General features: G+C 35.5%; 3 protein-coding genes across 15 annotated transcripts in view; 2 read left to right on the top strand and 1 right to left on the bottom strand.

Moving 5' to 3' along the window:
- The window catches only part of LOC120075572 (methyl-CpG-binding domain-containing protein 8), a 15,028-nt gene extending 4,290 nt beyond the window's left edge, over positions 1-10,738 (top strand). For 2 of the 9 annotated variants that reach the window (XR_005481361.1, XR_005481359.1), the window contains exons 2-3: positions 9,837-9,992; positions 10,299-10,738. Coding sequence is in view for 1 of the 9 variants with exons in the window: in XM_039029097.1 (XP_038885025.1) it covers positions 10,299-10,322 (24 nt within the window). In the remaining 8 variants the exon portion in view is untranslated. Of the gene's footprint in view, positions 1-2,131; positions 2,324-7,670; positions 9,993-10,298 lie in introns of all 9 variants that reach the window. The other 7 variants (XM_039029097.1, XM_039029098.1, XR_005481360.1 and 4 more) reach the window with 6 other exon arrangements.
- Positions 10,739-15,923: 5,185 nt separating this feature from the next.
- LOC120075352 (5'-adenylylsulfate reductase-like 4) lies at positions 15,924-18,891 on the top strand. 2 transcript variants are annotated; one of them, XR_005481306.1, is made up of 5 exons: positions 15,924-16,489; positions 16,973-17,160; positions 17,249-17,373; positions 17,923-18,477; positions 18,583-18,891. XR_005481306.1 is itself a non-coding variant. In XM_039028658.1 (4 exons), the coding sequence occupies exons 1-4, from the start codon at positions 16,286-16,288 to the stop codon at positions 18,363-18,365; spliced, it is 960 nt and encodes a 319-aa protein (XP_038884586.1). In that variant the 5' UTR covers positions 15,924-16,285; the 3' UTR covers positions 18,366-18,875. The 2 variants fall into 2 exon arrangements, 1 of the variants encoding a protein (XP_038884586.1); XM_039028658.1 differs by having other exon boundaries at positions 17,923-18,875.
- Positions 18,892-19,470: 579 nt separating this feature from the next.
- On the bottom strand, positions 19,471-30,233 carry LOC120075353 (melanoma-associated antigen 1). 4 transcript variants are annotated; one of them, XR_005481307.1, is made up of 7 exons: positions 29,866-30,233; positions 29,612-29,674; positions 29,247-29,493; positions 27,217-27,369; positions 26,827-26,932; positions 26,586-26,753; positions 19,471-19,765 (listed from the first exon to the last, which is right to left on the bottom strand). XR_005481307.1 is itself a non-coding variant. In XM_039028659.1 (7 exons), exons 2-7 carry the CDS (start codon positions 29,657-29,659, stop codon positions 19,730-19,732), a joined length of 735 nt encoding a protein of 244 aa, XP_038884587.1. In that variant the 5' UTR covers positions 29,660-29,674; positions 29,866-30,233; the 3' UTR covers positions 19,471-19,729. The 4 variants fall into 4 exon arrangements, 2 of the variants coding, with proteins under 2 accessions (XP_038884587.1, XP_038884588.1); XR_005481308.1 differs by having other exon boundaries at positions 26,586-26,747; XM_039028659.1 differs by having other exon boundaries at positions 26,586-26,730.
- Positions 30,234-72,089: the final 41,856 nt, after the last annotated feature.

Raw genomic sequence — 72,089 nt, 5'->3', positions numbered from 1 at the left:
GGAGAATTTTAATTTTTTTTTTTTTTTAAAAAAAACCCATTGATTTGTGGTTCTTAAGAAAATGATTGTTGATTTGAATTTACATTGTTCGACCCAGTAACCCTTTAAATTTTGCAAGCAATGAGCTTATAATATTTTTAAGTATAAAGCTTGCTATTGACAATGTTATTGACCAAAATGGGTTTTTTTGGGTCAATAACATTAAAAAGATCTTTAAATAACTAAAAATGGGTCTAAAGATTTTTTTCGTTTGCAAGCTTTTCTTGAAAGCTGATGTCGAAGTGTGTAGGAAGTACGCAATTGTTGCTTTATGCCAAGTGTCAGCGTGGGTGTGTAATGTGGGTGGGGTCCAACGGTTTCTAAAAGGATTCGACGCGATGTTCGGATTGGACACGCGAACAACGCACCAAGGCCATCTTCATTCAAGCTCAAAAATTCATTAAAATAACAAAAGGCAAAAAAAAAAAAAAAAGTAACTTAAAAATAAAGACAAAAACACAAAAAAGGAAAAGCCCACACGCTAAATTATTCACCCATTATAAAATTAGACAAGACCCAGCCTTTCAAGGTTAATCGACAGAAATATTGAGATCTCAAATTTACAAAACTATCCATAAAAATATTGATACCATGTTGATGTTGATGTTGATGGATACTTTTGAAAAAAATTTAAAAATGAAAAATTCAAAATACTTTAATTAAATTTTTATACTTTATAAGTGAGTAAATATATATTTATATTATATTTAGGATAGTACATTTTATTGTTTGTTTATTTTATATTTTTTAGATTTTTCATGATATAATAGAAATGTTGATGTTGAATCTATGAAAATGTAGAAATGTCAGATTGACACGAATTTTAATAGGCATGCTCTTAAGTTTGTTTAAGAAATTGATGTGTGAGAATAAAATTTCTATGTTCGATGTTGTAGGTTATTTCTCCACTAGAATCTTTGATAATATTTATTATTTCATTCAAAATTTACTTCTATTAATTGGTATAAATAATATTTCTTTGAAGCATAAAAAATAATTTGGGAGTTAATTGATTTATATTAAATGAGAATAAGTGGAGTAAATTTGTCAATGAATTAATTTTTTTTAGACAAACAATGAATTAATTATTTGTTCTTCTTCCATAAAATTTATTTTCTTTGTTCAAATAATTAATTATAAATTAAATAAAATAAAGGAAATATTTTTTTAACCAACTAATGTTCTTTTGTTGCGGATTAATTTTATTGATATTCTTGCATGTCGATGGGTTTAACATCACATTCCCATCAACTTTAGCAATGGATTGACATTTTCATTATATCAAAAAAAAATTGAGCCAATATAACAAAAATATCAATTAATTATTGCTAACATTGACATATTATTAATATCGAATAATTTTAACACTATCTTGATAGTGTGAAATGTTTGTTAATTTATGAGTTTTGATGAATTTTTAATGTATTTTTATTTTCATATTTTCTTAGAAATATCTATCAACATCAACATTTTCATACAATTGAGTCTTTGACATTTAGGTTGACATTGACATTTAAACTCTAGTTTGGGTTGATGGCCTTTTTGTTACAGATTATTTATAGTATAGCCTCTTAAATTTTCTAATATTAAATCTTTATGCTTAATCCATGAATTTTAAATTTTCTTTCGGATAATGTATCTATCATTACATGTTTAGAATTAGGTATGAAGGGGGAGGAATGATAGACATAGTATTGGGATATATGGCAGAAATGTTATTAGGTACCACGAGAAGAACATTATTATTCAATGTGGCTGGCACACTGTGGTTGCCTTCAACTCTTGGAGGAATGATTAAGTAATAGTAGTTAATTTCTTTTTCCTTCATCTAACATAAGAAAATTATCAGCCACATCGTTTTGCGATCTGAATAATTGGATACTTTGGTTCTCATCAACCTAGTTGGTCGACTTATTCTTGGCCATAGTTAAATTTGTTTATTTAATGTGCTTCTTACCATAGAAAATATCTCGATGGAGTATAAATCAACCTTTCCTATAATATTGGGGGTGATCGTCGATTGGTCAACATCGAGTTTTGACTCAAATCAACAATGGCAACTGATATGTCAATTTCTTGCCATCAATTTCAGTGAGGTTGGTTACACTGATTGATCGACCACGTTGACAATTGATCAATTTTGGTTGACACCAACGTGAAAATGGGGAAAAAAAAGTCAAAGAAAAGAGAAAGAAGAAAGGAAAAGAGAAGGGGATAATAAATGGAGGAAACGAGCTACCAAAGAAGATTGGAAAAAAAAAGGGAAAGAATTTGAGATGAAAAGGTAATCCTATATCTATCTATTTGTATAAATATGCGTGTATATTCAATGATGAAAAAATTGCGAAATTTCGACAATGTACCGTTGAAATTTTGTTAAATTCATGGATCCGAGAGAAAGGGGCTAACATCTTTTTTTCCCAAATATCCATGAAAAATTGCCAAACTTGTCAATATATTGTTTAATGGATATATCATTGATATCTTTACAAAAACGTGGAAATACTACAAAAATATTGCGGATCATCGTCAAAATATCTTGGATATATTGCTAAAATATCACTAGATGTCGTTTCCCCCCCAATTTTTCAGACTTTTGAATTTCCAACTTTTTCCAATTTCTAAATCAAAATCATTTTGCGTTTTTTCGTTTCTTCTTCTACTTTCTTTTGTTTTTTCTCCTTCGAAACTTCTTTTTTCATTCATTTTGATGAAAGAGAAGCAGACCAAAATCGACTGATTGTTAGTGCGATCGGTTGACTGACATCACACCCCCTCCAAAATCGATCAAAATTGGTAGCTAGAAATTGACATGTTGTGGTCGATGTTGGATTAAGCCCAAAATTGATATCAAACACCTATTGTTCACCCTTAGATGTAGAGATGCTCAAGATGGGATGGGACCAGGATGGCTTCCTCGTCCCTATTTTATTCTCCATTCTTGCAAATTTTAAAAATTCCTTGTTAAATTTTGCGGTGGTTCCTTATTGGGATTGGACTGCCAATGGGGAATTATTCTCTATTTATTTGTTTTTCTTAATATACAATTAAATTAAACCAAACTTATTTTATTTTATTTTATCAAACTGTTAATTTTCCACGAAAAAAAATCATCTAAATGGTTAATTTCACATAATCAATCTCCATTTAAAGAGAATTTTTTAAACTTTCTAATAGAAACAAAATAATCAACCTATCAAATTATCTAATTATCCATATATGAAGTCAAAATGTTCAACAATTTGATTCAAAGATATCAAATTATCACTTAAAAGAATAAAACTTGAAATTTAAATATGGAACAATGGAACAACAACAATAATAATGGGGCAAACTAACAAGATCAGGACGAGGGCATTGGGCGGAGGATATACTCTCGAGGAAAATGGGCATGCCTAATTGGAAGATAAAAAAACTTTATCTCGTACAACTTCAACATCTCCTACAAAATCCTAAAGAGTTGTTTAGGTCGTTGAGTTGGTTATTATAGTCTATGGGTTATAGTAGTTTGTGTTTGGAATGCAAACTATTTTGGTATGAGAGAATGATTATAAAATAGTAAACATCATGAGAGTTTGTAAATAATTTGAATGTAGCCAAGTGTGAGTTATGACATTTGGGAATTTCAACTATTATGATGGGAGATCCACTCCACCCAAGACAAGTAGGGGACCCAAATACTCCCTAAATAACTTTTAGACAAGTAGGTCTTAGTTTTCACCATGGAGAAAAAAATAACCCGACGGGTCCTTTACTACCGTCGGGATAATGCATCTATCCCAACGGTCTAATAACCAACCGTCGAGCGTATTTAGCTATCTTGACGGTATCATGATCATCGAACAATGTTTCTGTTATCTCGACAGTCAAAGCAACACCGTTGAGGAAAAGTCCCTTTCTCCAATCGGTTCTGCACCGTCGGGATGTAATGAAAGAGAAAAATGGAAGAAAATATGGGATATTATTAAATTTTCCCGATGGTGAGCAACCATTGAGAGTAGTTTGATTTTTAGAAAATAAGAAGTATAAATGAAACGATTTATTGGAATGTCTTGATTTGCCTGACGGTATTTGAGTGACCGTCGGGCTTTGTGGAATTAGCCTGACGGTACGCGAAGGACTATCGGCCTATAGGTATTGGATTAACTATTATGGGAATTTGTGAAGTTATGTCAACAATCGTGTCAGAAGACCGTCGGACCTTGTGGAGTTAGCCCGATGGTACGCGAAGGACCGTTGGCCTATGGGTATTGGATTAAATATTGTGGGAATTTGTGAAGTTATGCCGATGGTCTCGTCAGAAGACCGTCAGACCTTGTGGAGTTAGCCCGATGGTACGCGAAGGACCGTTGGCCTATGGGTATTGGATTAAATGTTGTGGGAATTTGTGAAGTTATGCCGACGGACTCGTCAGAAGACCGTCGGACCTTGTGGAGTTAGCCCGACGGTACGCGAAGGACCGTCGGCCTATGAGTATTGGATTAAATATTGTGAGAATTTGTGAAGTTATGTCGATGGTTGTGTCAGAACACCGTCGACAGAACTTGATGTTAGCCCGATGGTTTGCATGGGACCGTCAGGAGTGGGTAACTTCCTCGGCAGTCAAGATCTTGTTTCTCATTTCACATTTTTGTTTTTGTTTTTATTTCCTATTTCTTTTTTTTTTTTTTTTTTTTGTAAAATGAGTAAAAATTGTGTTAGGAAATTAGTTTTTATTGAAAAAGAAACGATGATTCGTTTGATAATTGTTATGTGTTCTCTCAAATATTATATTAAAATATTAAGAATCTATTTTAAAATTATTTTTAATGCAAAATTTCAAAACTACTATGTTATATTTAATTTAATTTTTTTATTCATCTTCTATTTTAAAAAAGAGGCAATAAAATTATCCCTTATTTATGTTTTTCAAATTTTCAAAAATAGTTTTTTAAATTTTCAAAAATAGGAAACTAGAAACTATTTAGTCGTGTAGTTATATTATTGTTACTCGCAATCGTTTCTTGTTTCTAATTTTTTAGAATTGTGTATGTTTAATAACACTTTCTTGTTTCTATTTTTGGAAATTGTATATGTTTCATAACTTAATTAATATGGTTTTTTTTTTCTTTTTAGTACAATAATATATGGAATGAGGGTTCTAACCTCTGATCTTTTAACTGAGATGTCACCGGTTGATGACATCAATATTTAGCTAAAATCGATGCTCAAACCAGTTTTTTGTGACATGATGTTGTCGACTAATTGGTTGGTTAGTTCAATTGATTTCATATGCCATTTGTATAGGTTGATTTGCGACAACATTGATTGAACTTTAGTGGCAGTCGCATAAAAAGCAACAAGAAGAAAGGAAAGAAAGGAGAAAGAAGAGAAAGATTCTCATTGATAAAGAGTTAAGAGGTCACGGATTCAATCCATGTTGGCTATCTACTTAGGATTTAATATCTTATGAGTTTCCTTCACACCAAAATGTTGTAGGATCAGGTGGGTTGTTCTGTGAGATTAGTCAAAGTGTATGTAAGTTGGTCTAGATACTCACAGATATAAGAGAGAAGGTGGCTATGACATGGAAGTGAAAGGAAAGAAAGTAGAAGAGAAAGGTGGATAAGGAGGAAAGAAGGAAGAAAACTAAAGGTGGAGTTAGGGTATTGGGCACCAATCTTGAAAATGTTAGGGTTATTTAAAATGTGAAATTAGTTTTTTTTTTTAATATAATATATATCCGATCAATCGATTGATTGTCATTTGAGTGGGATGAATAGACTGGTTGATCGTTGGTTTTGCAAAATCGCAAAACAACGTTGACTACTTGGCTTCTAAAATTGACATACCAACATCAGTACGGGAGGGTTGACTTTTGGACTTCCTTTGAACATACTTAGTATATGCCTTCCTTAACTAGTCAGGTTACATAATCAATTATTGTCTTTTTTATTTAGTTATTTATATATGTGAGTATTTGGGCTAGTTTACATAAATTAATTATTGTTTTTGTTTTTCATTTTGAATAATCATTTTCAAAATTGTTTTTTTGTTTTTTTTTTCTTTTGTTTCTAATTTTTTAAAAACATAAGTAAAAGCATTATTCAATTGTTTTTACTTATTAAATACAAAATAAATGCTAAAGATTTATATTTCAACATTATTAGTCGATTGGTTTTTTTCAAAAGAAATATTTTTCATAAAAAGCTTTGATTTTTTAATGTAAAATTTGGGAGACAAGGAACAAAAAAAGGGTTCAAGAAATACCTTTATGTTTCTTTGTTCTTTTTTTCCTTAAAAAAATAAGAAACAATTTTTAAGTGCCTTTTCATTTTTATTTCTTTAAGGGAAGAAAATGGGAGTTCCCATGTTTTTTTGTTTCCAAAATTTCTATACAATTTTGGGAAGTATATTAAAATGAGAAAAAGGGGTTAGAACTTGACTAATATAATATTAAATTTATTTTTACCCATCAATTTAAGCTTTTTGGTCAATCAATGATTTGATATGGTATCCAAGCAGGAGGTTCTATGCTTAAACCCCTACAATTAGAGATGTCCACGGGGCTAGCATCGCTCCCTATTTCATTCTCCATTCTTGTGAAACTTGCCATTTAATTTTATAGGGATCAGGTTCTTGTGGAAATTTTTTTCCTTTTTTTAATCTTTTTGAAAAAAAAACAATTGACTAAAATAACTACTATTGACAACTAATTGAAATAGCTATTTTTTCACTAGAAGTTTTCATTTAAATGATTAATTCAATGGGAAGAACTTGAATTTAAGAAGAAATTACTCAAATTTCTTGGTAGAATGAAATAATTTTTCTTATCAAATTATTCATTTATATATAACCTAAATCTAAATATTTAATTAAAACATATCCAACCATTGAATAATAAAACTTAAAATTTAAGTATAATATTTATACCATAATAATAATAATAACATAATGATAATTATAATAATAAATTAAAAATAGGCAAATGGGGAGGGCTGGCGATGGGAGGAGGATTAGGATTGGGGAATACATTCCCTCTGTCCTTGTTTAGCATGCGGTCCCCCCACTCCCTCCCTCCCCCATTCCTCATGGGGAAATGAACATCTCTACCAGAAATGTTATTTCTTCTCTGATTAATATAGATTTTCTCTTGTTTAGTCTTCTACATATTTCAAGCCCACAAGTGAGGGTAGAGTGTTATATATAATATTAAATTTACTTTCACACATCAACTTAAACTTTTGGGTCAATTTGTGATTTAACAAAACTCTCAGCAAATTTACAAGTTTTTTAAATTTTGAAAATGATAGGTGGAAATGTTACCAAATGACCTCTACAAAACTTAAGTTAGAATTTGTCAATAGGTTTTTTTTCCCTCTTTTGGAGTGATGTGGATGTCAATTAATGTGAGTTGGGCTCCTCCAACTCAAATTTTCAAAATATTAGACAAGATACGAAGTAGAGTATAACCAGATACGTTTTAAAATTTCCTAGCTGCGGTAATTAGTCTGTTGAATTCTTGCAGAAAAGAAATAGAGACTTTTCTAGGTGTTTATCATAATATGGTTATGTTATTTGAATGGTATTAATAGATGTATGAATGAGTTTTCTTCAGAGGTTATAGCTTGATGAAAATTTGAGTTATGCAGGGAAAAGGTTTTGGATATACGTGGAGGTTATACTAATTGGTTGTATTCTTTCTACAAAAGATGGATATGTGTTGGAACCGGCTACCCTCCGACAGACAGGATTTCATGGCAGCGAACAGTCTCGAACGGCAGTCGTAACCTCCTTAAAACCAATTATATAACTGGATGCCGAAGCCATCAATGGTTTATAATATCTATTGCTACATTCTCATCAACCTTACAGCCACGTTCAATTCATGGTGACAAGCTTCTTTGGTCTCTCTATGCCTCAAAAGTTTAGCAACACCAAAACTTCTAGAACCCAAATTCTCAAAAACTTCGTACATGTCCATTTTTGGATAGACCCACAAGAAGAAAAAAGAACAAAACTGAATAGCAAAATAGTCGGTGAGAGATTTTTCTTACCATATAACCCAATTTCATCCTCTTGAGGTTACATTTACTTGATGACTAATGCATGGAAGACTTGACCGATGCCCTTCTTTTTTTTTTTTCACACCACGCCACGCCCAACTAGATAGACGGTGGTGGTGCACGTGTGGGATGTCCACCATACCTATATTTACCTATCTCCTCACTCCCTTTAAAACATGGGTACTCCTTGGGGCTCAAACCCATAACTCAAGGTGAAAGTATAAGAAAGAGACTCCTATTTCAAAATTAAGCAACATGAGATTCTCGGCCAAAGTTTTTTTTTTTCTTTTTTTTTTAAAACTTGAATTTTCGCCAACAATATGTTATTACTAGAGCTGAAATCCAAGATGGATGCTTCTGACATTTCCCCTCCTTTCCTTTTTCACCCCGTGGTTGTTTTTATTTAAATTGGGACCAGATAATAGTATATGATGTGATTTATATACCACTACGGAGGAAGAATGTTCTAATTGGAAGTTAATGGTAGGAGAATTTCAAAAGAATTCAGGTTTGCATATTAATCGTCTTAAGTTCTCTATAGCTAGCATTAACATATCGAATAGAATAACTGCGAGGAGGGTTGTTGTACTAGGTCATAAATAAGAAAAGCATCTTCAATTATTCTGGTATCCCTTTTGATAGACATCCTACTCTGCATTTTGGGAATGTGTTATAGAGTAGATGTCTCGTATTTCTCGAAAGAGCAATGGGATTTGGTATGAAACTTATGAGATCGATGTAAGTATTTGCCTGGTGAACTAAATGGAAGAAGACTTGGATTTCCAAGGGAGAGAGAATAGCTATTAGAGCCCAATTAGTGTTGTCAAAACATCCCATCTGTTATTTGCCTCTCTCCAAAATTATAGCTGAATGAAGTAAGAACATGAATAAGATTCCTTATTATGACTATTGTGATAATTATGAATGTTTTGGCTAGCATACATACACCTTGTCTTTTTTCTGCAAGGTAATGCTTGACTCTAATTTCATCCAAAACTTTTGATATAGTTTGAAGTCTTGACCTTCAAAAGCATCTTGGCTTTCAGCTGGACCTCATCCATGGTTATTAGCATCAGGAAGATAATAAGAGGCTTCTGCATGGGATGGGTCTTATTTTGGTTACGAAGGCAACTTTTTATTATTAAGTAAGGAGCTTTTTCCCTCAAGAGTTTGGGGACTTGCTAGCAAATGGATTTAGATGTCCGTGCTATGAAAGGAAACTCTTTAGAGAGATGTTATGAAAGCATTTGCAGATAATATCTATGGTGTTCATTGGTATACTAGAAATGATAACTGAGCCTGTCATTGAGAGTCAGCTGCCTCATGTTGCTTAAAGAATTAGTTGCTGTTAATTGCTCAATTTGGTGGATTAATCCGTTTTGTCGCAAGCATATGATTACAAAAATGAGTGTCTTTGAGACTTGAGTTCTGCTTCCTCTAGGATCCATGGCATTGATGCCATTACTTGTTTTTGCATGTACCGTGCGTAGGATTTAAACTTTATTGATATTGGTTAACCAACTCTATTGTACATGAACATCACCACAATATTATTTAGACACTTTTTTCTATATTATAAGAATACCTCTACACATCAAGACACTCATGACAACTTTTTCCTTCTATCTAGTAACATTTTAACGAATTGATTTATTAGTGAAAAAGTCGAAAGCACTTCCACAATGGTTACCACAAGCAAAAATGGTCACCTAGGATAACATGAACCCATTCACAGTTTGGTTAGTTTTTCAGGGTACTTCGTAATTTATAATGTGGTGGAATGAAGCTGTTCAAAGACTCTCTTGTGTCATCAAGACCGGTTACTACTAAACCCTAATGTGGAGGAATGAAACTGTTCAAGATTCTCAAGATTCTCTGTGACGAAGACTTTTTGTAATTATCAAAAAGGTTTAATTTTACTTGATGAGAGATTGAGAGTATCTCTTTGATTGTTGGGCTCTTTTTTATTGGTCTTGGTTTTTTGTATACCCGAGTACTTTTTTCTTTTCTTTTTTTCTTGGTTCATTATATATATATATATATATATATATATGTAAGGGAAAAAAAAGACAAACAAAAGATTCTCATGTGGCAACAGAAATTGATTGTGTTAGCATTCTTCTTCATGAGTATCATCCATTCTAACAGTCCAATTTTAGTCTAATTTCCCACCCCACCACGACCTTACTAATAATTAACTAAATTGCGTTGCAGGATCATAGTTCTTTAGGAGCTTAGGCAGACGTGGGCAGAGATGTAGACTAAGCTGAAGTGTATAGATTTTTTTAGATAATTGGTTATGATTAACCTAGCTGATGAAGGAGAATGATCTCGAATCTTTTGCTAGACAGAATCGGCTGGAAACTTTTGCTTTCTCGCTAGAGAGAGACAAGATCTATGCACGAGTCGATGCTGATATGGCTCTTCTTTACACACCTTGCTGCTTTATTGGAGTTATTAAGATTACAATTTTGTCACTCAAGTAGGAAAGATACTGTGCATAGTTAGTAATCTTATCAAAGTTATTTTTAGTTGGACTATGTCTTTGCTTGAACTACTCAAGTGTTAGAGCAAAATTTGACGGTGCAATTGTAACAAGATTTATACTCGAAATATTATTCCCAGTTGCTTGAATTGATTTCATTGGAAACTCATTTACTTTGTTGCTATTATCCCTTGATTTTGCTTGACGATATGATTGTTGAATGTAGCTGAGTCATAAGCCCTTCACATCAAAGGTTTCATGTTCTCTCTGCTTGTATCATAAAAGTTCATTAATAATTTCATGTCAATCTTGCCAAGGAGTTGCTCATGTCTAGATCAGTATGTTTGTATGAATTATTTTTATGTTTAGATATTATGTTTTCAATTAAATTCAAAGAAAACAATTAACTGTAGGTTTGAATTCTTAGATAATGAACTTGATTTCATGGAAGTCCAATATTTATTATTTTCTAATCTTACGAAAGGCTTTTATTATTACCTATTCTTGTGGTGTCCTCAACAGGATGTAAGGAAGGAAAGTTTGAAATATATATATATATATATATCCAGGAGCTCTCAAATTTGAACATTGGGGTAATATTTAAGGTTTATAATACTTCCATGGAAATATCGAAGTCCAAAATAGATGAAAATATTGATATAACATTGGTGTCAATAGATATTTTTGGAAAAACTATAAGTATAAAAAATAATAATAATAATATTTAAATTAGTAAGCAAATATTCAACGTTGTTTAAACTAAAGTTAAATATTTTATATTTACATTCATATCAATAATATTTAAATTGTTGATTTTTTTTTTCATGTTTCATGGATTTTATATGATCTAATGCAAATGTCAATTTACTCTTCATATCAATGTTAAATCTACGAAAATGTTGATATGTCAATAGAAAGATGTTTGTTTTGTTTTACCTTAAGGGTTTTTATAGTTCTTTTTGTTTTTGAGAAAGAAAATAAAATAATATTTCAAGAACAAACTAAATACAAATAATATGCTCAGATAAGAGTGACAAAAAAATAAGATAAAATATTCTCAGGGTGTTCATAGTTGTTTGTGATTTGCCACAACCACAATAGAAAATATCCTAATCCCAAAGTCAAAGCAGTGGAGTAGTGTATATTTGGACACTTGGTAAACCTTCCATCACTATTTTTTAAGAAATTATTTCCATCATTGTTATCATTGTGCAAGCCTTTTAATTGCATTCTCTTATGTACTGACAAATTTCAAACTCCTTTAACAATATTTTTGTGTACCTCTTCTACCCTTCAAATATAATGAAACCAAATAAGATCCTACCTAAAATTCAAGAAGACAAAATCCATTGTTTATACTTCTAAATATAATTTAAGACCTCAAATTAATGATGTTATGATTAAAACTTTTAACTTTTATTAATGAATTTATTTTGGTCATCGCACGACTTTTTTACTTGTAGAAGATTTCTTTAAATGCATGGATTAACATCACATTAAAAAAATATATTAAAATCAAATGAATAGTGGTATTTTTTATTTTTTATTTTTTTATTAGAAAGAGGGAGCACAAATCCTAGACGGAGGACGATACCAACTCGCCAAAGGTCTTTTCTAATAGTGTTATTTTTTCGTTAATAGGAGTGGTTTCTCATCTCCTACATCTCCTTCTATTTCTCTCTCCTTATTAGAAAGAATTACATGATAATTTTTTCTTGCTACCTTGGTGGAACTTAGGTAGAAGAATAATCTTATTAAGGTAATATTGAGTTTAATTATTTTAAACCGAATCAAGTGAAATATTTATAAATTGGCAATAAGGTCTTAAATTAACGCCTTTCTTATCCGGTGTGATTCAATCTTTCAGCTCAAATTTTCCTATGAAAGTTCGAGTTAAAAAATGAAATAATTAATACAAATCAAAGTTTAGAAGAAATTGATAACTAGTTGAATTATGTTGAATTGATATGGCCAACGTAAGAAAAAAAAATATTTTTAAAACAAAATGAGCATAGTTCAACTGGCATGATAGTTGTACTATCAATTTTGATGTCAGAGGTTCGGACTCCCCCATCCTGCATGTTGTCGAAATGTTTCAAAAATAGAAAATAAAAATTATAATCAAAATAACCTAAACTGTTTTGTAAGTTTTTTTCATTTTGGGTTAAGTTACAAATTCGATAGCTAGAGCTTGCACATAGGTTCAACATTGTTTATCCACCTAAAAAAACCATCAAATTGTAAAATTTAAGAGCAATACTACTGCACCTAAGTTTTATACTCTCATTTTTTTTTGTACATATACAAAAAAAAAAAAAATAATTATTTTTTTTTAAATGACAAATATCAATTTTTCATTGAGTATCGCAGATGGTGCACCAGAGCTGCACCCAAGTATTTTCCAAAATTGAATATTATCAAATCAATTAATACAACTAAAACATCCAATTGCCAAAATGAGCAACTTATCGACATCAATGTTAGAGATTTGACTCCCTTTTCACATATATTATTAAAAAGGAAAAAAAAAAAAAAAAAAAAGACCATCCAATTGATAGACATCAAATTGAAAAGTTTAAACAAAACTCAAACTATAATTAAATCCAAAACTTTTAAAATTACAAAGATGAAATTGATATTACGTCAAGGCCAAATATATGCAGTTAAGCAAAATTTTAGTTTACTTCCTGAATTTTCAGGTTTGTATTAAATAAGTTTAATAGTTGTTTGAATTTTCAACTTTTATATATATATATATATATATATATCCCTGAATTTTAGTTTTAGAAATAGTAAGTCTTTGAATTTTAAATTCTATGTATGGTCCTTGTCCTATTTGGCATTTTTTTAAAGTCACAAACTTGTTGAACACAAAATTGAAAGTTTAGGCCCCATTTGGTAACCGTTTCATTTTTTGTTTTTGTTTTTGAAAATTTCATCTTCAATGGTTAAATTCTTAGTCAAATTCTAACAACAAAAACAACTTTTTAAAATCTACTTTTTTTAAAAAATTTAATCCTCAAATTTTGGCATGATTTTTTAAACCATTAGTGAAAAGTAGATAACAAATGTAGAATTTTTTAGGTGAAAGTGTGTTTATAGGCTTAATTTTAAAAAACAAAATGGTTACCAAATAGGACCTTAATATCTTATTTTGGGTCTAATAGAGACGTTATTTTTAAAAAGTGTTCAATATGTTAGGGCCCTATTCGACACAAAATTAAAATTTCATCCTATTTGATAATTTTAAAGTTTAATGACCTAGTAAACACTTTTTTTTAATATAGTTCAATGGTTTATTTTACACAAACATGAAAGTTCATAAACTAAACCTATAGTTAAACTTAAATTTTACCTATGACCAAGGATTAAAATGAGGTCGATATCGATATTGAGACTCCAATTTCAAGGATATATCGATACCGATGAATATTTCTATAAATAAATGAATTTATTAAAAAACTAAATCAATAATTGAAGTTGCTTCTACTTCCAAATTAAGATATAGATCTTATTATTAGTACTCATATTTATATTGCAATTAATAAATGTTTTGTGCACAGTTATAGAAAATATTAGCGATATCGATGACTCGTCCAATAATATATATATATATATATATATATATATATATATATATATATATTTGACGTATCTATCGATATTTTAAATCATTGCATATAACTAAGAAGAATAAAAAACAAAAATGGAAGACGAGGGTGATAAATAATTAGTTAAATTATATGTTTACTTAAGTTTGTTTGGATTTATTTGGTTCTTAAAATTTCAAAATTACAAATTTAATTTATAAGAGTGTGTTTTGTTGGCAATCCAAATTCTTTTTTATATTCTCAAATTCATTGAGTTCAATAAATATGTGTCCAGCAAATAACTCGGATTTTGTTTTTGAAAATTGTTTATGGTTTCTATGATCCAAACAGTGCAATTTTTAAAAACAATATTTTTATATTTTTAGTATATCCAATATTTTTTAGTTTTAATATTTAAAATGCATGATTATATTAAATGAAGATAAAAACATTGAAAAATACAATCTATTATGTTATAAATTCAATTTGTTTTAAAAAAATCAAAACATGTAATATATAATGTATTTTAAATTATATAATATTGTAAAATAATAATTATACTATTTTTTTTAACATAAGACATGTTCATAAATAAATTAATAATAGTTTATTATCAACTAATATTTAGTGGACAACTACAACTATTTTATGATTTATATTATAGTATCAAACACATTTAAAACAATGATTTAATTTAGAATTCAATTTTTAAATTTACTATAGAGTATCTTAAAACATGAAATACAACTATGTTTTTATTAAATCTCATGCTTTTCGAATTCTCTAAGAAACAAACTCTAAACTTTCAATTTTTTTAAAATTCACAAATCTACTAGATATAAAATTAAAGTTTTAAAGTCTCATTAGATATCAAACCTAAATTTATAGTTAATAAATATATGATATAAGCTGATATTAACATATCTCAAGTAACACAAAACTTAAACAAGAGACTAAATACGCATATATAAGACAAAATTGAAAGTTTTTCTTTAGCTCAATAAGAAATTGGGAGATTCGAATCACAAATTCTTGATTCGCTAGAATATTTTTATGTTTGTTGAGCTATCCATCGGTTGACATTAAGGGTGTTCAAATAACTCCACGAACAATCTAAACTATCCAACCCAAATATAAGGATTGAGTTAGGTTAGTTTTGTTCATGGGTTGAGTTTGGTTAAATTTTTTATATTTTTTGTTGGGTTGGGTTGTGTTGGGTCGCGGATTGGCTAAAGAAAAAATTGGGCTATATATATATATTTATTTAAAGTTTATTACTTTGTATTAATTAGTTTGTGATATTTTTCTTTTATTTGTTTTTGTTTAAATTTGGTAATAAATATCATAGATATTTGGTATTTAACATTTGATTTTTATGAAATTTTAGTTACTAATCATGTGTTGTAGATAAATTTACATATTTTTAATTCAAAAGAAAAAAGTTATACCTGACAACCCAACCCGAATTTAAATGGTTGGGTTGGGTTGAAGACTTTGCCAACCTAATCAATCCTAATTTTTTAGGTGGTTCAAAAAATACACTCAACCCAACCCATGTACACGTTGACTCACAAAATTGGAAGTTTATTTATTTATTTATTAATTATGGGTTTCGACATAAAGTCTTAAAATAGAGACTATATTACATTCTGTCTCTTATACACATCTAGATGTGTATAAGAGACAGAATATATGGTGTAAATACGATGTTTTATTATGAATATTATTATACAAAATTTAATTAAAGGGAAAATAATATGAAGAGGAAGAGGAGCGTGAGCGCGTTGAGACAGATCAGAGACGGTCCTTCCCAAAGTAAGCAGTGCGCAGTGCGCACCGCCTTCGTTATCTTTTGGTTCGCTCCACCCACCACCTTCCGTCCATCCATCCATATGCCATTAGCCCTCAAAATTCCTCTCTTTCAATTCAATTCCTTTCCTTTTCCTTTTCCTTTTCCTTTCAGCCAAATTGGCTTCCCCAGATGCTCATTCCCCCCATCAGATCCTGCTCGATCTTGTTTCTGACCCATTAGAATGCGCTTCTCTCTCTGTTTCTCTCACTTTCCCCTTCCCTCCCCCTTTTGATTCCACTTTTCTTCCTCCATTTCTCTGTTCCTTGTGATTATTATGAGGACCCCCGGGTTCTGGGTCATGGGGATTCTTCTCTTTCCCCTGATGTTTGGTTCCGCCCACTCGGTTAGGGTTTCCGATTCAGCTCCCTTCTGCCCTGCTGAATCTTTTCTGGATACGATCTTTCGCTTTAGGGATTGGAACTCGAACTGCCCTTTTCATGGTCGGGATGGGCACTATGAATTTATTGGTGTTTCTGAGGTTACTTTCTTTCTCCTTTTTCTTTTCGTTCTCTGTTTTTTGGACTTATCTGAACCAACTTGTATGTTGTTAAGACCATCGTGTTAGGGTAGAGGGTATCTTCTACCTCACTCTCTAGGATGTGGATTTGACGCGATTTGCAGTTTTCTTTTCGAAAATTTTATGGTTGAATTGTGATTCATAAGAAGATTTATAGACTATCTGCCTCTGTTAGTCAAGTTATTGATAGTTTGTTTTTGGAGCACAAAACTGAATAAAGCTTAGAAGACTATGGATCCTAAGCATTTTTGCTTCTGAAATTTTGGGTTCTTTTTCTGTTTTTTTTTTTTTTTTTTTTTTTTTTTTTTTGGGTGCAATTACAAGAATTGGGAATTTGTGTTCTTCACATTGAATTTGGAAAACGGCTGGAGTGTTAAGTTTAGGTAGAGGCAGACTGTTATAATTATCAGGATAATTAACAATTTGTTTTTTTCTATGATGAAGGGAGATGAAGCCTCATTACAAATGGCTCTGAATATGGTACATAAAAACCGTTATGAATACGTCGCAGTGCTCTTCTATGCATCTTGGTGCCCGTTCTCCAAGTCCTTTAGGCCGAGTTTTTCAATACTATCCTCATTATATCCTTCTATCCCGCATTTTGCAATCCAAGAATCAGCTGTCAGGCCAAGGTTTCATATTAAACTCTCACTTTTTCAAGTTTTCATTGTTTGATCGTGTTTTTTTACTTATCTGTACATAATCCATATTTCCTTGCAGCATACTTTCTAAATATGGGGTTCATGGTTTTCCTACACTTTTCCTTTTAAATTCTACAATGCGTGCTCGCTACTATGGTTCTCGAACTCTCCCTTCTCTTGTTGCATTCTATAATGACGTTACTGGTAAGATTTATGCTGCCTCTAAATTTTTCTTCCATGAAAATAATACTTATCTTGGATTCATAGAATTGAATTTGTGTAGTCTCACGTTAAGTTGTCTACATTGTTTTGCTTAACAGATTTCATTTTATGTAAGAAACAGTTCAGTTACTTAAGGAACGTGTTGTTAATATTCATTTTAAGTTGCTGATAATATGTTTCCATCTTTTCTGTATATCAATTAAAGTACATCGAATCTTGATTCTTGGACATGTTTTCTTTGACGCATTGATTTATGATAAAATTTCATGTTTTAGCTTTTGCTAATCTCATAGTAGATTTTTTTAAGAAGGCCTTGTGGTGGTTTTGAAGCCCCCTTCATTTTAGGGCACTGACATTGGATGAATAAAGAAAACTTTAATAAGTAGTTACTGACACCCACATATGGTGCAAGTTGTTGAAAATATTAATGTTGCATCAATATGCAGAATAGCATTCTATCCTCCCAACTTTGTATGCTGTGTTAGTTCTATTGTTTGATATTAGTGGTCGTGGTTTACCTGTTCATTATAGGCATTCAGACCGCATCACTGGATCAAATATCTCCAGATAGAATCGGACAAGTATGGAATCACGAGAAGCATGATGATAACAGTGAGCAGGAAAATTGTCCATTCTCATGGGCAAGGTCTCCAGAAAATTTACTTCGGGAAGAGACATATTTGGCTCTGGCCACTGCATTTGTGCTAATGAGATTGATGTATATTTTCTTTCCAACTCTTTTAGTCTATGCCCGATATGTTTGGCGAAGGCACCTTAGGAACATGAGATTGGGAACCTTGTGGGAACGACCTTTGACATGCCTGAAAGGAGCAATTCAGTTATTCAGCCATTTCAAGGATCCGTGCAAGAGAAGCAATTTACAAGGAGGGGCTATGAATGCCAGGGCTTGGGCCAAGTCTTTTGCCACAGTTTCAATCGGTGATGCAAGCTCTAGTAGTCGGGTGTGCCAGTGAGAATGTTGTCGATGTGCATCAAATCACTTAATGGGATGGTACTGTGGTGAGCTGCAGAAAATGCCATCTGGAGCCTCGAGTAGTTTTTGGGTTCAACATCTCGTCAACAAAGGTAAAACATGGATACGCGTCCTAATCAAATTATTTTTTTGTTGTAGGATTTAGTTCAAAATTTGTTACGCATCTGCAAATGATGTCTGAACCAATTTGTGTATAGGAATGAATAACCAACAGACTCTTTCCCTCCCTTCTGTGTAACTTCTTGCTTGTGGGGCTGCGAATGCCACAGTCATTTGTGGTAGGGTAGGTTCTGAAGTAGTGTTCATTCTTTTCATATCTTTGTACTGCTAACTGGAGGTTATTGTGCCCAAAACCTTGTGTTTGTAACATTGTCGGACGAATTCTACATCTACTTCTGTTCTCGAATGTCGTCAGTGTTAGCGACTAAATGTTGTAAAGTGAGTTGTTTCAAGGCCTCAAAATCGTTCCATCATTGAAGATTTACCCTTATGGTGTTCAGATGTAATCAGTAACTGTTGTATGAGAAACAATTATCTGCCCTCTAGCCATTCATGGATTTGCAATTGATGTGGGTCTCCTTTGAACTCATCATAGACAAATTGGATCAAATAGGTTTTTGCGCAAGACAAACAATCAAAATCTCCCAAACTCCAATTCTCTAAATCAAACAAAGAAATAACATTTCAAAAAACATCTTTTTAGATTAAAGAATGAACACCCATGAGAGGAGGGAGCAGATTTGTTTACACAAAAATGTATAATATTAATAGCATTTTCAACCCAAAAAAAAAGTATATATATCTTCAATGAAGATCTTGAATTTAGCTAAAGAACTATCCTCTCTATTGAGAAGTTTAACTACTTCTAGAGCATCAAATTCAACTTCAATGGGAGGGTTATTACTAGACACAAGCCGTCCAGCTTTCAACAGAACACCCTCACCTGAAGAATTTACAACCTCCAGTATTCGTCTTAAGATTTAGCCTAGTCGTACTAGACTACCAATTTCATAGCAACTTACCATATGTCGATGCTTTTATGATGCAATAAATTAAACCAAATTGTGGTTAGTCAAGTCAAGAGGGGATGGACAAATAGAGCCACATGTACAATCACATCCAAGTATGTAGAACAAAACCATTCAGCTGATACCGACCGTGATGGGCTCTTCCACCCTAATATTAAATAACAGTAACAAACAGTATTTAATGCAATGAATACAACATATTCAATTGGAATCATCAAGCCTTAGGCACATATATTAACTAGATACATTTGGTTCCAAAATGGCAAGTAATCCATTTGATCTATCAAGTTAGCTGGAGGAAAAGTTGAGACACTGGCTAGCTGTCTGCTGCAGTAACATTTGTATTCACAATCTGCAAGCATGAATATCTAATCAGGAAAATCATAGCCATACTTATAAGATAATATAAGATAATGTCTGAATAAAATTTTTCCTAACAAAGCAATCTTCTAATTTAATGGTGCAGCTCAGGTTGCCTCTGCTGACAGAGATCGTTTGTCAGATCATGAAGTTCAATTAAATTAAATAACAGGCATAAAATTTCTGGAAAATCTAATGTTCATGGTCGTCGGTGATGCTAATATGCCACAGCACATAATAGATTCGACAAAACTATAACTCATGTCTTGCAACTTTACAAACCCAAATCACCAGCAATCTTAACTGATGCTTGCATGAGGTTAACTTTAGATCCCACTTGATACCAATTTTGTTTCCAATTTTCTGTTTTTGAAATTTATGCTTGTTTACTCCTTAAATTTCCTACTATCTTATTTTCAACTTTCTCAAGAAAGGTTTGAATTCTTATTCAAATTCCAAAACCAATAATAAATTTCTAAAAATACCTTTTTGGTTTTTATAACTTGACTAGCCTTTTGAAAATATAAGCAGAAAGTGAATAACATAAGGTTATAGGTGTTTATAAGTTTAACATAAACCAGATAATTATCACTTTAGACAGATAAACTCCAAATCTTTGCGGGTGGGGATGATTCAAAGCAGCATTGATTTTATTCATCCTACCATCTACACTATGTACACTTTTGTGCAACTTGAGAAACTATGCAAAACTTTTCGATCATTCATAATAGCGTTGGTTCGTCTATCCAACCATCCACATTATGTACAATTCTCGAGCTATTAAAAAAATTACGCAAAACTAATTTTTCATACACTGATATCCTGTATATCTTTTTGGCCAACATTCAAAAATGACTCGGCAATAAGATTATGGAGATTTTATTCCTTGTGTTCTTTCAAGTCTTCCTCAAAGTAAACAAATAATAAATTTAAAAGAGCAAATTTATGAGAACTTATGCTTATTTTTTAAATTTTAAATTATTCATTTTAAAATTTATTGTACAAAATAATATTAATCAAAATAATATGAGTTAATATCTAAAATAGAAATAGATGATTAAAAATTTAAATCACATTCTGCAAATATCATTTCATATATACCAACTGCTTCCAACCATACTATTCCTGTATTCCAAGATTTCCTATTCCCATAATCCCGTTGTCGGACAATACCAAACATATCCTCCCTCATAGGCAAAAAACTTGTCTATATTTTGCCAGTAATCCAAAATGGCTTGGTAAAAAGATTAGGGGAACTTTGCATTTCATTTTCATGCTTGTTTAAGATTTTTTTTTTCCAGATAGAAATGTTGCAAAATGTTGTTAAGGGCATTTTAATCTTTTACTCGGTGTCAACAATCTAGAGTTTCCGACCTATGGTTATTTATATTTGTACCTATATTGTGCAGTGTGTAGTGTGGATCAAAAATTAATAAAAAACTCTTATCGTGGTTTTTTCTCCTTGACCTAGGGTTTTCCACGTAACCGTGGTGTTTTCTCTTCTACCCTTTATTTTTCAATATGGTATCAGAGCACGGTGATGAGAATGTAGATGGGATAGAAGAAGTTCAGTCGTCAACCCTAGCAGGAGATGAGACTTCGGTGGAAAATTCCCAAAGTGCTGAAATCAGGGTTGTCGTCGACCAATATCTGTGATCTCTACTTGGGTCACTACAGGTCCAGCCGCAACCGATTGGAGAAGGAGTAGTCGCGCCCCAGCTGTTCGTGCAGCATCAGTCGGCCGCCGATGGGCCAGATCCAGCCAACCCCTTTCCCTCCGTCGCATAGTCGTACCGTGGCCTTCCACTGATCGGACAGCTTGCAGTTGTATCCCATTTGACCTACCCAGGCGTTCTTCTGCCTGGTTCTTCAAACCAATTTCCGGTCCAGCTGGTCCAATCGAACTCGGTCCAACTGGTTCATCAGGCCCAATTCCTTGTTCAGTCGGTCACTTCCTCCATGCCATCCGAAACGACATTTTCAGAGGTTTATGGGCAGAAACAACCCATGGCTACTACATTTCCAGTCGAGTCAGTGGATTATGGCGGGACCATGGGATTTCAACAACAATTGGCTAATTTGCAGCAGCTGATTTCTGCGCTCGGGGCAGCCTTTAGATCCATGACAAGTCTTCCGACCGATTTGCATCCAAATGTGTATTCTGGTCTTTCGTTATGTTTAGAAACATCAGTAACTGCTTACCCTACTTTACCTATTACAAACATTATGTCTGGTTCTGTGGGCAATTTTGCAGGGATAACCATCGGAGAAAAACTTAACGGCCAGAACTATTTTTCCTGGTCTCAATTTGTGAAAATGGTCCTCAAGGGCCAGCAGAGTTCGGGTATCTAATCGGGGAGATACCAAGACCGAACCCTAGGGACCCTCAGGAACGTATGTGGAAGGGGGAGGATTCCCTCCTCCGCTCGATTTTGATAAACAGTATGGAACCTCATATCGGAAAGCTCCTACTTTATTCAGCGTTAGCTCGGGATATTTGGGAAGCTGTCCAAAAACTATATTCGAAGAGACAGAACGATTCACGGCTTTATACATTGAGGAAACAAGTACATGAGTGCAAGCAGGGGACTCTTGATGTAATGTCCCATTTCAATAAATTGTCACTATTGTGGCAAGAAATGGATCTGTGTCGCGAAGTGATTGCCCAGTCGACGGAGTTCAGTATTCGAAGATTGAGGAGGTTGACCGTGTCTATGATTTCCTGACTGGCTTGAACTTGAAATTTGATACCGTCCGGAGCCGGATTTTGGGACAGACCGATGTCGTCCCTTATGGAAGTATGCTCAGAAGTCATATTAGAAAAGGATAGAACCAGCGCTATGAATGGTAGAGCAACCACTACCTTGGACTCTGCTGCGTTTGGAGTCAAGTTGTCTGGATCTGAGAATGACAAACAGAATGGAAAGTCCCCTCCAATTTGTGAACACTGTAAGAAACCAGGCACACAAAAGACCAATGCTGGAAATTACACGGTCATCCACCAAATGACAAGCGGTGTCCTCCAAATGATAAGTCTAAATCCAGTCGAGCCTTCATCGGTGAAGCGGTTGATGGTGCTCCCCAGGTGACCAGCCCTGTTGATCCAGGTACAATTGGAACCGACAATATCGTCCAATCAGGTACTTTTCATCCTTTAGTTTCTTTATTGAGGGGGATGAATCTTGGATTCTTGACTCAGGAGCGACTGATCACTTAACTGGATTATCTGACTAATTCCTCTCCCATTATCCAAACGCTGGAAATGAGAGAATACAAATTACAGATGGGTCTTTTGCCCCCGTTGCCGGAAAGGGTCACTTGTCTCCAATTCAGGGATTGATTTCGCATAATGTTTTACATGTGCCAAAGATATCTTACAATTTGCTATCAATCAGTAAAATAACCAGAAATTTGAATTGCAAAGTTGTTTTCTCACCAGATGATATTTTATTTCAGGACCTGAGTTCAGGGAAGACGATTGGCACTACCCAGCACAATAGGAGGCTCTATTTCCTTTTCGATGATGCTTCTTCTAGAAGTTTATCTAGGACTAGTTTGTTATCTTCTCATACTGTTTCTGAAACTGATTTTTTATTATAACACTTTCGTCTTGGACATCCAAGCTTTCATTATATGAAATACCTGTCTCACCACTTATTTCGTAATGTGGATGTGTGTCTTTATCTTGTGATGTTTGTACTCGTGCAAAGTAGCCTAGGGCCTCTTTTACTTCTCAACCCTATAAACCTTCCCGACCTTTCCATTTGATACATATTGACGTTTGGGGTCCGTTTAATGTCACAACTGTGTCAGGTAAACAGTGATTTGTCACCTCTATTGATGATCACACCCGTCTTACATGGGTGTTTCTCCTTACGAACAAATCTGAAGTGACGGCGGTATTCCAACAATTTTACACTACCGTTGAAACTCAATTCAATACCAAAATCGTCATTCTTCGAAGTGACAATGGACGTGAGTTTATTAATCAGTCTCTTCGTGAGTTTTAAAACTCTAAAGGCATCGTCCACCAGAATTCCTGTGCTTATACCCCTCAACAGAATGGGGTGGCAGAGCGAAAAAACCACCACCTTATTGAAGTAGCCCGATCTCTCATGATACCTGCATCCTTACCCTCGTATCTATGGGGAGATGTTGTACTTACTGCAGCTCATCTCATCAATCGAATGCCCTCTCGTGTGCTCAAATTCCAAACCCCCTAGAGTATTTTAAAGAGTCTTTCTCGTCCACTCGCCTCTTCCCAAATGTTCCCCTTAGGGTGTTTGGCTGTACCGTTTTTGTTCATAATCATGGTCCTCATCAAAGTAAGTCTGCACCTCGGGCCCAAAAGTGTGTGTTTGTTGGGTATCCACTTCATCAACGGGGCTACATGTGTTTTCAGCCTTCCTCTCGAAAGTATTTTGTCACCATGGATGCCACCTTTCTAGAGGACAAACCTTTTTTTCCCGTTAGTCCTCTTCACGGGGAGACCACTAGTGAAGAGGCTAACACATCCACCTACTCTTTTCCTATAGATCTGTTTCCTGAGCCTATCCCTGAAACAAATGACCCTGTCTTCCCTACGAACAATTGCCCTGGATAACCTACTATAGGAAGAATCTCCGAAAGGAAATAGTTCCCGAAATAGTTCCCCCTGTTGCTCCACCGGAAGTTGCCCAAGAGTCAGAACTGGAACCAACTCAAGGTACCTCTATTCTTGATGATAATGAATGTGTTGAAGGTGATGTAGTGAACTCTGTAAAGTCAAGATCGATGGTGGTAGTGAATTACCAGGTGATATACAGGGAACTGAAATGTGCAACAGTCGGTACAGATTTACCGATTGCCTTACGGAAGGGGACGAGATCCTACACCAAGCACTCTATGAAAAGCTTCTTGTCCTACAGTAACTTGTCTTCGAGATTTAAGGTCTTCATACTAGTCTGGATACCGTGATGATTCCAAGCGATGTGCACAGGGCTTTGAAAGTTTCTGAATGACGAGCCGCAATTATGGAGGAAATGCGGGCACTTGAGACAAACAGAACGTGAGATCTGGTCGTTCTTCCAAAAGGTCACAAAATAATCGGGTGCAAGTGGGTGTTCACTGTCAAATATAAGTCTGATGGGACTCTCGATAGATATAAGGACAGGTTGGTTGCAAAAGGGTTCACTCAAACATATGGGGTGGATTACTTAGAAACCTTCTCACCTATGGCAAAACTTAACACGATTCGTATTCTTCTCTCGGTTGTCGTTAATCAAGACTGGCCCTTATATCAATTTGATGTGAAAAATGTGTTTCTGAATGGTGAGTTAGAAGAAGAGGTCTATATGAACCCACCTCCAGGTTTTGAAGCACGGTTTGGTAATCAAGTTTGCAAATTAAAGAAGTCTCTGTATGGCCTAAAGCAGTCTCCTAGAACCTGGTTCACTACCTTTGTTAAGTTCCAAAGGTTTGTTCAAGGGCATTCTGATCACATCTTGTTCACTAAGAGGTCGACACCAAGAAAGGTAGCTATTCTAATTGTCTATGTTGACGATATCATCTTGTCAAGGGATGATTCAACGGAGACTGGCAGGTTGAAACAAAGGATGGCAGATGAGTTCGAGATTAAAGATCTTGGTGGATTGAGATATTTCCTTGGAATGGAAGTAGCAAGATCAAAGGAAGAGATCTCTGTGTCTCAGAGGAAATTACGTTGGACTTGTTGAAAGAAACTAGAATGACCGGGTGCAAACTTGTAGATACGCCGGTGGAAGTCAATAGCAATCTGGTAGAATTTGTAGAAGATGTTCCTGTTAACAAGGAAAGATATCAATGTCTTGTGGGGAAGCTGATCTATCTTTCACGTACCAGGCCTGATATATCGTATGCAGTTAGTTTGGTCAGTCAGTTTATGCAGGCTCCTTCTGAAAGACACGTGGAAGCAGTTACACGGATTCTGAGATATTTGAAGTCTACTCCTGGAAAAGGCTTCGTGTTCAAAAAACATGACAAAAGATGCATTGAGGCCTACACAGATTCAGACTAGACTGGTTCTATTACTGATAGAAAGTCCATCTCGAGATATTGTACATTTGTGTGAGGAAATTTAGTTACCTGGCGGAGTAAGAAGCAAGGTGTCATGGCTAGAAGCAATGCCGAAGTAGAATATAGAGCTTGAGTTTGGAAATTTGTGAAGAAATTTGGTTGAAAAATGTTATGGTAGATCTTCATCAGGAAAGTCATGACCCTATGAGACTTTATTGCGATAATAAGGTTGCTATTAATATTGCTAACAATCTTGCCCAACAAAACAGAACCAAACATGTTGAGATCGACCGACACTTCATCAAAGAGAAACTGGATAACGATAGTATCTGCATTCCCTATGTTCCGTTTAGTCAACAGATTGCGGATGTGCTCATCAACGGGTTACCGAGACAGACTTTTGACACCTATGTTAACAAGTTGGGTCTTATTGATATCTGCACCCCAACTTGAGGGGGAGTGTTGCAAAATGTTGTTTAGCCCTAAGGGCATTTTAGTCTTTTACTTGGTGTCTACAGTCTTAGGTTTCTGACCTATGGCTATTTATATCTGTACTTGTACTGTGTGTAGTGTGTATAAAAAATTAATAAAAAAAAAAAAAAAAAAAAATCTTGTCGTGGTTTTTTCTCCCTAACCTAGGGTTTTCCACGTAACCTTGGTGTTTTCTCTTCTACCCTTTATTTTTCAATAGAAAATAAAGAATATCTTAAAATGAGGAAATTTTTCTATGACTTATTAACCACTCAAGAACCTTTATTTTCAATCTACAAGCTGCATACCTGTGCTACATATTCTTTAATCTTTTCACTAACTGGTCCGTCTATAGCTCTCTCAGCAAGCTCGTAGAACGTAATATTGCCTTCAGGAGCATTTACTTTGACCTTCTGCAGATATCTACAAAGCAGGGCAAGAGTAAAAAGGCACCTGTAAACCAGTTTTTCCTGTACCTTCAATGATCATCAAATTACTTCACAATTTCTCAAGTGCAGTTCCCTATCATATAATACAGGGCCTACTGACCTTTGCTGGACAACCAACTCAGCTGCATGCTTAATGTTTCCAAGGACCGGATGGTTTTCATCACTTTCAGACAACCCCATTCGTCTCAAGTGATGCCAAAGGCTTTCTGCAGAGTATTGCCACGTTCCATCATAAAACAAATGATGAAAGAGAAGCAAAAAATCAGAACTCTTGCCCTAAGAAATTCTTTGAAATATTTTGAGTTGATCAATTGTACATAAATGTATCGTCACTATCTGATAAGCAACGTGTTTTGCAGGTATTTTACTAAATCGGTATCTCCAGAACTAGACAAAATAATAAGTTTATGAATGAAATCCATTTCAAGCATAAGCTATCCTTCTATCACTTTCAAAGCTACAAAGTATGCATCGGGTTAAGAAAGCATACCTTCAGGAATTTTGCCACCGGCAAGATGTACAATACTGACTACAACAAAAGTAAAACCAGTCATGTGTGCTGTATTTACATCCTCAACATACCTTCTGTAAATATCAGCAGGAAGCTTGCTTATGAGAACATAGGATTTTGCATCTGCAACATCTAAAGAAATGTGTAGTGACGGGTTAAAAGTGAGATCCAATAATGAAACAGCGCTGTAGCGAGCCATGCCAAATGGAAGTAATCAGAAAACTAGACTATTAATGGCTAGCCATGAGGCATACAAAAGATAATGGATGAAGATCTATGAAGACAAAAGCTACACTACAACACAAGCCATAACTGATGGAAATAATATATAGATTAGAATACCAAGGGCTAGCCGTGATTATGAAGTATACAACACTCCAAGGTCCATGTTTTTTTTTTTAAGAAAAGAACACTCAACTTTCATTAAGATGATGAAAAGAGACCAATGCTCTAAGATATAAAGAAGCTAACAAGTGACCAAAAGAAATACAAGAACTAAATAGCGAAACAGGAAGTTAGAACAAACGCAGGACTTATAGAAAACATAGTTATGAAGGAAAAATAAAAGCCTGCCAATTACAAAAAATATCATGAATGGTGAAATCTTCGAACTCCTTTGATAGGGAGCACCATGAAGAGGACTTTAAATGAACTGAACCATGGATATAGGATGAGCTTTGAGAAGAATTCTGAAAAATACAATGGTTTCTTGCCATCCATAACTCGTAAAGTAATGCTTTGACAGCATTAGCCCACAATAAGAAGACATTCAAATTCCATCTAATGCCACAAAGGAGCTGATGAACATTTTCCTTCCAAGAATCGAAGAACACTCGGTTGATGTTATAGGTATTAAGCATTAGAGCCCAACAACTCTGAGAAAAGGCACATTCAAAGAGAATGTGGTTGAGGTATCCTCCGAGGTCCATGTATACAAAAGCTACAGAAATCCTAGAGGAAGGTACTTCTACACTGTAGTGAGCTTTATAGAGGCGCCAAAGAAATATAAAATGGCCAGTTAAGGGGGTAAGGAGTAATTTCAGCAGCTGAAATTTTGTGATGGCTATTTCAGATGTTAGAAAGATAGGAAATGGGCAGCAAGTTGATGGAAGATTGGCAGCCTTTACAATAGGTATATTTTGACACGTGTTCCGAGTAACAAAAGGTCCTTTTTTTCCATTTAAACAAACAGTAACTCCTTGGATGAAATCAGAGCTTATTGAGCAACTAAGAAAATTTGTAATCTAATAACCCCATTCAAAAGTTTACACATCCACTGAATTCACGACTTTCTACAACCCATAACAATGAATTTCATGGTAAAAAATTCCAACTCTCATGTTCCAGTTCTTGTATTGGGATGCAATGAATGAAGAGGATTGTATGTCAGAAAGGTCAGATGTCTATTTTGAAGAATTTACGAACAGTTTAAGCAACCTAGGCACATAAAGTATCTGGGAGGAGATTAAATTTGAATATTTTGATATTTTGATATTTTGATATTTGGTTTTTAAGATTGAGTGTGTAGCATAAGGTATAAACTAATCATTGAACCACACTTAATATAGAGCATGTGCACATCCCATGGCATGGACAGGAGTAATAACAAGATCATTACTTAGAAGAGAGAGGTATTTCTCACCCACATGGACATAACCATAAGGACATCTTGTTCCAGTCAAAAGATCATTACTTGCTAAAGTTGCAAAAAGACATCTCATTTTGAAAATATTGTATGGTTTTAGCTTTGACTCGAAACGAGACTGAACCAATATCCTGTTTGTTAAAAGAAACATGTGGTGACTTGCAAAAGTCATGGTTGCAAAAAAAAAAAAAAAAAAAAAAAAAAGGAAGAAAGAAAGAAAGAAAAAAGATTGTTATAATTGCAGTAAGGTGACCTGAACGCATTAGAGTCGGAAGAACAGTAATTTAGTGAAATCACACCAACGCTTGACAATCTCAACCGCAATTATCAGAGAAATAATATAATAAGTTCGATCATTTCTTACTTTGTTGGGAAGAATGCGCTTGGCCAGTGGATGAAAGCCGCGTTCTTTGAAGTTCCCTCAACTCATAACCAAAAATGCTCGACAGCTTCTTTTTAGCCTCGTCAATCACAACAGCCGGCAATCCCCGATTCCGATAATTTTTCGTTACCAGCTGAGTAAGTTCTTCCCTTTTGATTGGACACCCAGAACTTTGATGAGTTTTGAATATGATATAGCGTATAGCTTCCGCTACGAGCTTGTCCTTTTCCTGTTAATTAGAAGTGTTCTAGGAATCAGAAATATCAACATTCCGGAGGCAAAACGAAGAGGAGGGCCCTCAGAAACGGGAAAATGTACGGCAGAAAGCAGAGAGGATAATCTCATACCTCTTCTGAAATGTCCATTTGAGAAAGGTATTCTCCTGCACTTGCCATACTACAGCAGTTTTCCTTCATAAATAAATTCAAAATCAATTCGAGATCAAAGGAAAACATACAAATAAAAATCATGAAATAAAGTCATGACAGAAACAACGGTGGATTTCCAAAATCATTAAATGTGTATATATATCAACAGGGTCGTACTAGATCAAGGACAAAAAATGATTCTAATAGGTTGTATTGATGGAATAAGAGACTACCGGTAACAAAACTGAACTAATTTCAGCGACGATAAGACGAGAGAAGAATGTAAGCGCTCCAAGCAGCAACGGGAGAGAACACGAATCTTTCAAATGAATGACCTTCTTCGGTGCATTTTCCGGCGAAAATGAGGTAAGATATTTGGAGATTCTTCGGAAACCCCTAAAGTCTCTCCCTTTCAGTAATCGGCATGTTCCCGCGCACTTCGAAGTCCGACCTGGTTTTGTGCTGCAGGCAGTGAGCGCTTTTTTTCCCCTCTCTCTATAAATATTAATAGGACTTGTCTTCAGTATGAAAAATGACCTAAATGCCTGCAACGAAGTGTGGGGTGATATCGAATTTCAAATTTTGACATCCATAGTTTCATATCAATCGAGTCATACTCTGTGTCAGTCCACCATGAATTTGTATCATATGAAAATTATATGTTGTGAGTTATTTTTGGATCAAAAATCATAAATTTGGGATAGTTGTTAAAGATAAAATCGAAATAACAATCTCCTTTCCTCCCATCAAGACTCGCTTCTCGTAGGCCATGATCTCGGCCCATACTTGAATTAGTACTCCCTAATACCTTTTAGAATCGGAAATTTGGAATCCTAGGTCCACGTCTCTATAAATAAGAGATCGTGTACATAAATTTATCATCGAAAATATGTGAAGGTCAAGTGAGTCGTCTTGTCTAGATTTTGACATCATGTGAAAAGGAAAAAATATAAACTAAAATCATTATATGGGCAAATGTGAGCTTAATTTGATGATGATTTAAATGTACTCATTCTTCTTAATTTAGAAATTTGATTTTTTCATATGATCTAGGAGGTTACTATAACACTCGCTTTTTAGGACCCGTTTGATAACATTATTGTTTCCTATTTCCTATTTTTGTTTCTCATTTTTTTAAAATAACTTGACCTGTTGGATAACTTTCTTGTTCCTCAAATTTGAGAAAAATTCCTAAAAATTGGGCCAAAATTGAGGAACTACAAAAAGTACGTCTTGTTCTGATTCTATTTTATTTAAAGTTGTTTCTAAAATGTATCAAAGTGTAGAATTGATTAGTTGGTGAGGAAGCTTGTCCATAATACTTCTTTAACTTGATAGTTTTGGGATCAAATCTTACGTGAGATTTTTTTATTTTATTTTTCTTTCTTTCTATTTCATTTTTCTCTATATTTTTTTTATATTTTTTTTATTTGCTTTTTCTTTAATTTTTTTTTATATCTACATGTTAATTTAATTTTTAATTTTGAACTTCGAATATTTAAATTTATATATTATTTTGGTTTTCAAATTTCAAATTTTCAATGGAGTTGTTTTCAAATATAGAAAAATGAACTAAAATATTTACAAATATAGCACATTTAATTTTGAATTTTCAAATATTTAGATTTATTTTGATTTTTAAAATTCAAATTTTCAATAAGGTTGTCTTCAAATATAAGAAAATGAACCAAGATACTTACGAATATAGCAAAATTTTCCTGTCTATCTGCAATAGACTACGATATACTAGTATTTGTGTCTATCTGTATTATGACAAACACAGATGGTAGTCTATTGCAGATAACTGTGATATTTTGCCATTATTTATAAATATTTTCAACAGTTTTGTCGTTTAAAATAATTTCCCTTTTCAATATTTATATATAGATACTTTTTGAATTTTGAATTTTGTAATGTAATTTTTTTTTTACATTTTTCTTACATAGGAAACCAATTATAATTTTGCAATATATGAATTTTGTTTACTAAGATATTCAATTAGGCTCATTTTAATATTTTTACAACCATAACATTTACATAACAATATAATTAAGTTATATTTGAGTCTACATCATTTAAAATTTAAAAGAAATGACTTGAATAATAAATAATATTGTAAATCAAATTTTAGAAATATATGAATGATGAAACAATTGTATTATAGTTATTAATTTTACATCGGGACTTATGTGTATTTGATAATTATTTTTTATATTTTAATGGCTATATATATTTTATTTTATATAATTAGAATATTATATTTAAACTATGAAATATGGGGGGGGGGGGGGGAATGTAAAGAAAAAAATACAATAAAAGATAAACAAGAATAGTTATCAAACAAGTTTTTGTTCTTGTTTCATTTGTTTCCTTTTTCAAGAACATGAAACAAGAATAGTTATCAAACATATTACGGACTGTTTGGGACCAACATGAGATGATACAACATGGGTTGATATATCTGTTGGGATCGGTGTCCTAATTCTCCATTGGTCTCGTAGTTTGTAAACTTTATGTACACACATTGTTATTAATAAAATAAGTATTCTTTTATTTGCATGTACTCATATCTAATAAACTAATATCCGTGATTATTTCATGTAACTTAAGCATGTATGTGAGACATACAAGTGGATCATGCCTTAAGTAATAACCTAAATGGTCTGTAGTATAAGAATGGAGAAGGGATACATTATCCTTGTGATACTATAGATACGACCCGCTTTGTAGATGTTTACAAGTGTTGTAAAGTGCTACAAATGGTTTGATTTTGATCATTCATGTGGAGACATGCGAGCAGGGGTGTCTGTACAAAGAGTTTAAGTATAAGACCGAACCACGAGATGTTAGTCTCTTTATATAACATCGTTGATAATTGAGATTTACATTTCATTAAAATGACCATAGGTGACATGACCTTGATCCTGAGTGTTTTGGAAACTCCTACGTATGAGAGCGATCCTTTGATTAGTATGGGTGAGAGTGACCAGATTGCCAACTCAACAAGTTTACCTTTTTGGGGATTATCTCTGATTGGGGAGCTGGAAACTTAGTTACACAAGACGAAATTCACTCCTTCCCCGAAGTAGGGGTAAGTAGATAAATTGCTCCCTTAAGGGTCGATTCCGGGTCTTGAATATAGTGGCCACACTCTCTTTTTAGAAGAGAGGACTCAGTCATAGTAAGACTATGACTTATTGTTCATTAGAGGAATCAGTGGTACTTAAGGAGTTAGATGTAACTACAAAAGCAAAATGGTAAATTGGCCCAGTTGTACTTACGAGCGATTTGTGAAGGGCTGTTGTACTGTTGATTGGTTATATGGATACAGAAATATATCTATAGTGCGAAGAGTGCAGCTGTCGGTCTTTAGTAGAGTGCCCGACAGTTAACCGATGTTGAATCTCATGACTAAAGAGTTTAGTCAGTTATTCATGTATGATTGGAGCTTCAAGCTACAGGTCCATGAGGTCCCCTTGATAGCTCAATGGGTTTAAGCTGAGAATCATATTTTGGATTAGTTCGAAATTTCAAATTAACAAAAGGAAGTTCAATTATGATTGGTGTGATGTATGAGATACATTAGATGGAGGAATTAATATAAATGTGATTTACATTAAGTACCATAAAATAGATAAAGAACAATGGTTTATATGTTTCATATGATGAAATATTAAAACTATAGGTTATAAATATAATATGATAAGTTGGTTATCATATTTAAATTAATTATATGATATTAATTCTTTTTCTCTAATAACCGATTGAATGTGAGGTTATTGGAAGTTTCATGGTAACCGTGAGATAAAAGGAAAATTATTTTCCAAAATTTAGAAGTTGATTAATTCAAAAAGTTCTCACGGAAATAGGCTATCAAGTAAAAAGAGTTTTTACTAAGCGATGGTCGTTGAGAGTCTAGACGATCGAGCTGAGTTTACTATACGATAGTTACTTTTTTTATTGTCGCTACACGATCGAGTGGCAAAGTCTATGCGATAGGCTTCTGTTTACTAAACGATCAAGTACATCGTCTATGCGATAGACAATGTTCATATCTCCCACTTACTCGATCATCTACTCAATCGCATACCTCCAATCTTCCTCAAGCCAAGATCATACAGAGCCCACAACTCATGGATTATCACACCGAGAATATCAAATTAACACTTGTGGTGGTGTTCTAACTTAGTTCGTGGATCGAGTTGGACTCGATTGGGTTCGATGAGCATTCGGACATTCGAGGAGTTCGTGTTCTGTTTGTTGCATTCGAGAGAATCGTATAGACGCAATGGAGATCGGTCTAGGGATACTTGAAGAATGGTTTTTCAAAGGTATGCATACTCTATCCCTTTTGTTTTCTTGTAACATGTTGTAATTTTGGTTTATGCATAACTTGTTAGTTTCCATATAAGACTGTAATTGTTTGTGTTTGTTCTGAATAAAATTTGGAATGATCTACTTTCGCTACTCATGGAGATCCCCGTTTGTGATTTCCTTCAATATCATTTTAGTGTTTGGTGGCCCATTAACCTATCTCACAAATTTGAATTGTTTGTGGGCCAATTGTCCTTATGTGTTTCATATCTCACCGTTTCATTTTCCCCTACGTATCGCATGCCACGTTTCATTTCCCTTCCACTTCACGCATATCGATAGTCCTCTCTCATGCCTCTCTCAACTATTCTCTCAACCATCCTTTGAAACCCTAGCTGCTTCGACCTTCTCCTCAACCTTGTCCTTAACCACGTTTCTCTCTCACACATATCGTATGTCACCATTTCATTTTCCTTCACAGATCTATTGTGTTCTTCATAGATATGTTGTTTTCTTCACAAACCTGTTGTTTTCTCACAGATCTGATGTTTTCCCTGTTCCCCCTTCCCGCTTTAATCTTTTCCTCAACCATGTCCTTGCCGCTTTGACGGTCCTCCGTTTACCTATAACCCATTGTATGGTTTGTTTTTGGTCCTCAGTGTTTCTTTGGTTGTCGATCGTTAAAGCATGGCAGGGACTGGTTGAAGAAATTGCAGCTTGGTGGGAGAGAACGTTGTCTACTTTAGGTTTATTTTCTAAACCTTAGATCGGTCAATGATGAGTCTTTCTCCTAAAATTTTAATTCCACACCTTGTTTTGATTTTTCAGCTATTAGAATTGTAGAAGATGAAATATCAGAGAAAGAATTACTTGATCATACTCGATCATTCATATTCGATCATGAAAGAACTCTTATACAAGAGTACTTCGCAACGGAAACAGATCTTTCCAAAAGCATTGTAACACAATTGGCACTTCTACATTCACACATACAGATATGCATCTAATACTAAATCACCGATATGCTTAGAGATAAATAAATAGGAGAACAAGTAAACTTATCAGTTGAAGACTCTCTTCATAGCAAATCTCGTTTTCACTGGAACGACAAACTATCGTTCAGCAACACCTAATCGTCTACCACAAATAGTCTCCACATGAACAGATGAAGTAAAGGGACGACACCACCATTTGGAACCCTCAGTATTCTCGGAGTGAGAATCCAAATAGTGGGCTCTGTTCGGATTTGGTAGAGGGGAGGAGGAAAAGAGATCGTATACAACAATCAAGCAAGTGGGAGAAAGACTCGTCTATCGTATAGATGATAACTAACAGAAATGTCAGTTATTATAAGCCTTTTATTTAGAATTATGAGGACCAATAAGTAGAAAATGCAGTGATAATACTTGGAATTTGCGAAAAATTGAGTTTTACATCGATTAACACCTAAATCCTCACTGACCCCAATATTATGCGTTACTCCGTGTCAAAGTGTTTATTTTTGTAACTATTGCAGGAATCAAACGCATTCGTTGGAAATAAACAATCGCAGACAAATGCATGCGCTAAAAACCGAGTTATCACATAGACGAATGCATGCGGTGATCAAATGCGTCCATCGCATGGAAGTTGCAGTGATCGAATGCGTCCATCACATGAAAATTGCGGTGATCAAGCGAATGCGGTAATCAGTTGGAGATTGCAGCCACGGAATGACAAGTATAATAGAAGGACAATCGCAATATGGGTAGAACGCATTGATACTTTAGCTGAATCAAGCTCAGACGCATACCTTGGGAGTATCAACAAGATAAGACGATGTGACATTGCTCATACCGCGACAAAGGCAACAGTGAGACATAACGCAATCATGATAGCTGTCGGCGTTTAAACCCTATAAATAGCCCCTTCGACCTTCATTTCAAGGCATCTAAACTTCTGCCTCAAGGAAGAGGTTTACAATCACAAGTGAGAGCTCGAGCAAGATTTTCAGTGAGAATTCTTCACCTCCACATACCAGATCGAGTGACGACCAGAGATTTTGCCGGAGATAGAGCTCGAGAGAGACATCTTCACCATTCATCCATGGTACCACCAGCAGACTTGACGCAGAGTCCTTCATTTCTCTTCTATCCTCTGTATTGTATTACATTTTAGCTTAAGATATTAAGACATTTTGTAATCAATGCATCTCTTGATTCCTTCAATGCCATCTTCTTCATCATCTTTATCTTTATCATCATTTACCTTCATCATTTATTTATCAAAGGAGATCGCATACTTAATCGTGTAACCTAGAGATAGGACGCATGTAGCAACCCACTAAGAGGTGTGCGTTGTGCGAGTATAGTAAGTTAATTCTCTTTGCTTGGTGAAAGGCTGTAGCAATGCTTGTCTATGGGCTGTTGCATTGCTTGTCTATAAGATAAATAGTCGCGTCTAACTGCCTGAGAAGGTAAGAGATGGAATGCACTAAAGCAAAGATGCATTGTTCCTAGAGATAGGCACACTCTCATGTTCGACGCAACCATGCACTATAGAGATATAGTCATACGGCTGACTACCGAGAGGTGTGCAATGCGTTAGTGTGACGAGCTAGGATTACTCGAGCGATTTAAGATAATAAACATCACTATGCGTTATGGTTGTTGTGTATCTATCTATTCTCATTGCAAGTCTTCTATTGCTTAATCTGTTTAGATAGGAGTAGGAGTAGTGTGTAAATCCATTAAACTTCTTCTTTTTATTTTTCTTTTCATCGCCTCAAACGCATTGCTTCACAAGCATTATTGAGTGACAAGTCCCTGTGTTCGACCTTAGATTACCTGAGAAACTTGCATTCGCGTTATACTTTGCGCGAGCATAAGAAAACTTGTGATAGGAATGCATGGTCATTGCACACTAGATTAACACATTTTTATTCAAACACATAACCTCTGACGCATGGGCGTAAACGCATAGCTTAAGCCATGTCTAACGCATGATTGCATGCGCAACCCCATCCCTAATAATTCTCCTTACAACAATAGACAAAATGCTCGATCATTTAGGTGAAGTATACGATTGTGTAGGAAAAGCTAAGAGATCGTCTATACGATAGTTTAGTAAAGCTTGAGCGTTAAACGATCGTTTAGTAAAAGATAAGCGATCGTTTAGTAAGTAGCGCACACGGGTGTAAGCGATCGTTCAGTAAACAACACTATCGTATAGGCTTTGATTTACGAAGCGATAACTTTCTATAATCGCAACACACCATGAGCTATTTAAGCATCTCAAAACGATTCTTCATCTTACTCATCAGTTACGAAAACAGAAGAGACGCCAGCCAATTATCCCATAACTGTTCAATTAATAAACAATAAATATAATCACATTATATTCATAACCTATGGTTTAATATCATATATTAACCATGGTATTTTTCCTCAACTAGATATAAATCATAATTGTTGGGGTTGATGCCCTAAAGTCTCGTGTCCTGTAGTTTGTAAACAGTTTGTACGAACGCTTGTGTTGTATAATATATGATATTTTACTTCACATCTTGTATTTTTCTCAATTGCATGTTTTATTTGCTTTACTACAAATCAATAAACTTAAAAAATCCCTGGTTATCTATATGTAGCTCAAGCATGTATGTGGTGCCATACAAGTGTATCATGTCTTGAGTGATAACCAAAATGGTCTATATTGTATGGATATAGGAGGGAAACCTTATCCCGCGCTACAGAAGCGACCTGCTTTGTGGAATGGTCACAAGTGTTGTGACTTGTCACAGATGATTTGATCCTGATCATTCGTGTTGGGGACATGCGANCTGCTTTGTGGAATGGTCACAAGTGTTGTGACTTGTCACAGATGATTTGATCCTGATCATTCGTGTTGGGGACATGCGAGTGAGGGCGTCCTATACAAAGAGTTTACCTGACCACGAAGTATTAACGTCTCGTTATATAACACCGTTCATGACAGATACTTCACTTCACTAGGATGACTATAGGTAACATGACCTTAATCTTGAGTGAGTTGGGAACTCCTGCCATTGAGGGTGGTCCTTTAATTTGTATGGGTGCAAGTGGCCAGATCGCCGATTCAAACTTACCATTTGGGGATTCGTCTGATTTAGGAGCTGGGAACTCAGTTACACAAGATGGAATTCACACCTTCCTCAAGGTAGAGATAAGTAGATAGATAGCTCCATTAAGGGCTGATTTCAGGGCTTGAACGATGTGGCACCACACACATTCTCTTAGCTCGAGAGGTGTTCACACATAGTTGGACTATGTTGTGTTGTTCATTAAAGGAATCAGTGGTACTTAAGGAGTGAGATGTAACTACAGAGGCAAGATGGTAATTTGGCCTGACTGTACTTATTGTACTAATGATTGGTTATATTCGATGGATACAAAAATATATCTGTGGTAAGAAGAGTTCAGCTGTTGGTCTTTAGTGGAATGCTGACAGTTAACAGATGGTGGATCTCATGGCTAAAGAGTTTAGTTAGCTATTCACGGACCATTGGAGCTTCGAGCCACAGGTCCATTAGGTCCCTTGGGTAGCTTGGATAAAGTCGAGAATCAGTATTTGGGTTAATTTGAAATGTTCAAATTGAAAAGAAGAAGTTCGATTATATATGATATAATTGGACTGGTTTAATTATATATGATATAATTGGCTAAATATATGAGATACGTTATTTTGGAGGAAATTAGATATAAATATGATTTATATCAAGTTGTGGAGAAATTACTATAGTAGATATGTGATATCAAACTATAGGGTAAAAAACATAAAATGATTATATTTATTAATAATTTAAATGGTTAATTATATGATAATTAACCTAAAAACTCTCTCGGACGTGCGTTAGTGGGAAAAACCGCGTTAGTTATTGTAACCGAAGAATAAAAATGATTTTTTTTTTCCATTTTGCTGAGTTTGAAAAAGTTCGAAAAAAGATCAGAAAGTTTTGGCGTTGGTGTGGAAACGTAAACGATCGCATAAGTCGAGAGCCTATATGATAGTCGCTCAACGCTTAAACGATCGCACACTAGTTCCTAAACAATCGGATAGCTTTTCTAAATGATCGTATAGTGTGTCGTGTTTGCTAAACGATCGTCTACCTTTTCCTAAATGATCGTTCAGTAAAACCTACACGATCGTGTAGTTTCTTCTAAATGATAAGCATCTTGTTATGCAATAACTTCCTATTCTCTCCCACTTGCTTATCGTCTACACAATTAGTACTTCCTCCTACCTCTACCAAACTCACCAAAGACCACACTTTGGGTTCTCACTCTAAGAATACCAAAGGCTCCTTTCTGGTGGTTTCGTCCCTGCTGCGTTCATTTGTTCGTGGTTGATCGTGCTGCTGCAACTGACATATTTGCTGGGCGATAGTAGATCGGGTAGAGGTCTTCCGCTGCGTTGAGTTCCAAAGCTTGAAGAGCGTCTTCAACTGGTATGAGAACTTTTTCCCTTACTTTTTAATGTTCAAAGCATGCCGTTAATTACTGTATAATTGCATAACTGTATGTTCGAATGTATATGGTGTATTTCAGTCACGGTGAAATTGGAAAGATCTGACGCACTCATGGATGCTCTTCGTTAAGAGATCCTTCAATATTTATATCCAATTTTCTCCAAATCAATGTATCTCATATATAAAATCAATTATATCATCTATAATTAACTAGTTTAATTATATCATATATAATCGAACTCCCTCTTGTCAATTTGAACATTTCAAACTGACCCAAAAACTGATTCTCAACTTGTATCCAAGCTACCAAGGGGACCTTATGAACCTATGGCTTGAAGCTCCAACGGTACGTGAATAACTGACTAAACTCTTTAGCCACAATATCCACCATCCTTAAGTGTTAGGCATTCCACTAAAGACCGACAACTGAACTCTTCTTACCATATATATATTTTTATGTCCATTGGATATAACCAATCATCAGTATGATGACCCTTCACAGATGCTCGTAAGTACAGCTGGGCCAATTTACTGTTTTGCCCCTGTAGTTACATCTTACTCCTTAAGCATCACTGATTCCTCTAATGAACAATACAACATAGTCCTACTATGTGTGAACACCTCTCGAGCCATAAGATGGTGTGTGGCGCCACATTGTTTAAGCCTCGGGATTAACCCTTAAAGGAGTAATCTATCTACTTACCCCTACTTCGGGGAAGGAGTGAACTCCATCTTGTGTAATTGAGTTCCTAGCTCCCAAATCAGACGAATCCCCAAAGTGGTAGGTTTGAGTCGGCGCTCTGGCCACTTGCACCCAAGCAAATCAAAGAACCGCCCTCGATGGCAGGAGTTCACAATTCACTCAGAATTGAGGTCATGTTACCTATGGTCATCCTAGTGAGATGAAGTCTTTGTCATGAACGGGGTTATATGACGAGACGTTAACATTTCGTGGTCAGGTCTTATACAAATTCTTTGTATAGAACGTTAAGAGTACAAACTGTTTACAAACTATAGAACACAGGACTTTAGGGCATTAACCCCAACAGATCATGCTTGAACATACTCGATCATTCATACTTGATTATACTCGATCATACTCGATCATATTTGTCCTATAACGACCCGACCCCTTAGGACTCAAGTTAAGCCATTACAACGCATGCATGCATGTAAGTTAAAACAACATTCTTTTTATAATGAAATAAATGTTAAATAAAAATGGGATAACTAAAAAAATTTGCATTAAATTCAAATATTTAAAGTCAAAAGATAGGGTACCTATAAATCATGAAAGGAACAAATAAGTCTGAAAACAAAACTAAAACGGTAGTCTCGAATCTCAAAACTGAAAATGTAGAACATAAAAGAAATATTAAAATATGAGTGGAAGCATGTAAACTAGTCCCCGGTGGCTCATTCAAGGATTCTTCTTGTCAGTCGTTGGTGCATCTCTATCCTTACATAAAATAATATGAGAAATGATGAGTATAAAATACTCAGTAAGTAACCCCACTACTGGGGTCAGGCTAAACATCTATGTCCGCTAGATTCCTACCTCTGGTGGAACATATAAACTCCTCTAGTCCTTATGCGATTCATACATGAATAACTGGTTTTTTATCCTACTGTAGTTAAGTATACCCACTACCTATAGTAAGTCCCATAGGTTATACCCACTACCTATAGTAAGTCCCATAGGACCTACAACCTTTGGTGAATCCCGAAGGAAAGTACCACCTCTAGTGAATCCCAAAGAAAATACAACTTCTGGTGGATCCCGAAGGAAACCACCATCTCTAGTGAATCTCGAAGGAAACACAACCTTTGGTGAATCCCGAAGGAAAGCACCACCTCTAGTGAATCCCGAAGGAAACACAATCTCTGGTGGATCCCAAAGAAAACCACCACCTCTAGTGAATCCCGAATGACACACAACCTCTAGTGGGCATCTAACCAATCGGTGAGGACACTATCACGACCTCAACATCACAAGTATCATATCATGGTTCTATAACATACATATACGTCTCATCATCATGTTCTATAACATACATATACGTCTCATCATCATGGTTCTATAACATACATATACATCCCATCATCATGGTTCTATAACATACATATACATCCCATCATCATGGTTCTATAACATACATAAACATTTCATCATCATAGATCAAATACAATCTCATGGAATAATATATCATCTCATGCTAGCATTCAAGTGTTTATATGCACACTTAAACTTTCAGAGCCTCATACGGAAACATATATCGATTATACTATCGGTCAGTCATACTATCAGTCTGTCATGCTATCATTCTGTCCTAATATCAATTTGTCATGCTAACATACATCTAGTGCCTGGCCCGTGGGCAGTTCCAGTAGTAAGATTACTTACCTTAATCGAAAATCCACAGATAAAATCAGAAAACCAAGCGAAATTAGCAACTCCAAGTAACGACTCTTACATAAGAACACAACCAAGCTTAAAATTAAAACCAAGGCCTAATCACACATACTCCAAATATTGGCAAATAAATTCGGGTAAACTCACCCAAGGTGTGATGTACAAGGTGCATTAAATCCGCTAAAACAATTCCAACTTTACTTAGCACCACCTCAATACCTTCAAGAATTCAAATCTAAAGTTAAAATATAAGTGTCTCAACCGATTGGTGCCAAAAGTAAACGGGCAATCAAGAATCAACTGAAAACAAACCCAAACAGCAAAAATCTTACCCAAAAGATGGAACCACTCCTAACTCTCCTTGACAGCACCACTTTAACTTCTCAACTTCTCCTAAACCTCGACCTTAAAATCCAGAAAAGAGCGCATAAATAGATTGAAGAGAAATACCATGGCCAATAGATCCTATTGAAATAGCACAAACTTACCCATACGGATCCGACGACACCCAAGACGGCGGCAGGGCCTAGACGGCGCTGGACAAACGTGGATGGCAATGGCGGATCTAATGAGGTCGACGCACAGAGGGCGCGGCAACTGGCGATTGCTTGAACACAAACGCGTACGGCGAGGGAGGGGCGCCGGCAAGGCTGGGCGGATGCGTGGGTCATGCGGAGGCAGCTCGATTGATGGCGAGGGAGGACGAGCAACAAGGAGATCTAGCGAGCGGTAGAGGTCGAAGACCGGCACAATATCGACGGTTGCTGGGCGTACAACGTGAAGGAGAGCGGCGTGAGTTGCAGAGAGGAGAGAGACGTGAGAGAGAGATGGAATCAGGGGGGGGGTTGCACGTGAGGGTGGCATAGATGAAAGGATTCTTTTTTATAAATAATAATAATAATAATATATAAAATAAAATAAAATACTTTATTTTATTTTATCATATCTCATTTTATATTATTTTATTCTTTCCCTTCCAATTTTGTTTTTAATCTCTCTTTCCCTTTAAATCTTCAATTCAAAATATTTTAACTTGTTCCCTTCCACAATGAAATTAATTCTCGACATTAATTTCAAATAAAAAATTTTGGGTGGCATAAAAGTCCAATTTCCACAATAGGCCCCCGATAAACAATTAAATTAAAACATTCTCTTCGCAACAACTAAATTTCAACAACTACACTTTAAATTTTCAAAATTCCAAAATGCCATAAGTTAATATAAATTAGTGAAATTACATTACAAAAAAATTTTGGGGCATTACATGTTCATACTTGATCATAGCAGAATTGAACTCTATACTTTTTATTCCTTGATGAAGATATAATTATATATCATATAATGATGTAAAATGACCATAAAGGGCATAATAGAAACTTGAATAACATAATAATGTGACTAATATCTAATTAATCAGTTTTATATCTAATACCAAGCATGTTTAATTTTTCTAAACATGCAACCTACTGATGAGATTGTTCTGTTTCTTATTTCGTTTTTAATATTGTGTCTTGTTCTCTTCAAATTTTTAGTTTCATTTTTAATCTTGCCATGTTTGATATTCCAACGATGTTTAATTTCAAATTTTCGTTTTCAATTTCATGTCTTGTTTTGATTTTCCAACCATGTTTAATTTTTCTAAACATACAACTTATTAATGAGACTGTTTTGTTTCTTGTTTCGTTTTTAATATTCTGTCTTGTTTTGTGTGTTTCTCTTTATATTTTCAATTTCAATTTTAATCTTGCCATGTTTTGATTTTCCAGCCATGTTTAATTTCAATTTTTCGTTTTCAATCTTATGCCTTGTTTTGATTTTCCAGTCATGTTTAATTTTAATTTTTTCTAAACATGCAACCTATTGTTTCTTTTTTAATATTGTTCCGTGTTGTTATAATCCTAATACCCCAGTGAACCTTGAATGTTAGTCTTATTTATTATTATTTTTTTTGCATGTTTTCAATATTATGCATTATTAGTTACTTCATTTATTAAATTGTCCACCAACTTTAGTAATGACTGTTCTGATTGTTTGCTGATTTTATTAATGAGTGTTCTGATTGTTTGCTGATTTTATTTCATTTGCGTATTTCCACTACCCATTCAACCACTTCATTAAGGACTCAAGCAATTTATTAACTCGATTTCAGTTCATTTATCCATGGTGTAGATTTAACATTCTGAGGTTGGTCACACTTTTTTTTAAAAAAAATATTTGTGGGGCTGTTATTAATGTTCAATAATCACCTCTCTCCCTTTACTTTCGCTATATAACAACATTGGTCCTTCTTTATTTGTTGAGAACCTCCATTGTCCAAGATTTATTTTATCAATCCGGTGAATTGTTTAGCTTCGGTTTATCCTCCTTTACTTTATAATTTTTGGTTATGTTATTTCATATTATTAAGTTTCTAACTTTTGGTTGTTTGGTAGGGTGGTAGGGTGCCTCATTGTGTTTTAATTCGGCAACCTGTGGACTTCATCCATATCGTACTTCATAGAATTAACATAGGTACTTCTCTATTCGAACTAGTTTTCTTCCTACATTTTAAGTATTTCTAGATTTTCTCTAACTTCTTTCTATCGTTTTGTTATGCAGCCCAAACTATTATAGAATATTCAATTAGTTTGAGGTTGGTGTGTTACTTTTTTTTGTATTCCCCTATATTTCATTTCAATTGTATTTTTTGATGTTATTAATTTTGGTGTGTTACTTCTACAATGGATATATTACATGAACTGTTTGACATGTTTTTGTGTATTTTTTTTTTAGTATTTGTATTGTCTTCACTTATTTTTAATGTTTACATGCTTATTAATATTGAAGTTACCTAAGTTACCTTGCAAAAGTGTGAGATTTTTTTTTTTTTTCGGAAGATCGAACAATAAAAATATAGCTTAATTAATTAATAAATATAAATATATTACTTAGACTTAATAAATTCCAGTAATTAATATAACCCTTTTTAATTATTTTAATATAAAATATTAATGTAATCATTTAAATTATTTTAATATAAATCATTAATATATAAATTATGGTCGATTATCAATATTCTAATTAATTAATTAATTAATTTATTCATGTGTAGTAACTAATATAATGCAACAACTTATGAAAACCTCTTACCAACTAACGCAACAACTTTCAAACAATTAATATAATCATGTTTAATTAAAATTATTTATTTATTTATTTTAGTAATTAATCTTTGAAACGAATACTAATGAAGATCTTTGAAACAATTTATTTGAAACAATTTATTTTAGTAATTATTGAAATGAATACTAATGCAACAACTTTCACATACCTTTAATCAACCTGTGAAAAGAATACTAAAAATAAATAAAAAAGACCTTTGACCAACTTATGAAAATAATAATAATAATAATAAATAAATAGATTTCATTTAAATCATAGGTTTTTAATATAAATCATAAAAGACCATGTTATTTGATACTCTTTGTTTTTTAAATTTCATTTAAATCATAGATTTTAAATATAATTCCAATGTAAATTCTATTGGATTGTATCAACAAGCAGGGAACATTAAGCACTCTAATTAATTAATTTTGGCAGAAACTAAAGCATGCTTATACAGAAATAAATCGGTTTCAAGTCATACCTTCGTAGTCTTCTTGAAATCTCGATTTCTAACTGCAACTGTCTCCCAATCTTGTTGTAGAACACCACAAGATCTTCTCCATTATTCTATTGGTGCTCTAGATTGAGTTGTGGAACTCAAAATAAGCTTGAATCAAGAGAACTTGAAGGATAACTCACAACAACAACCCACTTGAAAAACACTTTCTTCAGACGAATTTTTCAGCAAAAATTCAACAGATTGCATGTCTCAAATTTACTCCAATCTTCTCATTATATTGTAAACCATCATGCAAAGAAGATAGTTACATTAGATACGGCTCATGCTTGGAGTAATTGAAGCTTTAGGATGGTGGGTTACGGGTGAGCTACTTGAAGATGATAATGGAAAAATCATTTTTCTATTTTGTGTATTTTTCAATTTCCAAAATCCAAATTCGAGAAAAATAATTTGATTTAAAAAATCAATATTATTGATCTTACAAATTAATTTCATAAATTAAATTTTCTAATAAAATTAATAAATAATTATTTAAACAATTTAAACAATTCTAATTAATTTAATATCAAATATTAAATTAATTTTACACAAATCTACCTTCATATATTTAAATCATATTTAAATATTAATTTTCTAATTCCGTTTAATTCTTAAAATTAAACGTGTAATTATATCTCATATAATTATTAATTCCTTTAATTCTAATTTGAACGTTTCAAATTAACTTATCACGCTACTCTAAACCTAATCCATTTACGAGCTAGTAGGGGGACCTCGTGGACCTACAAATCATGGACTCCAACGATCCGAGATTAATTGGCTAAACTCATTAGATCAAATTAACACTCATTTGTTAACTAATGGGTCGCTCCACTAAAGCCTATAGTTGAACTCCCCTAACTGTAGATATATTATGTCCATTCGATATAACCATGATTAGTAAGTTAACCCTTCACAGGTTGTTTATAATAACGACTGGGTCAGATCTCTGTTATACCCCAAAGATTACCTCTTGTTCTTTAAGTCCCACTGATCATCTAATGAACAATTGATTTATGATCCAATCAACAACTTGAGTCCCTCTGGACCAAATGAGAGGGTGGGGCCCCTTGTTCAGGACTTATAATCAGCACTTAAGGGAACAACCTCTCTACTATCCCTAACAACGGGTAGGAGTGAATTCCTTCTTATACCCTATGTGAAGGAACTCTTATACAAGAGTACCTATGAGCGGAAGTGGATCTTTCCAATTCATTGTGACAGAATTTCCACATATACATTCAAACATACACATATGCATTCACAATGCTAAATTACTGGCATGCTTAAAGGATAAATAAATAAGAGATCGAGAGAACATACCAGTTGAAGACTTTTCTTCACTTGAAATCTCGCTCTCTCCACGAAATACCTCTCGCTCTCTCTAGACCAGCAAGTAATCATCTAGTAACACCTCGGTCGTCTGCACGAACAGTCTCCACACGAACAGATGAAGAAAAGGGATGACACCACCACTTGGAACCCTCAGTATTATTGGAGTGAGAATTCAAAGAGTGGGTTCTGTTTATATTTGGTAGAGGGGATGAGGAAAAGAGATCGTATACAACGATCAAGCAAGTGGGAGAAAGACTCGTCTATCATATAGACAAAATGCTTGATCATTTAGGTGAAGTATACAATCGTGTAGGAAAAGCAAAGTGATCGTCTATACGATCGTTTAGTAAAGCTCGAGCACTAAACGATCATTTAGTAAAAGATAAGCGATCGTTTAGTAAGTAGCGCATGCGGGTGTAAACGATCGTTCAGTAAACAACACTATCGTATAGGCTCTGATTTACTAAATGATGACCTTCTTGAATCGCAACACATTGTGAGCTATTTAAGCGTCTCAAAACGATTCTTCATTTTGCTCATTAGTTACGAAAACAAGAGAGGCACCGACCAATTATCCTATAACCGTCCAATTAATAAATAATAAATATAATCACATTATATTTATAACCCATGGTTTAATATCATATATTAACCATAGTATTTTTCCTCCATTAGATATAAATCATATTTATATCCAAATTCCTCCAAATTAATGTATTTCATATATAAAGTAAATTATATCATATATAATTAACTAGTTCAATTATATCATATATAATCGAACTCCCTCTTGTCAATTTGAACATTTCAAATTGACCCAAAAATTGATTCTCAACTTGTGTCCAAGCTACCAAGGGGACTTTATGGACCTATGGCTGGAAGCTCCAACGGTACGTGAATAACTGACTAAACTCTTTAGCCACGATATCCACCATTCGTTAACTACCAGACATTCCACTAAAGACCGACAACTGAACTCTTCTTACCACAGATATATTTCTATGTTTATTGAATATAACCAATCACCAGTATGATGACCCTTCACAGATGCTCATAAGTACAACTGGGCCAATTTACCATTTTGCCTCTATAGTTACATATTACTCTTTAAGTACCACTGATCCCTCTAATGAACAATACAACATAGTCCTACTATGTATGAACACCTCTCGAGCCATAAAAAGGTTTGTGGCGCTGCATCGTTCAAGACTCGGGATTAGCCCTTAAGGGAGCAATCTATCTACTTACCCATGCTTCGGGAAAGAAGTGAACTCCATCTTATGTAGTTGAGTTCCTAGCTCCCAAATCAAACGCATCCCCAAAGTGGTAAGTTTGAGTCAGAGCTCTGGCCACTCGCACCCAAGCAAATCAAAGGACCGCCCTCAATGGCAGGAGTTCCCAACTTACTTAGAATTAAGGTAATGTTACCTACGGTCATTTTAGTGAAGTGAAGTCTCTATCATGAACGGGGTTATATGACGAGATGTTAATACTTCATGGTCAGGTCTTATACAAACCCTTTGTATAGGACGCCCCTACTCGCATATCTCCTATACAAATGATCAGGATTAGACCATCTGTGACAAGTCACAACACTTGTAACTATTCCACAAAGCGGGCCGTATCCGTAGCGTTACCAGGATAAGGTTTTCCTCATATATCCATATACTATAGACCATTTTGGTTATCACTTAAGACATGATCCACTTGTATGTCACCACATAAATGCTTAAGTTATATAAAGACAACTAGGGATTTTAGTTTATTGGTTTGTGGTAAAGCAAATAAAACATCCAAATGTGCAAAGTCAAGAAGTGAAGTAAATATCATATATTATACATCACAAGCGTTCGTACAAGCTGTTTACAAACTACAGGACACGAGACTTTAAGGCATCAACCCCAACAATCTCCCACTTGTCCTAAAGCAAAGTGGGGTGTACAAAAACAAGTACAAAATAATAAACTAAGGCATAAAAACCCAGTACAATAAAATCTCTCACTTGCCCTAGTCCAGTCGCGGGCGGTCCTGTAGACCCATGCTTTAAAGGTGACCCTCAAACACTATAACCGTGAGAGCCTTCATAAACGGGTCAACAATGTTGTGCTCCAGGGCAATCTTTGTGATGATTACGTCTCCTTGATGCACTATCTCGCGGATCAGATGATACTTCCGCTCTATATGTATGTCGCGCCTGTGACTTCTCTCCTTGAGTTCGCCACACCACTATTGTCACAATAGAGGGTGATGAGCCTAGACATATATGGAACAACTTTTGGCTCTATCAAGAACTTTCTAAGCCAGACGGCCTCCTTAAGAGCTTCACAAGCCGCTTCGTACTCGACCTCCATCGTGGAGTCGGCGATGCACTCATGCTTAGTGCTCCGCCACACTACAGTTCCTTCGTTGAGAGTAAAAACTGACCCTGACGTGGACTTCCAAAAAGTCCTTATCAGCCAGAAAGTCAGAATCCATATATCTAATAAGGATCAAATCCCTAGACCCATACACGAGCATGTAGTTCCTTGTTCTCAAGATACTTGAGGATGTTCTTAACCGCGGTCTAGTGACCCTGGCCTGGTCAGTTAGACTGATACCTATTGACTATTCCCACAGCATAGCAAATGTCCGGCCTAGTACAGAGCATCGCATACATCAAACTGCCAATGACAGATGCATATGGGACCCGTCTCATCTCCTCAACCTCTTGAGGCGTCTTAGGACACAAGTCCTTAGACAAAGTGACTCTATTCCTGAATGACAGTAGGCCCCTCTTGGAGTCCTGCATCGAGTACTTGAGTAAGATCTTGTCAATGTACGATGCCTGAGACAACACTAACACTTTGATCTTATGATCCCAAAAGATCTGTATACCAAGAAAAAATTGAGCATCTCCCAAATCTTTCATTTGGAATTGGATCGTTAGCAAGTTCTTAACTATAGTCAATAAACCTACATCATTCCCAATGAGTAGTATATCGTCTACATACAACACTAAGAAAACTACTAAACTGTTGACGATCTTCTTGTAAACACAAGGTTCAGCAACGTTTTGGTCAAAGCCATACGATTTGATTGCAGTATCAAACCGAATATTCCAAGATCTAGACGCCTTTTTTAGCCCATAAATGGACCGATTCAGTTTGCAAACTTTTTGCTATTGACCTTGTGCAATGCCTTCGGATTGCATCATGTAAATGGTCTCCTTAAGATTGCCATTCAAAAAAGTCATCTTGACGTCCATTTGTCAGATCGCATAATTCTAATAAGCGGCAATGGACAAGAGGATGTGAATCAACTTTAACATGGCAACAGGTGAGAAAACCTCCTCATAGTCGACTCCCTCCACCTAGGTATAACCTTTTGCCACAAGTTGAGCCTTGAAGGTTTGCACCTTCCCATTAGTACCTTGTTTGTGCTTGTAGATCCATTTACAACCTATAGGTCTTACCTCATCAGGCTGATTTACAAGATCCCATACTGAGCTGAAGTACATCGACTCCATCTTGAGATTCATGACTTTGAACCATTCATCCCAATCAACATCTTCCATTGCCTTTTGATAAGACAACGGATCCTCGACGTCACTATCTGCCACCATAGCTAGGATTTTCGTGAAACCCAGATAGCCATCAGGCGGGTTCATAACCCTCCCACTGCATCGAGGTTCCCTCAACTCTTGAAGTGGAACCGACCTACCAGATGAACTATCATCAACAACTCTGGTTGATGAAACAGGTCCTTCAACAACTCTTGTTGAAGTTTCAATAGTTTCGTTGGAAAGCTCACGTAACATGACTTTACTGTAGGATTGTATCAATGGCAGCGGAAGCACAAGGATCATTTAAGCACTCAAATTCACTAATTTTAGCATAATATAAAGCATGCTTCTGCAGAAAAATGAGTTTCAAGACATATCTCTTGTAGAACTTCTTCAAAGCTCCTTCTTCAGCTGTAATCTTCTCCATATCTTGTTGTAGACCACCTCAAGATCTTCCTCACTATTCTCTTGGTGCTCTAAATTGAGTTTTGGGACTCAAAACAAGCTTGAATCAAGAGATGAAGGAGAAAAGCTCACTACAACAACCTTGTTGAAGAACCATTCTTCAAACTGAAGTTTCTCTAAAATTCACTATAGATTGCATGCCCGATTTTCACCCCAATCTCTTCATTATATTGCAGATCAACATGCAAAGAGAATAGTTGCATGAGTTGCAGCTTATGCTTGGAGAAGACAAGGCAATGTTAATGCTTCATGTGTGAGCTACTTAGGTGATGGATAATGGAAAAATCCATTTTTCCATTTCGTGTTTTTTGTTTTCTAATTTTTTCAATTTTATCTAAAAATCAAAATTTGATTTTATAAATCTATTTTGATTTTAAAAATAAAAATTTAATTAATTTCATAAATTAATTATTAAATAAAACTTAATTAATTTAATATCAAATATTAAATTAATTCTAACACATATCCATCTTTATATATTTAAATCATATTTAAATATCATAAATTCCCTATTTTGTTTAATTCTAAAAATTAAACATAATTATATCTCATATAATTATTAATTCCTTTAATTCTAATTTAAACGTTTCAAATTAACTTATCACGCTATTCTAGAGCTAGTCCATTACGAGCTACTAGGGAGACCGGTAGACGCTACAGATCATGGGCTCAAACGATCCGAGATTAATCGATTAAACTCATTAGACCAAATTAATCCCCATTCGTTAACTAATTGGGCATTCCACTAAAGCCCATAGTTGCACTCCCCTCACTGTAGATATATTATGTCCACATGATTTAACCATAATCAACAAGTCGACTCTTCACAAGTTGTTCGTAATAAAAGCTGGGTCAAATATCTATTTTACCCCCGAGATTACGTCTTATTCCTCAAGTCCCTACTGATCCTCTGATGAACAATTAATTTGTGATCTAATCGCCAAACCAAACTCTCTTAGCTCAGTGAGAAGGTGGGGCCTCTTGTCAAGACCTGGATTCAGTACTTGAGAGAACAACCTTTCTCTTATCATTAAATTAGGTAGGCGTGAACTCCGTCTTGCACCCTATGTCCCCAGCTATTTATCCAGTCTTACCCTGAAATAGGAGTCATATTGAGCTGGCGCTTTTGAGCCAACTCTCAACTATGCAAATCTAAGGACAATCCCGAATAAACAGGAGTCCATAGTTAGCTCAGGATTAAGATCGAGTTACCTAGGTCATCTAGGTGAAATAGTCAGTCTTAAACATCAAACAATGTTATAAAATAAGAGTGACTTATTTCTTGGTCCTGATCTTATGCAAAGTCCTTGCATAGGATGCCCCCACTCCTTATGTCATAACATGTACGAATTAGGATCACATCGTATGTAGCACTTTACAACTCTTTGTAACAATTACAGAGTAGGCCGCATCCAATGGTGTTACCAGAATAAGGTACCCAACCTCATTCATGTACTATAAATCATTTTGACTATTTACTCGAACACGATCCACTCTTATGTCTCCACATAAAGTTCAAGTAGTCATACAATAGTCATGGGTCTTCATTTATTGGATTTAGACTTTCATACAATTTATGAGATCAATAACAAGTATATTGATTATAGAAAATGTTTATCATTTTACAAACTGCGAGTTTTTAGGACATAAAATCCAACAATACTCCCATTTGGACTAAAACTCCAGTGGATCAATATATACAAATATATACAATGTTGAGTTTACATGGAGAGAATAAAATGTACAAATACAATAAACTAGGGCATCACAATACCCATCAATTCTCCCACTTGCCTTAGTGAAACAAAACTTGTAGACCTAGTCTTACTAGGTGACCCTCAAACACTTTAGCCGAGAGGGCCTTCGTAAATGGATCGGCCAAGTTGTCTTGGGTAGCAATCTGAGTGACAATGACGTCTCCTCTGTATACAATCTCCTTGATGAGATGGTACTTTCATTCGATATGCTTTCTCCTTTTATGGCTTCGTGGTTCCTTTGAATTTACAACTGCTCCACTGTTGTCACAATAGAGAGTGACAGGCAAGTGCATGTTAGGAACTACTTCCAAATCTGTCAGAAACTTTCTGAGCCATACTGCTTCTTTTGCTGCCTTCCTTGTAACTATATACTCAGCTTCCATTGTGGAGTCCGCAATACAACTCTGTTTGATGCTTCTCCACACAATTGCTCCTCCATTCAAAATGAATACTGGCCTGAAGTTGATTTCCTCGAATCAATATCAGTCTGAAAGTCAGAATCAATGTATCCAGTAAGGATCATATCCTTAGGACCATACACGAGCATATAATCTCTCGTTCTTCAAAGATACTTGAGAATGCTTTTAACAGTAGTCTAATGGTCATGACAAGGATTGGATTAAAATCTACTGACCATTCCTATGACATAGCATATATCGGGACGAGTACACAGCATTGCATACATCAAACTCCCAACTGTAGATGATATGGAATTCGATTCATCTCCTCAACCTCTTGAGGTGTCTTAGGACTCTGCTCCTTAGACAAGTGAATTCCATGCCTGAAAGGTAAAGATCCTTTCTTGGAATTTTGCATTTTATATCTAGACAACATCTTGTCTATATAAGATGCTTGAGATAATGCTAATGTTCTGTTCTTGCGATTCCGAACTATTTGGATTCTAAAAACATACTGTACTTCTCCCAAATCTTTCATTTGGAACTGTGAAGCCAAACATCTCTTAACGTTAGCTAGATATTCTACCTCATTCCCAATGAGTAGAATATCATCAACATACAACACCAGAAAAGCGACAGTTTTGTTGACGATTTTCTTGTAGACACAGGATTCGTCAATATTTTGTTCAAAGCCATAAGATTTGATCGCAACGTCAAATCTCATATTCCAGGATCTAGAAGCTTATTTTAATTCATAAATGGATTGATTAAGCTTGCAAACCTTTTGCTCTTGACTTTGTTGTATAAAGCCTTCTAGTTGAGATATATAGATACTCTATTCAAGATAACCATTCAGAAAAGCTGTTTTGACATCTATTTGCTATATTTCATAATCATAAAATGTGGCTATAGACAAGAGTATTATATTAGACTCTATCATGGCAACTGGAGAGAAGGTTTCTTTAAAATCTAACCCCTCTCTTTGGGTAAATCCTTTTGCCACCAGTCTAGCTTTGTAGACCTGTACCTTACCAGCTTGGTCTCGTTTTCTCTTGTAGATCCATTTGTAACCGATGGGTTTTATCCTTCCAGTTGATCTACAAGATCCCAGATAGAACTGAAATACATAGATTCCATTTCAAGGTCCATGACTTTAATCCATTGGTCTTTGTCCACATCGTTCATTGCTTGATTAAAAGAAAATGGATCCATTAAACCATCATCTGGTATGATGACTTGAGTTTCAGTTAAACCCATGTACCGGTAAGGTTGTTGCACAACCCTCCCACTACGACGAGGCATTCTCAACTCTTGAGAAGGTGTGAAGTATCAGTTTCATCAACAACTCTTGTTGATGGACCTGCTCTATCAACAACTCTTGTTGAAGGACCTGCTCGATCAACAACTCTTGTTGATACGTTTGTCGTTTCTTTGGACATTTCTTCTATATCTAGCTTACTGCGAGGTTGATGGTTCTTTATATAATCTTCCTCTAGAAAGGTTGCTTTTGTTGATACAAATACTTTATCTTCCTGAGGATCATAAAAGAGACCACCTCTTGTTTCCTTTGGGTAGCCTACAAATAGGCACACTTTTGAATGGTATTCCAACTTTTTAGGATTTCGCACCAACACATGTGCTGGACAACCCCAAATCCCGAAGTAATATAGATTTCCTCTACGTCCTCTCCAGATCTCATAAAGTGTTTCAGAAACACTTTTCGAGGGAATCATGTTCAAAATATACACCGCAGTCTCAACTGTGTGTCCCCAAAAAGAATTTGGTAACTTAGCGTAACTCATCATGGAACGAACCATGTCCAACAAGGTTCTATTTCTTCTTTATGCCACACTGTTCTACTGAGGTGTGTCAGGGGCTATGAGTTGAGACTGAATTCCATGTTCTATCAAATAGCTCTAGAATTCTATGTCCATATACTCACCACCTCAATCCGATCGAAGCGTTTTAATCTTTTTACCTAATTGGTTTTCAACCTCAGCCTTATACTCTTTGAACTTTTCAAAAGTTTCAGACTTTTGGTGCATTAGGTAAACATGCCCATACCTAGAATAATCATCTATAAAACTGATGAAATATTCATACCTTCCTTTTACTCTAACATTTAAAGGCCCACAAAGGTCTGAGTGAATCAGCTCTAGGGTTTCTTTGGCTAGGTTTACAAGACTGTTCTTAATCAATTTCTCAATCCTGTTGAGATTTATGTGATCCAGTCTCAAGTGCCAAAGATAGACATTTGGAGAAATCTTCCTCTTCTTATAAGTCCCAGCAGTTTTAAACATCTCTATGTTCAAAATAGCTTTGACTTCAGTTGGTTTTAACATGCACAAGTTATTTTCTAATTTTGCAGAGTAAATCTGTTTATTTCCCATTTTGATGAACACTTCACCATTTTGGAAATAAACTTTATAATTTTGTTCTAGCAAACAAGAGACAGAAATTATATTCCTTTTCATAGAAGGAATATAATATACATTTTTCAAATAAATGTACTTATCTCCTATAATTAACTTCATATCTCCCACTGTTTTGGCTGAAACAATCTCCCCGGTCACTACCTTAAAGATTGTTTCACCTTCTATCAATTGTCTCCAGGAACTTGTTTCCTATGAGATAGTACAAACATGATTAGCAACATCTGAATCAATTATCCAGATTTTATTGTTTTCCACTAAACATGCTTCGATAACAAGTAAATCATATTTCTCTTGTTGTTCGAATTCAACATTCTCATCTACATAATTCATAATTTCAGATAAGTTGGGAGATAGAGGACAATCCTCTGTTAAAACTCTTTTGGTATAATCAATCGCTAATAACTTGTTTGTTGATTTGATTTTACTGTTAAAAATATTGGAAGTGAGTATTCTAGAATTCGAAATGCTGATAAAATTCAAACAAATTCTAATTAGAAAATTGTAACTAAATCTAAAGTCAAGTTTTAGCAAAATGTAATAATGTACCCATAACCATTATTTAATTGCAACGATACTTTAGTGAGTCAGAATATGCGCTACCGTGGGGCAGTCAAATATTCCTTCACTAAAACAAAAAAATTTGACCAAACACTATCCCCGGAATAACTCTTATTCCTATAGTCATCTGGTTATAGTTTTCGGCCAAGATCTTTACTAACAACTTAGTAATTCTTGTAAGAGTGACCCGCCATTTTCAGATCCTATAAGACGGTATGAATTTGCCTCCGAAATAGAAGACAACATCCAAGACAAAACTATAAGACCCTATTCATTTTACTGAAGCCTCTGTTGTTCTGAATCCTATGTTATAACCCTCCGAGGGGATAGCCATCGCTAAACAACTAGAAAAGGTTCGCCTAAAGCAAACCAGCAGGCGCAACATAGGAATCTCACGGTTTAGACTAATGGAGGAGACCGTAGGATAAATTGACACATATCCTTCACCCACTTACTATGAACTACTTCCTCCGTTTACCTTAATATTGACTCATACAATACACTTTCTGAATGGAGGCCACTTTTAGGGTGACACGAAGCGTCATATGAATCTCACGGAGTAAACTATGTGGAGACGTGGCAATTGAGATCTATATATCGTATAATAGACTTATATTTGAACAACTTCCTCTTATTCACCAAAATCTAGATTTAAGCTAAAAAATACTTTCCGAATGGAGGTCATTTCCAGGGTGACACGAAGTATCGCTTAAATCTGGATTGTGAACTCTTAGAGATGTGAGAGCTAAAAATAACGTATCGTATATGTTATTAATCTCCCACTAAAGTTTTCTAATAACTCTATCATATAGAAGTGATTAAACTGCCACTGAAGTGTTCTATTTTGGGTAGATTTATACTTAGGTTCTTTTCGGCTAATAAAACAACCCTAAGTCTATGAATTATCTAAGTATAACTTTTATAATTAGATTTTAACCTACGATGTCTAAGTGATAAACCATTTTATTACCTCACATCACTCACGTATGCTCATAAAACCGGTTACCAACGCTCAATAATTCGGCCATAATCCCCAGGTAGGAGGTGTTCCGTATATCGTCAACTTAAGTACCCCCATCCTTAGACAGGATTATATACCGGTTGAGTTTGTAACCTATGTTTTATAAGTTTTAACAATTAAAACAGGTGGTCAACCTACGTGATTGTTGTTTATGGATTTTAAATGTCTAACCCAGTTTTATAACAACTTATAAAACTTTAGACATGCCAAACATCCACAACATACATGAGGCATTCAACATTTAATATAACATTTATTAAATACGAGAAATCCTAACATGCATACTATATATTATAACAATTATAACATACTTTCAATGTATGTTACATGCTTCCTATGGTGGGATTTTAAATCTAAATGGCATACTATATGCACATACAAGATTTATTTAATTATAACATACATCAAATGTATAAATAATTAAACACAGACTGATATGGTTTTAGTTTTGGCAAAAACAAGCAAATAGAAGCCTAACTATTACAAAATAGCTTTCGAACTGCTTGTACCATTCCAAAATGAACTCAAGTAGCTTGAACCGGACCTAAACTGTCTAAACCGGACCAACCAAGAACCATTCGAAGCTGAACAAGACCAGACCACAAGAGAACCGATCGAACCGATAGCCCTTGCACATGCTCAACATCTCACTAAGTCTCATCGTTTAACAATGACGACCATCGTCTCGCATTTTGCCAAATTGTTTAGTAAATCCTTGATTGTTTAGCGCGCGTAAAAAGTAAACGATCTTTAATGCCATCGCATAGCATTCAACGCATCGCCCAGCTGCCGCACAAAGGTATGCGATCGCGTTGTGCTATTGCATAGCAACTCATTGCATCGCCTAGCTCCCGCATAGAGGTAAACGATCGCGTGGGGCTATCACATAGCAACTCAACGCATCGTTTAGCTATCGATCAAAGATAAACGATCGTGGTAAGCGATTGTTCAGGGCTATCGTATAGCTCTTCATTGCATCACTTAGTTATTATATAGCTATCGCTTAGTTTTATCGCATAGAACCAAACGATCGCTTAACACCATCGTCTAGCACTACATGTCACGTTTTAGTATTCGTCGTAGCTAAACGATCACTTAGCTCCATCGTATAGAACATCATCACGTCGTTCAGCATCGTAGGTAAGTGATTTGTTTAGTTCCATCGCATAGAAACTTTAACGCATCGTTTAGCACTTCGTCTACACAATCGCTTAGCTCTGCATCTAAACAATCGCTTAGCACTATCGCATAACACTTCATCGCATCGTTTAGTGCGCATCGTTGCTAAACGATCGCATAGTACCATCGTATAGTGGTGACGAAAAATTAATTGTTAGCCATCAAAGACTTGATGACTAAAATTACATGAACGCAATATGCGATGCATGTTCTTAATGTATGCGTTAACGCCAAGTATAGCTCTGCATCGTTCCTATCACAAGTTTTCTTGCGTTCACGCCAAGTATAACGCGAACACAAGTTTCTCGGATGATCCGAGGTCGAACTTAGGGATTTGTAGCTAGACGTATGCGGTAATGTGTATGCGACGGTTGAATAAAAGAATGATGGGGGGTTTTATGCTACAACTACTCATACTCCTAACTAACAGACAATGCAATGAGAAGTATGAAGGAGAGGTAGAGACACGACAACTGTTGACGCGTAGTAAATGGATGAAAAATAGATAAAATGTGAAGATGTCTTCATCGCAACCCTTAAGAGTGAACGCAAGGGCAATCTCAGCCAACGCAAGCTATGCGATCATGCTACACACACTAGAGCCTAAATCTAGGATGTATACGGTGTGTATGCAAAAGGGTCGAGATGACTGCATACTGCCACCGTATCTTACTTCTTGGACACATGCAATATCCTATCTGTAGGGTGTATACGTTGTGTAATAGCAAACGGAGCTTATTCCTAAGTTCCCCATTCTTGCTTATGCGGTCCAATCCGCTCTCTCGAGTCTTAGATTTGGATTTTAGATTACTCTTCCAAGTCTTAGATTTAGATTTTAGACTACTGTTCCTATCTCTAGTGAACAATAGCATACATTGCTTAATGCGACCAATCACTTACCCTCTCGAGCAGTTAGTTGTTGCTGACTTTACTCATAGACAAGCGTTGCGTCCGCCTTAGACAGACGTTGCTACAGCTTCACACCAAGCAAATAAGGTTTTCTCACACACTCACGCAACGCACACCTCCCCGTGGTTTGCTACATGCTTCATATCTCTAATCCGCATGACTAAGTATGCGATACTCTAGCAATCTCACTAAGTGATGCAATGAAAGCTAAGGATGCTAAGTAAAGAAAGATGGAGATGGAATCGAAGGAAACATAGAAATGCATTGAACACGCAATGTATTAATTTCTTAATCTAAAATGTAATACGATACAATATAAGAAAGGAAGAGAAAATGAAAAGACTAGCTGAAAGCAATGACTTGCTTCAGCAGATGTGTGTAAGGCTGTCGGTGGTGCCATGGATGGGCGGTGGAGCTGACTCTCTCGAGATCTAACTCCGGCGAAGGCTCCGGTCGTCACTCGGAATGGATGAAGGAGATGAAGAACTCTTAAGCTTTCTTCTAACGCATTCGTCTGGATCACAAGGATCTGCCTAAAGGCCGAAACTTAGATCCTTTGAAATTATGCTCGGCGGCTTCTATTTATAGAGCTTGATCGCTGACAGCATTAATGGACCTGCTCTGATTTTGACATTAGCGGCGCGTTGGTCCTTTTCTGAGTCTTTACTGCTGACGGCGTGGTAAGTGAAATATCAACATTATCTTTTGGTTTTCTCCAAATATGCATTGATGTGTTCATTCCACCAACCTTGCATTCATCCCACTATTATGGTTATCGTGTAGCCGCAATCGTGTAGTGACCGCATTCGCTTAATACCGCAACTTCTACACGATGACCGCAATCGCTTGACGATCGTAACTCCTATGCGATGGATACATGCGGCTGATCACCGCAACACCCATACGTTGATCGTATGCGTTTGCCTTTGTAATGGAGAGTTTCTCTACATTCGGTCGTCTATGTGGTAGCCTGGCTTCCGCATTTGCATCCACTTCCTGCGTTAGCTACAAAAATAGTCAATTGATTGCATAATAACGCATAATAATGGGTTAGCCAAGATTCTCAATGTTGAACGTCGCAAACTCATTTTCTCTTGAATTCCTAACATAATTGTTGCATGTTTTACTTAACAACCCTCATAATTCTAAATAAAAGGCCTAATATGACATGCAGAAATAGTAAATTTAATGTATCGTTTAATTCCCAAGCCAAAACTAAACGATCGTTTAATGCTATCGTATAGCAAATTGAACGCATCGTTTAGCTCTCGCAGGTACACGATCGTCTAGCGTTCAACATCACAATGACCAGCGCTCATTGCTATACGATCATCTAGCTTTTCTTCACATCGTGTAGCATCTAGAGCTAGACTACCGTTTAGCCACTGGAACCTCAGCGACGATAAGAACAGAGGCTGATTTTCTGGAACTACAACTTGACTTCTTCGCTTGTTTCTTCGATTTACAGCTTAATTTCAACTCTAATGACTCCAAATAAATTACAGACTCTTGGGAACACAAGCTCATCAAGCAAGAGCCAATTACAAATTTAAATGAGAAATTAAAGAGAATTAAATTGCCAAAACTCAGATAACCATATCAGTACACCAGTTTCATATTTCTCATATAAAACACCCACCAAACCAAAATTAAACCGAATTGGATGCTTATTTGATGCTCTGATATCAATTGTAGCATTGTATCAACAATAGCAGAAGCACAAGGATCATCTAACCATTCAAATTTACTAATTTTGGCATAGTATAAAGCATGCTTCTGCAGAAAAATAGGTTTCAAGACATACCTCTTGTAGAACTTCTTCAAAGCTCATTCTTCAACTGCAATCTTCTCCATATCTCATTGTAGACTACCTCAAGATCTTCCCCACTATTCTCTTGGTGCTCTAGATTGAGTTGTGGGACTCAAAACAAGCTTGAATCAAGGGATGAAGGAGAAAAACTCACTGCAACAACCTTGTTGAAGAGCCATTCTTTAAACTAAATTTTCTCTAAAATTCACTATAGATTACATGCTCGATTTTCACCCCAATCTCTTCATTATATTGTAGATCAACATACAAAGAGGAGAGTTGCATGAGTTGCAGCTCATGCTTGGAGAAGACAAGGCAATGTTAATGCTTCATGTGTGAGCTACTTAGGTGATGGATAATGGAAAAATCAATTTTTCTATTTTGTGTTTTTGTTTTCAAATTTTTCCAATTTTATCTAAAAATCAAATTTTGATTTTATAAATCTATTTTGATTTTAAAAATGAAAATTTAATTAATTTCATAAATTAATTATTAAATAAAACTTAATTAATTTAATATCAAATATTAAATTAATTCTTGGGATTTGCCTCAAACACATGTGTTGGGTAACCCCATTTGCGGAAGTGACGTAAACTAGCTTTATGCCCGTTCCACAACTCTAGAGGTGTTCTCGCAACACTCTTGGAAGGAACACAGTTGAGTATGTATACCTAGTCTCCACTGTGAAACCCCAAAACGAGTCCGATAAGGAAGCGTAACTCATCATCGAACCAACCATGTCCAACAACGTTATATTTATCCTCTCTGTTACACCATTATGCTGAGGTGCACCTAACGTTGAGTGTTGAAAAATGATTCCTTGTCCTAATAAATAGTCCTAGAACCCCGAATCTAAAAACTCTCCACCTCGATCTGATCAAAGTGTTTTAATCTGTCTATCCAAAGCATTCTCAACTTCAGCCTTGAATACTTTGAACTTTTCAAAAGATTCAGACTTTCGTTGCATCAGATAAACATACCCATATTTAGAGTAATCATCAGTAAAACTGATAAAGTACTCATAGCCTCCTCAAGCTCACAAATTCATAGGACTGCAAAGGTCAAAATGTACTAATTCTAGTGGCTCTTTGGCTCGATAACCTTTTCTCGTAAAAGGTGTTTTTGTCATCTTACCCTCATGGTAAGATTTGCACACTGGTAAAGAATTTTCTTCTAACTCGCTTAGAAGGTCATTCTTCACCAATCTCTCAATCTTATTGAGATTTATGTGCCCTAATGAAGGTGCCAAAGTTAGGCATTTTCTTTTGGAGAAACTCGTTGATATTTAGATTGAGTTACGACATATTTAAACATCTCTATATTATGGAGGGAACTTAAGGCTAATGGTCTTAGCATATACAAGTTATTTTCCAGCTTAGCTGTACAAATTTCAACACCATCCTTAGAATAAACAATTTATTCAATTTAAAAGAAAGAGTGTATTTGCATTGCAACAGACACTTTACAAAAATAAGGTTCTTTTTCAGTTCAGGAACTACAAAGACATCTTTTAATACAAGAAACTTATTATGTAAAGTTAACTGGATGCCTCCCACTGCCACAGCTGAGACGACATACCCGGTTCCTACTCACAATGTCATCTCACCAGCCTCTAGCTGTCACCAGGATCTAATCCCCTGAAAAGAAGAACAAACATGATTAGTGGCGCCCGAATCAATTATCCATGCAGAATCATCATTCTCCACTAAACAAGTTTCTAACATAAGTAAATCACATTTACCTTTGTCTGCCTTAGCCTTAGCCTCTGCCTTCCTTTCGTTCAGATAGCGGGGATAATTCCTCTTTCAGTGTCTATCCTGGTTGCAGTGGAAACATGTTCCTTTTTCAACCGGAGGTGGACACTTCCTCTGGACGACAGGTGGCGGGTTAGCAGGCGCTTTCCCTTTCCCTTTACCACTTTTCTTCTTCTTCTTCTTTCCAGAGTTAGAAGTTGAAGGTGCAGACTTTGTCCTTGAGGTCGAACCTCGATGAAACTTTTTAGAAGATGAGACAACATTTGCCTCATTTCCCCTATTCTCCTTACTTTTCAGCAAGGATTGGTAAGTCTGCAACTCGTTGAGAGTAGTAAGGGTATATTCCACTTTGTTAAGAATCGTATTGCCAACAAAGTGGAGGAAGCTCCCCGGAAATGAATGCAGGATAATATTAATCAGACTGCCCTCATCGATTTTAGACCCATTCATCTCCGCCACGTTAAAGTGGACCATTTATATTAAGCACGTGTTCACGAACAGAGGTGCCTTGTGCTTGAGCTGTCCAGACGGCTGTCCGAACATTCCCCGCAGGGACTCCATGATCTCATGTGCTGAGACCATGTACTCATGTTTTTTAGCCAACACGTCACTAAGACTGGCCAAGATATAGGTTCGGGCCTTCTCATTTGCTTGTGTCCATCACTCATACGCCCCCTGAACATTTCGAGTAGCGTCCTAAGTTGGAATAGGAGGACAGTCCTCTGTAAGGACAAACTTCAGATCCTCGATGATGAGTATCGTCATTTTCCACTTGAATAGTTTTGGCCATTCAGTTTTTCGGCACTAAATAAACTAATAGCTGCTGTAGCGATTTTTAAATCTATTGCTGAAAAACGAATAAACTTTTATAAGACTTTGAAAAACCACATTTTAACCAATTAGTTTTAGTAAAAACAGTTTCCAAGTACCCTAAGTGATAAGACTTATATTTTGCAATGATATCCCGACGAGGCAGGACAAACGTCACCATTGGGGTAATCAGATGTCCCTTCACTGGGATGAGACATTTTCAACCATTAGGCAAAACTAGCTATTGAAACTGAACTTGACAACCACCATTTGTTTGGTCCAGAACTGTTAACCCTTAACAATTTCGTGTAAGTATAACCCCTCGTTTTCGGCCCCATAGTCTCGCCCTAATGTGCCCACTGTATGGAAAAAGAAGATTAGGACAAGAGACTAAGTAACAATATCCTCTTACAGAAGATCAGATAAAGAAATGCGCAAAACAGTCATCCTATAGAGGGACATTCCCAGAGTGCTTCGAGGCGATGCACAGAAACTTTATTTAATCCAACAAGAGAGACTGTGGGATATGCTGTCGCACCCCCGCTCCCACTTACTATGAACATTCTCTTCATCCACCCTTGATATTGGCCTATCCAAACACCATCCTTTAGGGAGACACGAGGTTGAGGATAGATCTCACGGTGTGGACAATAAGGGAGAAACGCGAGAGGTTTAAATGAAGCATCAAATGCCCCAAGTACCTGTCACTGAATGTTTTACCTATGGGTTCATTAACCTAGAAAATTCAGCTACTGATTATAATCTAAATTATTATTAAGTCATTTAAAAACAACTTCTATCTTTGAAATAAAACAAGTTCAAGTAGTCACATGTAAACTCTTTAATGCAATGCCCTTAACTTGCATGCATGCATCAAATTTATCTAATTCACCTTTCCAGGTAAGTTCCTAGGTAGGGGTGTTTCGTTGCGGTCACCTTCGATACCCCAGCCTAGACAGAACCCGCCTTAGACAAAAAGATCCCTTACAGATAGATTTGCTACACTTTAACCTTTTATTATTGATTTTAGTTCTAATTTCATTTTATAACCTTTATAAAAGAAACTAAAACATACATTGCTACATAATGAGGTACTCATAACGCTTATAAATATCACGCTTAATAAATAGGCATAAATATAACTGTTATATTATGTGATGCATGAGCATGCACTTACGTAATTTAAATCATGTTTCTCTAAATCATAACACTTATAATAAATAGAAAATGCATGACCAATGCATAACCTAAGGTGAGATTTTTCTCGAAGTGCATACCATATGACATAAAAAAAACATACATCGCATGTATAAAACCACAGATTAATGGACCGAGATGAACCAACACAAAATCAGAATGAAAATTCTATCTATTACTATTTTCCACCGAGCAAACCGAGTCTTGAACCGCCAGGCGAAGCTCCATCGTTTAGTAAACGTCTCCAGGTAAATGATTGTGTAGTGTACACTAGATGATAGCGCGAAAGCTAAACGATCGCATAGACAACAACGAGGCCGCGAAGCCTGATCCTCTAGACGATCGCTTAACACGTGAAAGGTAAACGATTTATTCCATGATCGTATAGTCAGTAACTAAGCGATGAGGCTTACTGAGCTATACGATCGTCTAGNACGATTTATTCCATGATCGTATAGTCAGTAACTAAGCGATGAGGCTTACTGAGCTATACGATCGTCTAGTGCGTGCACGTGTTAAATGAAACCCGAGCATCCGATACTCAACGATTATCTACCCCATCATCTATATGACCCGACCAACACTTGATCATCTTCTTCCTCGAAGAACAGCAACCCTTGCTCCGAACTTCTTCACGAATGACTCAATATTGAAACTAACTTTGAAATTACAGACTCGATAGCAATTAGTTATACCCAAAAACACTAGGGCCTTTACACTTAACTGAAAATGTAAAAGAATTTAACAAACCGAGGTTTCATCCCAAAAAACTCCATTAGTCCACACATCCACAAACAATTTCACAATTATAACAGAGAGTAGACATGTTGCACCCACCGAGAATGTAAATACAATTATTTGCAACAATGAAATTGAAATATCTGAATCCGAGTGCTCTGATACCAATTGAAGAAACTCTTATACAAGAGTACCTATGAGTGGAAGCAAATCTTTCCAATTCATTGTGACAAAATTTTCACATATACATTCAAACATACAGATATGCATTCACAACACTAAATTATTGGCATGCTTAAAGGATAAATAAATAAGAGACCGAGAGAACATACCAGTTGAAGACTTTTCTTCACTTGAAATCTCGCTCTCTCCACGAACGACCTCTCGCTCTCTCTAGACCAGCAAGCAATCGTCCAGTAACACCCCGATCGTCTACATGAACAGTCTCCACACGAATAGATAAATAAAAGGGACGATGCTACCACTTGGAACCTTCAGTATTCTCAGAGTGAGAATCCAAAGAGTGGGCTCTGTTCGGATTTGGTAGGGGGGAGGAGGAAAAGAGATCATGTACAACGATTAAGCCTGTGGGAGAAAGACTCGTCTATCGTATAGAAAAAATGCTTGATCGTTTAGGTGAAGTATACGATCGTGTAGAAAAAGCTAAGCGATCGTCTATACGATCGTTTAGTAAAGCTCGAGTGCTAAACGATCATTTAGTAAAAGATAAGTGATCGTTTAATAAGTAGCACGCCGATCGTTTAGTAAAAGATAAGTAATGGTTTAGTAAGTAGCACACTAATCGTTTAGTAAGTAGCGCGCTGATCTTTTAGTAAAAGATAAGCGATCGTTTAGTAAGTAGCGCGTGCGGGTGTAAGCGATCGTTCAGTAAATAGCACTATCATATAGGCTCTGATTTACTAAGCAATGACCTTCTTGAATCGTAACATACTGTGAGCTATTTAAGTGTCTCAAAACGATTCTTCATCTTATTCATCAATTACGAAAACAGAAGAGTCATCGGTCAATTATCCCATAACTGTCCAATTAATAAATAATAAATATAATTACATTATATTCATAACCTATGGTTTAATATCATATATTAACCATAGTATTTTTCCTCCACTAGATATAAATCATATTTATATCCAATTTCCTTCAAATTAATGTATCTTATACATAAAGTCAATTATATCATATACAATTAACTAGTTTAATTATATCATATACAATTAACTAGTTCAATTATATCATATATAATCGAACTCCTTGTCAATTTGAACATTTCAACTGACCCAAAAACTGATTCTCAACTTTCATCCTAGCTATCAAGGGGACCTTATGGACCTATGGCTCAAAGCTCCAACGGTACGTGAATAACTAACTAAACTCTTTAGCCACGATATCCACTACTCGTTAACTGCCAGACATTCCACTAAAGATCGACAGCTGAACTCTTCTTACCACAAATACATTTCTATGCCCATCGGATATAACCAATCATCAGTACAATGACCCTTCACAGATTCTCATAAGTACAGTTGGGCAAATTTACCATTTTACCTCTGTAGTTACATCTTACTTCTTAAGTACCACTGATCCCTCTAATGAACAATACAACATAATCCTACTATGTGTGAACACCTCTTGGGCCATAAGAAGGTGTGTAGCGCCACATCATTCAAGCCCCGGGATCAGCCCTTAAGGGAGCAATCTATCTACTTACCTCTGCTTCGGGGAAGGAGTGAACTCTATCTTGTGTAGCTGAGTTTCTTAGACGAATCCCCAAAGTGGTAGGTTTGAGTCGACGCTCTGGCTACTCGCACCCAAGCAAATCACAGGACCGCCCTCAATGGCAGGAGTTCCCAACTCACTCATGATTGAGATCATGTTACCTATGGCCATCCTAGTGAAGTGAAGTCTCTGTCATGAACAGGGTTATAGGATGAGATGTTAACACTTCGTGGTCAGGTCTTATACAAACTCTTTGTATAGGACGCCCCCGCTTGCATGTCCCCTACATGAATGATTAGCATCAGACCATCTGTGACAAGTCACAACATTTGTAACTATTCCACGAAGTGGGCCGCATCCGTAGCGTTACCAGGATAAGGTTTCCCTCCAATATCCATATACTACAGACCATTTTGGTTATCACTTAAGACATGATCCACTTGTATGTCACCACATACATGCTTAAGTTACATAAAGACAAGGGATTTTAGTTTATTGGTTTATGGTAAAGCAAATAAAATATCCACATACATGCTTAAATATCATACATTATACATCATAAGCGTTCGTACAAACTGTTTACAAACTACAGAACATGAGACTTTATGGCATTAACCCCAATACTATATCCCTAGCTATCTATCCAGTCTTAATGGGAGTTTATTGAGCCGGCGTTGTTGAGCCAACCCTCACCAATGCAAATCTAAGGATAATCCCGAATAAACAGGAGTTCATAGTTAGATCAGGATTAAGATTAAGCTACTTAGGTCATCGCTTTGAAATTGTCAGTCTTAAACAGTAAACAACGTTACAAAGTAAGAGTGACTTATTTCGTGATCCGATCTAGTATAAACCTTTTTGCACGGGACGCCCCCACTCCTCATATCATAACATGTACGAATTAGGATCACTTTGTTTGTAGCACTTTACAACTCTTTGTAACAACTACAGAGTAGGCCGCATCTAATAGTGTTACCAGAATAAGGCACCTAACCTTATTCATATACTATAGATCAGTTTGACTATTTACTCGAACCTGATCAACTTTTATGTCTCCACATAAAGTTCAAGTACTCATGTAATAGTCAAAAGACTTTTAAGATTATTGGATTTCTAATAAGCAAAACATCTATTCAATAACAATTTATTGAATTTTCAGAATAAGTTCTATTATTTACAAACCACGAATTTTAGGACATAAAACCCAACAAACTCCCACTTGGACTAAAACTCCAGTGGTAACTTATATGTCCAATATAAGACTGAGTTTCTGAGTTTTATAAAGAAATACAATAAACTAGGGCATCCCATACCCTACATTTCACCCACTTGCCCTAGGTTATTAACCTGATATTCCTAGTCTTACTAGGTGATTCTCAAACACTTTAGCTGAGAGAATCATTGTAAACAAGTCAGCGTACAGTAGGCTTTTTATTAAACTATATGGGGAATGCACCTTATTTTCAATAATGACCAGGAAGTCGCACTTTCCTCCCATTACATTGAGGTACTCTCAACTCTTTGAGTAAGATGCATCTAACATGTCTTAACAACTCTTGTTAACAATCAGATCTAGAAATGTTTAAACTTTCTATACTTTGATCTAGCCATTTTTAAATATCTAAATATCTGCAGATGGTTTTAATAGTTTGATTCTTAACAGAAGTTGCCAAAACAGACATAATTTCTGAAAATGAACATTTCATTTACAACAAAAATATATACATTTTGTTCTTTTCAAGATAACAAAAGCGAGTAAAGTTATCATCAAACAGCAACATCTCCCACTAGTTAAGCTGAGTAAGTGATCCTTAAGCACTAGTTTACCTGTTTAGTTTCTCTGCTCTCTTCTCAACAAGGTACTAAGGGCAGTTTCTCTTCCAGTGCCCTTCTTCATTGCAGTGGAAACACTTCCCTTTGTCTGCAGCATTTTTCTTGCCTTTCTTTCCAGCGGGTTTATTCTTCCCTTTCCCTTTGCCCTTCTTAACAGGAATACTCTTACTTTGTGAAGAGCAGGGAACATTAGGTTTGGAGGACGTTCCTCTCTTTTTAGCAGTAGTAACGTTTACTTCTGATTACATACCCTTTGTTCTTAACATAGTCTGGAAAGCTTGCAACTCATTCAGCAGAGTAGTCAAGTTGTATTCAATTTTATTCATCAGTGCATTCGTACAGAATTGCAGAAAACTCTTCGAAAGAGATTATAGAATAAAACTGACTTGACTTCTCTCGTAAACAACAACGCCGTTTACTTCCACCACATTAAAGTGGACTATCATGTCTAGGACATGTTCACGAACAGAGGCCCCCTCTTTCCTGTGGTTGTTGTAAATGTACTTTATGGCATTATGCCTTAGGGTGAAGGACCATTGTCCAAACATCCCTCGTAGAGATTCCATAATCTCTTTGGCAGTACCCATATCTTCATGTTTCTTTGCCAAAACATCAGATATGCTGGCAAAGATATAAGCACAGGCTTTATCATTTTCCTCGATCCATCTATCATACGCATCCCGAACAGTTCGATTTGTGTTAGAGCTTGGAACGGAAGGACAATCCTCTGTTAAGATAAATCGTAAATCGTCTACCACCATTATAGTATTCAAATTTGATTTCCAGGTTACATAATTATCCCTGAACAGTTTATCTGATCTCAATAATTGTATTATCGAACTCGTCATTATGAAATTATAAACAAATTCTATAAGTGAATCCAATCAAGTTTTAGCAAAGTAACAATAATGTACCCATAACCATTATTTATTTGCAACGATACTACAGCAAGACATTATTAACTAAATAATGTCTCCAGAATAACTTATATATTGATAGTCATTTAGGTACCGCTTTTGGTCAGAAATTATTAACACTTAATAATTCTGTAAGTGTAACCCTCTGTTTTAAGACGTCAGAGGTCGGGCCCAACTATGCTACCAAAGTGGAGAGTCAAGGTTTGGAATGGACCTAAGAGATCTTATCCATCTCTGGGGCTTGAGTTGTTCCAAATTCTATGTTACAACCCTCTGTGGGGATAGTCGTCGTTAATCGACTAGCAAAGGGCCGCTTAAAGCAATCAACATACGCAACATAGGAATCTCACGGTCCAAACTAACGGAAGAGACCACATGATATGTTGACACATTTCCTTCACCCATTTACTATGAACAACTTCCCCCGTTTACCTTGTTATTGACTTATATATCCGTTTTTCATATGGAGGTCACTTCCAGGGTGACACGAAGCGTCATATGAATCTCACGGTGTAAACTATGTGGAGACATGGCAGTTGAAATCGTATACTTGATTTCTGTTCGAAATACTTCCCCTTATTCACCAAAATCTAGATTTAAGCTAAAAAATACTTTTCGTATGGAGGCACTCCCAGGGTGACACAAAGTACTGCTTAAATCTATACTGTGAACTCTTAGGGACGTGAGGGCTAAAAATAACGTATCGTATATGTTATTAATCTCCCACTAAAGTTTTCTAATAACTTTATCATATAGAAGTTATTGAACTCCCACTGAAGTGTTTTATTAATTAGGTAAATTTATACTTAAGTTCTTTTTCGGCTAATAAAAACAACCCTAAGTCTATGTGGTTTATCTAAGTATTGTTGGATTTTATGTCCTAAAACTTGTGGTATGTAAATAATGGAACTTATTTTGAAAATTCAATAAGGGTTTTATTGAATAGATCTATTACTTGAATAGAAATCCAATAAACCTAAAAGTCCCTTGACTATTTGATAATTTGTAGAAATACAAGTTATTTATGCCACCTTATCTAGATATTGCGTCCAAAAGTTAGTAAATATGCACCGATTGTATGAAGATTAGCTTAGAATTACAATAATTATAAATTATCACAATTACACCCACTAACGCCATAAAGATGGAAGACAAGCTGAGTTTTACCCTGTTTTACAAAAAACCAAGTCACCGCTTGCGCTCAAGGCTCACAAGAAACTAATCAACCAATCTCTGTCACATTGCGCCCGTCAATTAGCAATGAAGAGATGATCACCGCAATGACGACGCAATGTGACAGTCGATCCAGAGCTAACTTTCAACCACATGCGGTAATAAAAACAACACCGCATGCAAATCCACGATCGAAAGAGGCAACTGAGCAATGCAAAAGCGGAGGATTGAAACACGTGTACAACTAACGGTTGTGCAGAATTGACGGCCTGATTGCATAATAGAAGGAATAATATCCCTCCATCTTCAGAATTACCATAACCATGAGTGGGGACCATAAGGCCGGAGTCAAAGACCTGCACCTATAAATACCCCATAGATTTCAGAGAAAACTTATGCTACTTGATACGGGGCTAAGTGCTGCTAAACTGTTGAGAGAAAAGGCTGAGTTAAGTGCTTAAGTGATGAAATCCAGGAAGAAGACGAGATAAGGTCGAGAGGTGAATCTCAGATCTAATCTGCCGAATAACCGATCGGAAGCTCTGTGCATAGATCTCTGCTACCGGTGGAGCAAGCCTAAGACTAAAGCTTTCCCTACCATTAAATCCATCCTATCCGGCAAGCAGATCTCCATTGAATCAGTGCCAAGACATTGGCACTTGTTTGTATATGTTCTATCTCTTTCATCGTTGTATTTCACTTTCTCTTTATCTTTTCATTCACACACCATGTATCAAACGCTTATAGATATATTAAATGTTTCGATAGCTTTCATATACCATTCTCTATCTATTTTCGTTCCTCCATTAATCATTTTCTCCATGATGTCTTTTTAATCCCCTGATAGTTAATATGAATCAAACAAGTACTTAATCTGTGTTAAAGGTATAAAATGCGTTTAGCTAAGGCATGCTAGATGGCATCTTCACCTATGAGAGCAGAAGTGAAGATGCCATTCTGATCTATCGAGGCAGGGTTAGAAGAATGCGTTAACTAAAGCGAGTACTACTTCCATACATGGAAGCAACCTTGCGTTCA

The sequence above is a fragment of the Benincasa hispida genome, chromosome 4 (assembly GCF_009727055.1).
Source record: "Benincasa hispida cultivar B227 chromosome 4, ASM972705v1, whole genome shotgun sequence".
NCBI lineage: Eukaryota > Viridiplantae > Streptophyta > Magnoliopsida > Cucurbitales > Cucurbitaceae > Benincasa > Benincasa hispida.
This window is presented reverse-complemented; position numbering and strand designations above follow the sequence as displayed.

What these genes read in the sequence shown, in the direction of transcription:
- LOC120075353 (XM_039028659.1), bottom strand. Translation starts at nt 29,659, where the DNA reads ATGGCAAGTGCAGGAGAATACCTTTCTCAAATGGACATTTCAGAAGAG. An exon ending in AAATGGACATTTCAGAAGAG is followed by an intron (nt 29,494 to 29,611) that starts GTATGAGATTAT and finishes TCTAATTAACAG; the next exon opens with GAAAAGGACAAGCTCGTAGC. An exon ending in TTAAAGAATATGTAGCACAG is followed by an intron (nt 19,766 to 26,585) that starts GTATGCAGCTTG and finishes TCATGCTTGCAG; the next exon opens with ATTGTGAATACAAATGTTAC.
- LOC120075352 (XM_039028658.1), top strand. Translation starts at nt 16,286, where the DNA reads ATGAGGACCCCCGGGTTCTGGGTCATGGGGATTCTTCTCTTTCCCCTG. An exon ending in AATTTATTGGTGTTTCTGAG is followed by an intron (nt 16,490 to 16,972) that starts GTTACTTTCTTT and finishes TCTATGATGAAG; the next exon opens with GGAGATGAAGCCTCATTACA. An exon ending in GAATCAGCTGTCAGGCCAAG is followed by an intron (nt 17,161 to 17,248) that starts GTTTCATATTAA and finishes ATTTCCTTGCAG; the next exon opens with CATACTTTCTAAATATGGGG.